General features: G+C 43.1%; 1 protein-coding gene across 1 annotated transcript; it reads right to left on the bottom strand.

The window, feature by feature from the left end:
• Positions 1 to 28,510: 28,510 nt before the first annotated feature.
• On the bottom strand, positions 28,511 to 66,809 carry EXOSC9 (exosome component 9). Its single transcript, XM_040330333.1, has 12 exons — positions 66,601 to 66,809; positions 61,515 to 61,609; positions 59,732 to 59,851; positions 56,265 to 56,367; positions 52,469 to 52,606; positions 50,389 to 50,471; positions 47,171 to 47,303; positions 41,529 to 41,617; positions 41,301 to 41,447; positions 40,320 to 40,480; positions 29,379 to 29,454; positions 28,511 to 28,579 (listed from the first exon to the last, which is right to left on the bottom strand). The coding sequence occupies exons 1-11, from the start codon at positions 66,664 to 66,666 to the stop codon at positions 29,384 to 29,386; spliced, it is 1,206 nt and encodes a 401-aa protein (XP_040186267.1). The 5' UTR covers positions 66,667 to 66,809; the 3' UTR covers positions 28,511 to 28,579; positions 29,379 to 29,383.
• Between the last annotated feature and the right edge of the window lie 2,767 nt (positions 66,810 to 69,576).

The raw sequence follows: 69,576 nt of genomic DNA, 5'->3' as shown, positions 1-69,576 counted from the left end.
TAGATTTTTTTGTTGTTGCATCATAGCAAGAGGACACTCATGACTATCCACCTATGTGTAAAGTAGGCTCCTAATAAATCTTTCTCACCATCTGCTGGTGACAATGGCCGGTATTTGATGATACTTGCTGATCATTGTTGCTGCTTCCTGATAACTTGCTTTTGCTGTTAACTGCGGCAAATAACTGCCTTTAGCTGCTGATAACTTCCACTTCTTGCTGTCAAGTGCTGCTATTTTATGATCTACCCGATAACGGTCGCTATTTGCTGATAAATTGTCCTATTACTATCTCCGGGGAACTATTGATAAACATTGCTGGATTATTATGTCTTGTCGTTATATATGCTGCTGATAAGTCCAGCTACTTGCTGACAATTATGGTTATGTGCTTATAAGTGTGGAAGCTTGCCGACGTAAGCGAACTATGCCTTTAAGTTATATAAAAAAAAATCCAGTAAAATTAGAGGAAAGCCAGCTAAAGCGGGGAAGGGGCCAGGAGGCATCCAGCGCTATATGTCAGCGGAGACAAGCATGACATAGAATGGACATGGCAGCGGGGAAGGGGCCAGGAGGCATCCAGCGCTATATGTCAGCGGAGACCAGCATGACATAGAACAGGATTGTCGGCTTGGGCTTGATATCTTCTAATCCTGTGCACTCTATCCAATTTCAATGTTTCTGCTGCTTCCCTCCCCATCATGGGGTTGAACAGTTCCTGCATCACCTTTGTAGCGCTACCCCCGGAGGAGCCGCTGGTTAGACATGGCAGCCCTAGGCAGGCTGCCGCAGTACATACAAAAGCTGGCAAACCCAAAACGATAGTGGAAGACACTAAAGCAGGGAAAATTAATGGCATGTCTGTTGCGCGGGAAAAGAATGCTGGGAACAACTCCTAAGGAAGTTCTAAGGCACAAAACGGGGACCAGAAAAAGAGGTGCAAGCCCAGAGATCGCGGAGGACTCGGGACAACAGACGGCTCAAATAAGTCTATCCCCAAATTAAAGAGATGCTGGCTAAGGTGGAAATATAACTGATATCGCAGGTGTTGGGACAAGTAGAAGAAATAGATGAAAGAATGGATAAATATGATCAAAAGCTGGAGGAAATGAACAGATGAAATCCCAACAGAAAACAAATAGATTGCTCCTATATAAAATGGAGGACCAAGGAAATCGAAGCAGACGAAAAAATCTACGGATAAGAGGCATATCAGAGAAATATAAAAACCATGACCAAAGGTGTAGCGCCTGTGTACTTTTTTAGTACAGGTGCTATGTTAAATTTAGTGGGATGAGAGAGTTATTTGCTTTCATCGGGGTTGATCTGTTTAAATTTTGGCTGTCGCCAGCCCTGAACTGTCCTGTGGGTTATTCTGTACACCAGAGATGTAGTTCCATCTCTGGATGGCAGGTGGCGCCAGAGGAGTTCAGGCGGAGCCGCTCTTCCCCAGCAGCAAATGAGAGGAGCGTTTCCCTCGCGGGGCATGCTGGGGAGGGGTATTTCTGTGGCGGAGTCCAGTGCTCTGGGTTCTTCGCAGGTTCCTGGTTCCAGGTGCGGCACCCACCTTTAGGGTGTGCGCACATCACGGGCCCCAGCGATATGGCTCCTGAGTACTGGGCCTGTGGCAGAGACCCTCTATCAATCTAAAGCCTAATAGAGCCAAGTCGGTGGCAGAGACCTGTTCCTTCCCAGTGGATCCGAGTGACACCCTGGCTGCCAGGCCTGTGAAAGGGACCTGTCCAGGGGCACTGTACCCACTCCGGCTGGAGTGGCGACGAAACAAGCATAATTATTGGAGGCAGGACTGCTTCTTCTATCCATAGCCTGAATCTGCAAAGTTTATTCCTTTTTTTCACCAACCTATTCTATCTACCTCGAGTTGACTGTTGGTCGGGTTGGACCGTAAATAAAAGCATTGAAAACGTCAACCAACTGTCTGGATATTCCGTCACTGCTCTCATCATCACCATTAACCCCAGACACATCACAGAGGTAACTTAATTATGCCGTCCCAAATCTAACCAGCGGCTCCTCCGGGGGTAGTGCTACAAAGGTGATGCAGGAACTGTTCAACCCCATGATGGGGAGGGAAGCAGCAGAAACATTGAAATTGGATAGAGTGCACAGGATTAGAAGATATCAAGCCCAAGCCGATAATCAAAGAGCTGTAATAGTTAGGTTCCTTTATGTGGAAGAAAAAACTAAAATCATGGAAAGTATTCAGAGGTCAGCAGGAGTCTCATATGAATGAACTGAATTGAAAATATTCTTAGATTTATCGGCAGAGACTTTGGCAAGAAGATTTCTTAAACCATTGACAGAACAAATGCAGACATTGAATGTGTCATATCAGTGGGGATTTCCAGTGTGCCTTAAGAGGGGCGGGGGGAGATGGGCGCAGTTATCAGGTTCCCCGAAAACCTTCAGGACTTTTGAAGCAAGTTGGACCTCGCTCCCTTCTCTGCCGGGCTGGGATAAGAATAATGGAATGACATTAGCCCTGAGTAATATGAAGAGGAAGAATAGTAAGGAATAAAAACAAATAAGTAGGTGGGTGGGTTGAAGGAGATGGGCTGGAGGGGCTGGTGGTGAAGGAGTAACCTCCCCTAAGGAAGCATGGGAACTGACCGACACCTAGATCGATGCCGTCGGGGCCCACACATGGAACTAGTACATCCTGTAGGGGGGAGGATTCTCTTTCTCTCTCAATGGCCACAATAAATGTAATCACTTATAATGTAAGGGGGAAGAATACCCCAAGCAAAACGTATAAAGTAAACAAAGAGCCCCTTTTTGGGGGGGCGCGCGCGAATGTGGTCTGTTTTCAAGAAACGCATATCGCTTCAGGGTGTAGACTGGCTTCACATTCGTTCCCTATGTGGTTCTATAGCGTGCGCGCGAATGTGGTCCGTTTCCAAGAAACGCATATCGATTGCGCTTCAGGGTGTAGACTGGCTTCACATTCGTTCCCTATGTGGTTCTATGGCGTGCGCGCGAATATGGTCTGTTTCCAAGAAACGTATATCGCTTGCTTTCAGGGTGTAGACTGGCTTCACATTCGTTCCCTATGTGGTTCTATGGCAATTCAACATCTAGCCACTCGAGGGGTGTGGCCATAGGTTTTGATAAGACCACAGTTTTTACAGTAAGAGAGCAACTGGCCGACCCCGAGGGGAGATTTCTCTTTGTAAAAGGGACTTTGTTTAATATGGAATGTACATTGGCAAATATATACTCACCAAATAGGGAACCAGACTTATTTTTAAAGAAAGTTTAAAAAAGAAGGTACATTTATGGTGGGGGGTTTAAATTTGAGCATAAATCTGCAGATAGATACAACAGGGCTTTTGCTATACCAGCTAAAAGACAGAAAGTTGTAAAAAAAAATTACTACTGGAACATCAGCTGGTAGATACATGGAGGGTTAGGCACCCATGAAATAGAGATGATTACTTTCTACTCCCCAGTCCACGGGTCATTTTCAAGGATTGATTACATATTTACAGAACATCAATTATTCCTGTCCCTTAAAGGGTGGAGATTAACGCAATTACTTTATCTGACCATGCTCCAGTAGTGATTAAGTTAGAAATATTAAATACTAGGACGGGAAGGAACTGGAGACTTAACAACTCCCTTATTCAAGACCTGGGGATAATTAAGACAAATCGAGCAGGAACTTGAAAATGTATTTGTGGTAAATGATACAACAGATATTCCCCGCTCAGCCCTGTGGGAAGCACATATGGCTGTCATAAGGGGGATATTGATAGGGGCAGGGGCAGGGAAAAAAAGAGAAAGGGGAGAGAAACGTCATACTCTATATAGAGAGATGAAGGACTTAGAACAAATCACAAGACCCCCAAGGTATACCGGAGAGACGGGAATTAGTAGAAAAAAGGGTGCAATTAGCAGACCTCTTAGAACAGGAGAAAAAGCGTGCCTTTTATATGGTAAACAAGGAGAGGCATCAATGGGGAAATAAATCTGGGAACTGGTTGGCCAGAAAAAAATCGTTCCTTTATCCCTAAAATCAAGAACCGTCAGGGAGAGATGGTTCATTCGTCCCCTGAAATAGTAGAGGTTTTCCATGAATACTTTAGCTCATTATGCAACGTGAATCAGAGAGAGGTATGTAGGGAGGGAGAAATTCATGAGTACCTGAGAGGTCTTGACCTTCCCATGTTGCCTAAGGAAGAATTTGAGCAACTTGAAGCCCCAATTACTCCAGAAGAGCAATAAAAAGCATGGCTCTGATGGGTACTCTACCTTATAATATAAGCGATTTCAAAAGTTCCTGATCCCTAAATTATGTGAATATCTTAACACCCTGGCCGAAGGATAGACCCTACGGGAGGAATCATTATTGGCCTATATAACCCTCATGCAAAAAAAAAAAAAGGGAAGGATCCAACAGTCCCAGCGAGTTATCACCCAAGATCCCTGTTAAATACAGATATAACGATTTTTGCTAAAGTAATAGCGGAAAGGTTAAAGATGATGAAATGGATATTGGCCTTTTATCATCATCCAACGGCTAAAATTTGAATATATGGGAACTTATCCCCTCCTTTGGACTTATTTAACAGGACAAGGCAGGGGTGCCCCCTGTCGCCAATGCTGTTTGTAATAACATTGGAACCCCCCGTTAATGGCTATCTGCAAAAACCCAGATATTGGAGGGGTAAAAGTAGGGGAAAGGGAGTTTAAGTTAGCTGCATATGCCGATGACCTGCTTTTCTATGTGTCTAACCCTAGAAAAAAAATCCCAGTTATATTAGATGAGTTAACCAGATATGGAAAACTGACTTACTTCAAAATTAACATGTCTAAATCGGAGATCTTGAATATTACTATCCCAAGGGAGGAACAGCAGGCGATCCAACCTAAATTCCCCTTTTATGGTGTAAGGAGGGATTGAGGTATCTGGAAACAGGCGAAGCTTGTGGGCCCCAATGCAAAAGTTGACCTGCCCCCTGGGCTGTTCTCACCCTGTGCTCCTCTCCATTCTGGAAATGTCTTGCAGCTTGTCCCCAGCCAATGAGAACAGAGGGGTGTGGACCGTGGAAGCCCAGTACTGGAGCGTGGCTGTGGGGCCCTTGGACCTGGAGCTGGACTTTGTGGAGGATATGATAATATGACAGGGAGGCTGCAGGGGCCCCCTGGAGCTAGGGGTGGGGTACGCCCATGTCTGGAAATAAAACTGATTGCATCAAGGCCAATTATATACCAGCACTCAATAAGATTAAAGAACACTTGGAGAACCTGAGACATAAGCCCCTTTCATGGACAGGAAGAAATAATGCTTTAAAAAATGAATATCCTACCAAGGTTCACCTACATTTTCCAAATGATTCCAATAACAGTACCCCAGGACTATTTTAAGAAACCAAGATCAATGATATTAAAATATATCTGGGCACATAAAACGGCTCAAAATTGCATATGCAATATTGGCAAAAGCTAAAAAGGTCAGGAGAATTAGCAGCCCCGGATTTTGAGAAATACTATCAGGCGATTTGTATTTCTCGGATGGTAGAATGGAGTCATGATAAAGAGGGGAGAAGCTGGGTAAATATGGAAATTTCACAAAGTAAGGTAGATTTAGGGAAGATGGTTTGGATAACATGATAGCACAGAGATTTCAACTAGAAACACTTTCAAAATTTGGGATGGCTTAGAAAGAACACACCACTGGGATTATAATTCACCACTATTATCGATACTGGGCACAAATTATTTTAAGCCAGGGAAAGAAGAACATATATATTTCACTAGATGGGCAAAAAAAATACTATTACAAGATGTAATACAAGGATTTGCACTTATGAGGAAATCACACAAAAATGGGGAAATATGCCACTAGATAAATGGAGGTGCATACGATAGCGTTTTACACAATCATTGCCACAACCACTACGGGGAAAAGGACACATGAGGACAACAGAGAAACTTTTCTGCTCTTACCTGTGTTTAAATCAAAGTATATCAAAAATGTATAGAATACTAATTAAAGAAACAGAACCAGAATTCCCTCCATATTTGGGGAAATGGGAAGAGGAGATAGGCCCATTTAGGCCCCTTTCACACTGGGGCAGGAGGTGCGGTGGCGGTAAAGTGCCACTATTTTTACTACTAATTTCACGGCGCTATTTGGCTGCTAGCGGGGCAGTTTTACCCCCCCGCTAGCGGCTGAAAAATGGTTAAAACCACCGCAAATCGCCTCTGCAGAGGCGCTTTGCCGGCAGTATAGCTGCGGTGTCCCATTGCTTTCAATGGGCAGGAGCGGCATACACACTGCTCCAAAGATGCAGCTAGCAGGACTTTTTTTTCTCCATCCTGCCAGCGCACCGCTCCAGTGTGAAAGCCCTCAGGCTTTCACACTGGAGAAACAGCAGCCGCTGTTTTGGTCAATTTGCAGGCGCTATTTTTTAGCACAAAAGCATCTGCAAACCAACCTAGTGTGAAAGGGGTCTTAGAGACGAGGAACATAAAAGGAACATTTTGAGAATGGCTTGTTAATCTTCAGGAGATACAAAGACAGTTGAAATGTGCTACAAACTCCTGGCGAGATGGTATGTAAACCCCCCCAGAGGGCACACAGTATCGGGGCAGAGGGACCTCCAACTTGTTGGAGGGGATGTTATGCCCCAAGGACCTTTGCGCACCTATGGTGGGAATGCACAAAGATCCAACCCTACTAGGAGGGATACTTGGCAGCAACCTATCAAAATACAGGAGAACAGATTCAAAAGAATCATTGGGATTGTCCATTTCACAATACAAATAAAACTTGGCCCCTCAATATAGGAATACCTTAGTCCCATTTCTTTTAAATTATTATTATTAAACAGGATTTATATAGCGCCAACAGTTTGCGCAGCGCTTTACATCAGGGAAGACAGTACAGTCACAATACAAATCAATACAGGAGGGATCAGAGGGCCCTGCTTGTTAGAGCTTACTTAAATGCGGGCAAAAGGTCACAGGAAGTCCCGAGCATGAAGGACTGGGTTGTTATGCCACGTACACTCGACCATTATTCTCGGCAGGAAAAAGAACGACGTTTTTCCCGATGTAATTCCTCTCCAGCCTGACTTGCATACACACGTTCCTGCAAAAAAACATCCGACCAAAGCGCGGTGACGTAAAACACGACTATAAAGGGGAAGTTCCTTTCAAATATGGCGCCACGCTTTGGGCTGCATACTTGATTCTGAGCATGCGCTTTTTTTCCCCCTTCGAAAAAGCATACACACAACCGTTTTTCGCAACGAGAAAAAAAACTGATAACATCACATACACATAACCGGTTTTCACGATCAATATACAAAAAAGGCAGTTTTCTCATCGTGAAAAACGGTCGTGTCTACAAGGCATAAATTGAAATGATAGAAGAAACTATCCACATAGAAGACTACTCACTGGAGAGATTCCGGAATATATGGGGGAAATGGCGGAAGTTCAGGGAGTCGGGAACCTGAAGGAATTGATGAAGGTGTAGGGAAATTGAGGAGGGGAGCGTATGGGCTGGGTTTGTTTTTCTCTGTGGGAGGGGGAATAATTGTTTAGAGCATAGATAAAAGAGTAAGATTACATAAATATAAAAGAGGAATGTTAGAATTGGCCCAGACAGGAAATTTAAAACTTGAATTTTACCACTTTACAAAAAAGTGCAAGTTCACCTTTACAGAAAAAAAATCTGTACAGTGAACCGAGACAGTGTCGCTTTCTCGCCCCTCCAAGTCCTGCAGTGCGGCGATCTGCTGTTCTGAGCCCTGGTATAGTCGCCTCAGGGGTCTGGGGCTTTAAAAAAAAAAAAAAAAAAAGCCTTGCAGTTTTCACTCTCTGAGAGGATGTGCTAAGCAGGTTCTGATTGGCCAGTGCTGCCCATGTGATGACACCAACCAATTAGAATGCTCCTAAACGTCCCTCCTGATGGGGAACATTTAGGAGGTTTCTAAGCCTCTGAGCCGTGAGGTGGGGCTATAGCAGGGCTTAGAAAGGGAGATCGCTGTGCTGCAGGTCAGCAGTCCTGTGTAAGTTCATCTTACAGATTTTTCTGTAAAGGTAAACTTACCCCTTTAACTGCCAGGTCCGTACGGACATATGGAAGTGCCTGCAGGTGGCCAGGTCAGTGCAGCGTACGGACCTCATTTCTCCATTTCCTATAAGCTTATATTATTGTCACCTCAATTCTATAACTCTGATCAGTGGAATACAACCCACTGATCAGAGTTATTAACCCCTAAAGTGACCGAGAAATTTTGGAGTATGTTCGATTTTCACCATTTTGCAAAAAGGCTCAATTTACCATACAGGTAAGCTTTTATATTTAGCAGGAATTTTGAAAAATTAGCTGCGATTTTATCTGCTAATAAAGTTTTTTGGTTATTATTTGCGAATATGTTGATTTGATAAACATTTACGCAAGTACAGTGGGATCTAAAAAAATAAAAATAAATCAGTAGCACCTACTTTTTATTCTAGAGGTCATATACTTTCAGAAAATAAAATGGTTTTGATGGTCTTTCACAAATTCTGAAAGCTGCAAGAGAAAAATGAAAACCTTCAGATCTTTTGCAAAATTTGGAAATTTACATTTTTGTGTACGTTTGATTTTCACCATTTTGTAAAAAAGCGCAATGTAAGAATTAAAAAAACATTGTTATTTATTTACTTGATACAGGTCAAAGGAGTTGTAAAGGAATTTTTTTTTTGCTGAAATCACTGTTTACAGGGTATAGAGACATAATAGTTAACAGATTCCTTTTAAAAATTATTAAAAATAGATAAAAATCAATCATATAATGTACCTGCAGTTTCTAGTTTCGTTTTTGCATGTTGTTTCCTGCTTCTGTGATGTACAGAGCCAATACAGGGCAGTGATGGTTTGAAAAACTAAACTGATTGGTGCTGAGGGGTTTTAGACACACAGTCATCACACCTCTTTGATTAGTGACCACAGAGAGAAAGCTCCCAGTACTGTGGTTATCAGGAAACAGACAACCAGGAAGTGTGGAGATCAGAGAAGAATTACAGCAACTTGAGAGCAAAAACGAACAATGAGGACATGAAAACAGCACTGCATTAAGGTAAAGGAAGCTTTTAAGATAGAAAAAAAAATTCCTTTACAAACCCTTTAAGCTTTTATATTTAGTAGGTATTATCTGTGTTTGTATCTGCCAATAATGGTTTTAGTGTATTTTTTGCAAATATATTGGTTTGATAAACATTTGTGCAAATACCACGGGATATATATATAAAAAAAACACACAGTAGCACCTTCCTTTTATTATACTTATGCAATTTCATAAAATCTATGGTTTGGGGGGTCTTTCACAAATTCTGAAAGCTATAAGTGAAAAATAAAAAACTGAAAAATGGTCTGGCCTCTTGAGTGTACAAAATGGAGCACAGGGCCTGGCAGCAAAAGAGTTAAGTATGCAGTCTAGTTTTGGTTACCAGTCCTTAGGAAGAATATTCTTGAACAGGAGAAAGTCCAGAGAAACGCAATAAGGGGGTTGAAGGAAGACTACAAAAAAATTCAACTTACTTTCCTTGGAGAAAAGGTGCTCAAGAGGGGATTTGAGTATGACATACAAATCTTCAAATGATGGCTCTTGCATTGGGAGAAACTAACTTAACCACTTAAGACCCGGACCTTTAGGCAGCTAAAGGACCTGGCCAGTTTTTACGATTCGGAGCTGCGTCGCTTTAACTGACAATTGCACGGTCGTGCGACGTGGCTCCCAAACAAAATTGCCGTCCTTTTTTCTCTTCCGTTCATGGACGGACACAGCAGCCTTTGACCTTAGGGTATTATATCCACTTCCTTCCAGGAGAGATTAGGCAGTAAACAGCAGTTTTAGTTTTAAAACACTTTCCTCAGTACAGCTCCTCCCAGGGGGTGTGGTCCCCTGGATATAACCCACACTCTGCCTCAGCAGCTCCAGTTTTTTTCTGCCTAATGTCAGGAGAGACATGACCTTCTGGAGTCCCTGTACGCTGAAATTTTTGTTGCGATTTTTTTCGCTTTTATTTGTTTTGTTCCTGCATTTTTTGAATCCTGAGATTCTTCTATCAACTGCCGACTGGGTGACAGGCTGGGTCTTGACTCTTGTAGTCCCCCCATGTTCGGCCATCGAGCGTGTGCCGGCCCTCAGCTCAGCTCTGGGTCGTCCACGACAGGCCCCATTGCTCCAGGGGCGGCCGGGGAACTACATGTTCCAGAGCACACATATGACCGGTCTCTATGGCCTTGTCACAGTGTGTCTGGCCGACAGCCATGTCGTTTAGCGGTAAGTAGTGGCCCCTTGCCCTGGCAAGGTGGTATGGCTGGTGCTTCCCTGGGGAGGTCGACTGAGGGTCCGCCCTGCTTTCCTCTCCCTACTTCCCCATATTGGGTGGCGGCTGTGAGGGGGGGCCTCTTGGGGTTTTATCGCCACCGGAGACCGTGTGTTGCGAGGTGCTGCGATTTTTTTACGTTTGGGGGTGCTGCTGTGTGTGCTGGCCGTGTGTTGTGTTACTGGATTTTTAAACTGCGTTTGGCCACCATTTTGCCGCGGACGCGGTTTACATGGTCGGCGGCCATTTTCTTGTAGCCCGCATGGTGCTTTTTACGTCAGACGGCAGCCATCTTGGAAAAGTCTTGGCCTCTTGTGCCTGAAATAGCACTGCTAAAGCCCGCGAATCATCCCTGAGGGACAGACGCAGCGCAGCCAGCACTTCTCTGCGTTTTCAGCTCACACTGCAACCGGGTGGGGTGGTGAGTTCCCTGGGGGCCCCTGTCTTCTGTTTTTGCAGCCGGGAGGTGACCGGTGGGTTGTTCTGCTTTGCAGTACTAGGGTGGCACAGCGGTGGGGCATCATGGAGCCTGAACCAGGAGCTTCTGCCCCAACAATGCCTGAGTTAACCCTTAGTTGAGGCAATGACGGCTGTCCTTGAGGCGTTTCTCGCCTGGTTTGAAGCGACTAGTGGCCAGAAGGGGGGTAAAAAGTGCCCCCTCCCTGAGCCTGCTTCTGGGGATGTCTCTTACCGGTGGAAGGGGCTCCCGCCTTTAAGGACCCCACAGACAGGACACAGTAGTGGGTTCAGCTGTGAGACTGGTTTTGGCCGGGACTCTGGTGTCACAGACACTGCCCAAACGGGCAAAGTTTTTTGCTACAGGAGCTGGAGGCGCAAGATGCTTCCGGGACCTGCAAGGACCTGGCTGAACAGTTGGTTCAGGGTCTGAATTTTGTCTGTGAGTCGGCCATGGATACGCTCCCCTTGCTTTCCAGGGCCTCCGCCTACGCGGTGGTACTACGCTGCCTTGTGTGGCTGAAGTGCTGGTCTGTGGACCAGTCCTCCAAGAAGGCCTTGGTGGATTTACCCTTTAAGGGTGAACGGCTTTTTGGGGCGTCCCTGGATGACATCATAAAGGATGCCACAGGTGGTAAGAGCACACTGCTCCCACAGTCTGGGAAGGGCAAGGAGCCTCGCCGTAAGCAAGGGCCCTCTTTTACTACCCCCAATCGTTTTTGCCTTCCGCCCAGTGCGGCAGGAAAAAGTTTTCAGGGTGCCAATACCCCCGCTGCAGGGCAGAAGCGCACCTGGTACCGCAAGCCTGCGGACAAACCTGCTTCCGCATGAGGGCGGGGGGCTGGCTTCGCGATTTCGAGGCTCGTGGAGGTCTCTTCTCTCCGACCGTTGGGTTTGCGAAGTAGTTTCCTCGGGTTCCTCTTGTCCACCAAACAGATTTTTTCCTTCCAATCTCCAGCTTCCTCCAGAGCCCCGGGAGGATCTGTCAGGGGCTGTCCAGGATCTACTGGGCAGGGGAGTGATTGTGCCAGTTCCCTCAATGGAACGGTTTCAGGGGTTTTACTCCAATCTGTTTGTAGTCCCCAAGAAGGAAGGGGTCCGTCCAATCCTGGACCTCAATTGTTTTGTCAAAGTGCAAAAATTAAGGATGGAATCGATTCGCTCGGTAGTGGCAACGCTCCATCAGGGGGACTTTATGGCGTCCTTGGATATCATGGACGCATACCTACATGTTCCCATATGCACAAAGCACTAGAGGTTTCTGCGCTTTGCGATCGGGGAGGACCACTTTCAATTTGTGGCCCTCCCGTTTGGCCTGGTCTCGGCACCACAGGTTTTCACCAAGGTGCTCGCCCCGCTGAGGCTATCTGGATGACCTTCTTCTGAGAGCTTCCTCAAGCTCAGAGTTAGAAGAGGACGTGTCTATCACGTGTCAGACTCTCCGAGTTCGGCTGGCTTCTGAATGTCCAGAAGTCAGTGTTGGTTCCGTCTCAGCGACTGGAATACCTGGGGTTAGTCCTGGATTCCACGAAGGCGAGAGGTTTTTCTCCCAACAGAGAAACTTCAGACACTGCAATCTGCGGTGCAGCAGTTGTAGACCCAGAAGTGGTCATCTCTACGATTCTGCATGAGAGTTCTGGGTCTGATGGTGGCCTCTTTCGAGGCAGTTCTGTATGCCCAATTCCACACCGGGGTGCTACAGAAGGAAATTCTGTCACGTTGGGACAAGCTCCTTTCATCTCTGGATTACCAGATTCAGATGAGTCACCTGGTCAAGTCCTCCCTGGTATGGTGGCTGACATCTCTGGTGCTTCGGACCGGGAAGTTGTTTCTGCGGTGCCATTGGACAGTGGTCACGACGGATGCCAGCCTCTCCGTTTGGGGCACCCAGTCAACCCAGGGGCGCTGGACTCTGGAGGAGTCCCGCCTTCCAATCAATGTACTGGAGCTCCGAGCAATCAAGTTGTGTCTTGCCAGGTGGTCCCTGGAGCTGCAGGACCGACCGGTCAGGATCCAGTCCGACAACGCCACGGCCGTGGCGTACATCAATCATCAGGGTGGCACACGGAGCTCAGCTGCAGCGATGGAGGTCGCGCACAATCATTCGGTGGGCCGAAAGGTCCGTTCCGGTTCTGTCGGCCGTGTACATTCCGGGAGTACAGAATTGGCAAGCCGACTTCCTAAGTCGCCAAACACTAGACCAAGGAGAGTGGTCGCTCCACCCGGAGGTGTTTCAGAGTCTGTGCCAAAAGTGGGCACTCCAGACGTGGACCTTCTAGTGTCCCGTCTTAATCGGAAGGTGCCACGGTTCGTGGCCAGGTCGAGAGACCCGTGGGCGGACGTGTCAGACGCACTGGTGACACCATAGGGTCACTATCGCCTAATTTACGCCTTCCCTCCTCTGAAGCTTCTTTCTCGACTGCTGCGCAGAGTGAAAGCCGAAGGGATTCCAACAATCCTGATCGCCCCAGATTGGCCACGCCGCTCCTGGTATGCGGACCTGGTGCATCAGGTGGCAGACGCCCCTTGGCGTCTACCCTTGAGAGAAGATCTTCTGTCGCAGGGTCCGATCTTCCACCCTGCTTTACAGTTGCTGGCTTTAACGACGTGGCTGTTGAGAGCCAGGTACTGAAGGACCGGGGGCCTGTCAGGCTCGGTGGTCTCTACCATGCTACGAGCACGGAAGTCTACTTCACAAAGAATTTACCATCGTACGTGGAAGGCCTACATCTCTATGTGTGAAGAGATGAAATGGCACCCCCGTACATACATGGTGTCCCGGATTCTGCTGTTCTTACCGCGTGGAGCTCTCGCCTTGAGTATGGTTAAGAGTCAGATTTCGGCTCTAGCTGTTTACTTTCAGCGACCCTTGGTGCATACGTTTGTGCAGGGGGTCCGGCGTGTGGCCCCTCCTGTGCGTCCTCCACTGCCCCCCTGGGACCTGAATTTAGTCCTCTCGGTGCTTCAAGAAGCTCCCTTTGAGGACATTCGGAAGATCCTTTTGTTGACTGGCGGCCTTGTCCTGCAAGGCTCCTTACCTGGTCATCCATGAGGATAAGGTGGTGCTGTGGCCACAGACGTTTTTTTTCTCCCAAAGGTCGTTTCGGCTTTTCACATTAATGAGGACATTGTATTACCATCCTTGTGTCCTCGGCCGAAAAACCCAAAGGAGGCCACTTTACATTCTCTGGATGTGGTTCGGGCCCTACGTGTGTACTTATCTGCTACGGCTCTTTTCCGGAAGTCAGACTCACTGTTTGTGTTGGTGAATGGTCCTAAAAAAGGTCTGGCGGTCTCGTCGGCCACCATTTCTAGGTGGATTAGACAGGTTATGCTTCAGGCCTATGCCCTGAAGGGGCAGGCACCTCCCTTTAAAGGTTACAGCGCATTCGACCAGGGCGATCGGTGCCTCTTGGGCTTTCCGTCATCAAGCCTCTGTGTTACAGGTGTGTAAGGCAGCGACCTGGTCGTCAATCCACAACTTCTCAAAATTTTACAAGGTGGATGTGAGTGCATCTTTGGATGCCTCCTTCGGCCGCAAGGTGTTACAAGCGGCAGTTTAAGGTTGGAGTTCCTCCATTGAGAAACTCCGGTTTTTGTTTGGGGAGTAGCTTGGTTTGCTGTGTTTTTTTTCCCCACCCCTCAAATTTTTTTGACACTGCCTGGGGACGTCCCTAAGGTCAAAGGCTGCTGTGTCCGTCCATGAACGGAAGAGAAAATGGGATTTTTGTACTCACCATAAAATCCATTTCTCTGAGTTCATGGACGGACACAGAACCCACCCCTCCTTTTATTTGTACTGCTTGTTACGAACTGGAGCTGCTGAGGCAGAGTGTGGGTTATATCCAGGGGACCACACCCCCTGGGAGGAGCTGTACTGAGGAAAGTGTTTTAACACTAAAACTGATGTTTTCTGCCTAATCTCTCCTGTAAGGAATCGGATATAATACCCTAAGGTCAAAGGCTGCTGTGTCCGTCCATCTACTCAGAGAAATGGATTTTACGGTGAGTACAAAAATCTATTTTTTCCCACAAATAGAGCTTTCTTTTGGTGGTATTTGATCACCTCTGCGGTTTTTATTTTTTGCACTATAAATAAAAATAGAGCGACAATTTTGAAAAAAATTCAATATTTTTTACTATAACAAATATCCCCCCCCAAAAAAATATATATATATATATATATATAAAAAAATGTTCATTGGTTTAGGCCGATACGTATTCTTCTACCTATTTTCGGTAAAAAAAAAAAAAAATCGAAATAGGCGTTTATCGATTGGTTTGCGCAAAATTTATAGCAATTACAAAATAGGGGATAGTTTTATTGCATTTTTATTCATTATTTTTTTTTTTACTACTAATGGCCGGCGATCAGCATTTTTTTTTTTCGTGACTGCGACATTATGACAGACAATTTTAACACAATTTTGTTTACTGTGAAAATGACAATTGCAGTTTGGGAGGTAACCACAAGGGGGCGCTGAAGGGGTTAAGTGTGACCTCATTTGTGTTTATAACTGTAGGGGGTGTGGCTGTAGGTGTGACGTCATTGATTATGTTTCCTTATAAAAGGGAACACACGATCAATGACGGCGCCACAGTGAAGAACGGGGAAGCTGTGTTTACACACAGCTCTCCCCGTTCTTCAGCTCCAGAGACCGATCGCGGGACTCCAGCGGCAATCGTGTCCCGTGGTCACGGAGCTTCGGACCGGGTCGCGGGCGCGCGCCTGCGACTCACGGCTGGCCACTTAAAGAGCACGTACCTGTACGTGCTTGTGCCCAGCCGTGCCATTCTGCCGACGTATATGTGCAGGAGGCGGTCCTTAAGTGGTTAAAGGGGTTGTAAAGGTGCAATTTGTTTTCCCTAAATAGCTTCCTTTACCTTAGTGCAGTCCTCCTTCACTTACCTCATCCTTCGATTTTGCTTTTGAATGTCATTATTTCTTCTGAGAAATCCTCACTTCCTGTTCTGTCTGTAACTCCACACAGTAATGTGAGGCTTTCTCCCTGGTATGGAGTGTCGTGCTCGTAAAAGAAGCTATTTATGAAAAATAAAATAAAAAAATTGTACCTTTACAACCCCTTTAAGGTCTCTAAAGGAAACACACAGTCACACAATGAAAATGGACAAGGCAAATTTCAGGTACTTATAGAGAGCCGTCAATTTTTTTACATATACATTCACATCAGTGCTTACACTCTAAGGCCCCTTTCAGACGTGCAGACCGTATGTCCGCTTTTTCATCCATCCGTTTGCGGATGAAAAAGGGACATACATTAGTCCCTATGTGATTGCGGGTGTCAGCAGATAAACATCCGCTGACAACCGTAATCATCCGCCTCCGCAAACATCCGATTTTGCAGATGGAAGAAAACCCTATTTTTTCTTCCGTCTGCGGATCGGATGAACACGGACACACGGTTCGCGTTCATCCAATCCCCCATAGGGGAGAGCGGAGAAAAGACAGGGCGGTCCCTGCACAGTGTGCGGAGACCGCCCTGTCATCCGACAGCTCAGCGGGGATTTACGAAGCGATCCCCGCTGAGCTTACGGAGGCGGATCATTACTGATCCGCCCCGTGTGAAAGGGCCCTAAAGCAGGTATATGCAATTAGCGGACCTCCAGCTGTTGCCAAATTACAAGTCCCATCATGCCTCTGCCTATCATGCTCAATGCTTAGAGTCTCGCAATGCCTCATGGGACTTGTAGTTTGGCAACAGCTGGAGGTCCGCCAATTGCACATCCCTGCTCTAAAGCCTCGTACACACACAATCGGATCTTCCACAGACAAAGCGCCTGACTTTTGTCCGAAGGGCGTGTGCCTGGATTTTGTCTTGCATACAAAAATGGCACACAATTGTTGGCCAACAAACACGAACATAGAGACATACGTGTTTTTTCAACTCTTTAGCGCTACCCTTTGGGCACCTTGTGCTAATGCGTTTGGTGAGCATTGCTTCTGAGCATGCGTGTTTGTACTGTGGACTTTTGTACACACGATCAGAAAATCTGACAACAGACCGTTGTCAGCAGAAAACTTTAGAGCCTGCCATCCAACATTTGTTTGCGGAAAATCCACCAACAATTGTCCGATGGAGCGTACAAACGGTCGGATTTTCCGCCAACAGGCTGTCATCACACAATTCTTTTTTTTTTGTACTTTATATGTTTATTTGTTTTTTTCTTTTCTTTACATAAAACAGCATATGGAAAGGCACAGGGCAAATACTCTGCCAAAAACAAACATGAATACAATCCTCTTGACAAAAAAAATACATACATATTCGCTCTGGACCCTCCCATAAACTCCCTCACTAAATCTTCCCACTCTAACCCTTTTCTTAGTCATCACTCTCTCTCACAGAGAGACAAGTGATGCATCTGCCCTTTCCCAGCTCCCCCCCTCAAAAGACGAGAGAAAAAAAAAAAAAAAAGAGAAAAAAAAGAAAAAAAGATAAAAGAGGGGGAGAGAGAAGGGGAGCCCCATCCTCTCCCTCCCTTAAACCACAATTCATAACAGGAAAGTCGGTTTATCCTTCATATTATATTTTACATTATAATTCCCTGCGCGTATCCGATTCTTCATTTATCAGGTTCAGTCATTAATCTTTTCCCCTCATCTGAATTTTTAAACAAATTCCAGCTCTTCCACGTTTCTTTGTATAGTTTATTTTTACCCTTAGCTGAGAGAACTAGGTCTTCCATAGCTTCTATATCTCTAACTCTATTTATCCACTCTAAAACTGTTGGTGACGTAGTATCCCTCCACCGTAAGGGTATACCTGCTTTAGCTGCATTCACCAAATGGCACAGTACTGAGTTCCGATAAGTCTGAACTGGAATCTCAGATAGGTGAAGTAGGAAAAAAGCGGGATCATTGGGTATTTTTAACTCAGAAATTTTTTGCAAGATTCTCATAATTGACAACCAATAAACTCTTATTTTTTTACAAAACCAAAATATATGAATCAATGTCCCGCTTTCTTCTCCACATCTCCAACATCTGTCAGAATTTTCATTGCAGAATTTTTTGAGTCGTACTGGAGTATGGTACCACTGCATCAAGATTTTATAGTTTAATTCTTGAATTCGTGTACAGATTGAAGAGTTTAGAGTCAAAAAGATAATCTGTTTACGTTGTAATGCAGAGAAGGTCCTATCTAGGTCCTTCTCCCATTTGTTAAGGCCTGGTATCTCCTGATCCTCCCTAAATTTATTTAATAGTCCATACATTTTAGAGATCCCTCGGGCTAGTGGTTCTAAATCATTACAGTACGACTCAAAGATTGTTAACTGACGATGAAAATTACTTCCCGGGCCTAATGATCTAAAAAAATTACTTAATTGCAACGCCTGCCAGATATTGACTTCAAAAGGGCCTCCTATTTGTATTAATGTTTTAATCGATGGCCAGTTTTCTGATATAATAAAATGTGAGGCCTGATATACTCCTTTCTCTATTAATAACCGGAAAGATCCTCTTTCATTACCCGGACTAAAACTTGGGTTCCCCAATATGGGAAACAAAGGTGATCGCACTGTAGAAAAGTTCCCGTTTTGGCATATACGTGCAGTAATTTTTAGTGTTGTGCCAATTATAGGGTGATTTTTAAGAGGAGCCGGTAATACTGTATAGCACCAAGGTGCTCTACCTAAAGGAACTGTGCTCAGCTGTTGTTCTATGTCAACCCACCTCTTAGATCTAACATGTTTACACCAGTCCACTAATCTAGATAGATGTACTGCATAATAATACTTAAATATATCTGGGACCCCCATTCCACCAAGATTCTTAGGCATAGTCAACAGATCTCTTTTAATCCTAGGACGTTTCCCGGCCCAGATAAAATTCATAAATAAACTACGTATCTGACGCAAAAAAGTCACTGGAATCTTAATTGGTAGCGCCTGAAGTAAATACAAAATTTTCGGAAGAACGGACATTTTGATTATACTAATGCGGCCAAACCAAGAATGGGAACCAAGTCGCCATTTGTCAAGTAGGGCTCGTAATAGATTATACATTGGTAAAAAATTCATTTTAAAAATGTCCTTTTCTTTTGATGGAATATTTGTGCCCAAGTATCTAAGCATTGGACTCCATTTAAAACAAAAATTCGCCCGAATGGAATCCCGGGAAAGAGGGGATAGTGACATGCTCATGGCCTCTGATTTAGTCTGATTTATTTTTAAATTAGAGAGAGTGCCATATTTCTCAATCTCACTCAGCAAAGTAGGGAGAGAAATATGAGGCTCGGTTACTGAAAAAAGCATATCATCCGCATAAGCAGAAACCTTGTGGATTCCTTCCCCAACCCTAATACCCCGTATATCCGGATTCAGGCGAATTCTGTTCAGCAATGGTTCCAAAGAGAGAACGAAGAGAAGGGGTGAGAGGGGGCAGCCCTGGCGAGTACCATTCGAGATGCTGAAGGGTTCAGAAAGGACCCCATTTGCCTTTACAACCGCTTGAGGGTTTGTATAAACACTTTTAATCCAGCTAATCATTCGTTCTCCCATTCCTATTTGTTTCAGCACCTCAAATAAGAACCGCCAGTCTACCCTATCAAATGCCTTCTCCGCGTCTGTATTTAAAAATACACACGGTATTTTTTTATCATTTACCTGATTAATCAAATTAAGAACTTTTGTTGTATTATCTCTACCTTCTCTCGTGGGGACGAACCCTACTTGGTCTAAATCTATTATTTGGGGGATCCATGATTGTATTCTGGTTGCTAATATTTTCGTAAATATTTTTAAATCTGTGTTCAGTAACGAGATGGGTCTGTAACCTCCACAATCCGCCGGGTCCTTCCCCTCTTTTGGAATTAACGTAATATGTGCTCTCAGGGTATCCATAGGGAATGTGGAAGTCAGACCCACCGCATTAAAGACTTTTGTCATTTGTTTACTTAGCAACTCAGAAAATTCTCTGTAGTAACTTATAGTAAAGCCATCCGGACCAGGAGATTTTCCAGATTTGAATGATTTTAATACTTCAGTCACTTCTTTTACCGTAATAGGAGTGTCCAGACTATAACGGGCTGGTGAGGGTAATCTCGTCATACCTGTCGAGGTTAGATATTCTGCTATCCTGGACTGAGGGGAAGTAGCGTGAGGCAAGTTATACAGAGTAGCATAATACTTCCCGAATGTCTGGGCAATATCTTTAGGTATCTGTTTTAAATGTCCCTCTTTATCTTTTATTTGTGATATATAAGTTGACCTATTCTTTTCTTTAATTTTCCCTGCTAACAATCTGCCACATTTATCTCCTATTTCATAATCTATTTGTTTCCCTCGTTGGATTAGGGCTTTTGCTTTAAACCGTAAGATCTCCGACAGTTGTCTTCTCAGATGTCCCAGCTCCCTACCTACTGATGCTGTCTGTATCTTTTTATGCTGTGTTTCTAAGGTCTGGATCTCATCTAATAATTCTTTGGTCTGTTTTTCCCTTTTCTTTTTCAAAATTGCTCCATGTTTGATTAAAATTCCTCTGATCACGGCCTTGTGTGCCTCCCAAATCATACCTGGGTCACTCTCAGGAATGTCGTTTATCTGAAAATATGCTATCATTTCTTTAGATACATCGTCCCTTACTTCAGGATTTTGAAGAAGGCTTTCATTCAATCGCCAGCATCCCTTACGTTGAGTGGCCAGGTTAGACAGGGAGAGACACAACGAAACCGGAGCATGGTCCGACCATGTTATATTTCCGATTATGATTTCTGTAACGTCTGAAATTAAATAGTGTGGAATCAAAAACATGTCAATACGCGAGTACACTTGATGTGGGTTGGAAAAAAAAGTATAATCTCGTTCTTTTGTATGTAAAGTCCTCCAGGCATCTACCACTTGCATTTCATGCATTTTTTGTAGTATACTTCTTCGGACCCGACAGGGGACAGCTGAAGTTCCTGAGGAGGTGTCGATTCTAGGATCTAGGGGGATGTTGAAGTCCCCTCCCAGAATCAATCTCCCCTCTATAAAATCCCTTAATTCTGAAAGAATTTTTTTAACAAACTGGTCCTGCTGTTTATTTGGTACATAGATTGTTGCTAATGTTACCTTAATGTTTCCAATGCTTCCTTTAAGGAAAAGAAATCTCCCATTAGGGTCTACCCGTTTGTCCACTAAGCACCATGGCACTCGATTAGATATTAATATTGAGACCCCCTTAGATTTAGCCTGTTGGTTTGGAGCATGATACACACAAGGGAAAAATCTATTTTGAAGAAGAGGGAGTCTACCTGCCTTAAAGTGTGTTTCCTGAACATAGGCTACATCTGTCCCGGATCGCCTCAAATCGTTCAACAACATTTTCCTTTTCTCTGGGACATTAAGACCCTTAACATTCAAGGAGGTAATCTTCACCTCTTCCATTTTTCAGACAACACTGACAACAACAACAAGAGAAAAAAAAAAAGAAAAAAATACAAAAATAAAATAAAAGGTGGGGGGAGAGCACCCCTCCCAAACCTACCTATACGCCCCTTCCTAACCCCTTCTAATCCCTCCCTCCCTTCTAGGCCCAATCGGGCGCGCACCCAAAACTGAGCCACCTGACTGTGACTTCAGTGGGTAAAACCTAATTGGGGGTTTTGGCACAAGATGACAGGGGGGCTCAGACCTAACCTCTTATCCACCCCGGCTCTGAGTTTACTACAATTACCATCTGTAGTCAATCTTCTAAACGTATATATCCACTTCTATTTCTCTTCCCTTAACCCTTGCTTCTTCCCTCTAACCGCCCCTTAAACAACATATAAATGGTCCTTAAACAGCCATTTTTTCACAAATAGAGGGATTGGGAAGGGACATATAAATCCAACTTTTATTTAAATGAAAAAAAAAAAAAAAAAAATCCCTCCTGAAAAAAAAAGTTGGGACACTTTTTTTTTTTTTTAAAACAAGAAAAAGGGGGGGGGGGGCAGAAACCTCCAAGATAATATCCAGTTATCCTTCACCTAAATTCATCACCATATACTGTTCCCTCACTTTCTTTTCCCATTTCTTCCCTTTCCCTTCCCCCCTTTTCTCTTCCCTCTCATTGCCCCTTAAACAACATATAAATAGTCCTTAACAGCCATTTTTTCACAAATAGAGGGATTAGGAAGGGACATATAAATCCAACTTTTATGTAAGTGAAAAAAAAAAAAAAATCGAAAAATCCCTCCTGGAAAAAAAGTTGGAAATGTTTTTTTTTTTTTTTTTCCGTTTGTTTCCAAAAAAGAAAAAGAAAAGGGGGGGCAGAAACCTCCAGGATAATATCCAGTTATCCTTCACCTAAATTCATCACCATATACTATTCCTTCACTTTCTTTTCCCATTTCTTCCCTTTCCCTTCCCCCTTTTTTCTCTTCCCTTAACCCTTCCTTCTTCCCTCTTATTGCCCCTTAAACAACATATAAATGGTCCTTAACGGACATTTTTTTTTCACAAATAGAGGGATTGGGAAGGGACATATAAATCCAACTTTTATTTAAATGATTTAAAAAAAAAAAAAAAAAAAAAATCGGAAAATCCCTCCTGAAAAAAAGTTGGGACATGTTTTCTTTTTTTCTATTTTCTTCTTTTTTTTTTCAAAAAAAGAAAAAGAAAAGGGGGGGCAGAAACCTCCAAGATAATATCCAGTTATCCTTCACCTAAATTCATCACCATATACTGTTCCCTCACTTTCTTTTCCCATTTCTTCCCTTTCCCTTCCCCCCTTTTCTCTTCCCTCTCATTGCCCCTTAAACAACATATAAATAGTCCTTAACGGACACTTTTTCACAAATAGAGGGATTGGGAAGGGACATATAAATCCAACTTTTATTTAAATGAAAAAAAAAAAAAAAAAAAATCGAAAAATCCCTCCTGAAAAAAAGTTGGGACATGTTTTTTTTTTATTTTATTTTTTTTTCTCTTCCCTTTTGTTTCCAAAAAAGAAAAAGAAAAAGAAAAGGGGGGGCAGAAACCTCCAGGATAATATCCAGTTATCCTTCACCTAAATTCATCACCATATACTGTTCCTTCACTTTCTTTTCCCATTTCTTCCCTTTCCCTTCCCCCTTTTTTCTCTTCCCTTAACCCTTCCTTCTTCCCTCTTACTGCCCCTTAAACAACATATAAATGGTCCTTAACGGACATTTTTTTTTCACAAATAGAGGGATTGGGAAGGGACATATAAATCCAACTTTTATTTAAATGATTTAAAAAAAAAAAAATCGGAAAATCCCTCCTGAAAAAAAGTTGGGACATAAAAAAAAAAAAAAAAAAATTATATCAGGGGTATTCTTCATATTTTCTATCTCACTTCAGATGGACCCAGGTATCTCCCCCCTTCTTTTTTCTGGGTTGGCGTTTTTTTTATCTATAACCACATTTTTTATTCGTTTAGAAAAATTAGGAATAAATTGTAGCCAGTCTGGCACTTCCACAGAATCTACTTCCAAAAATTTAAACAATTCTGGTAAGTCTGTGCGTTGTTTAAGAAGGAAGGATTGCTGATTTTTCTTAATTGTTAAAGAAAGCGGGTATCCCCAGCGGTACGTCCCACCACATTTTTTAATGATATCTAATAGGGGGCGTAGTATTGCTCTCCGCTGAAGGGTATTCCGTGAGAGATCAGGCATAATTTTTATTTGAGACCCCTCGTATCTTATCTCCCCCGCCTCCCACGATGCCCGGCTAATAGCCTCTTTATCTGAATATCGGTGGAAACAGCAAATCACATCCCTAGGCCTATCTGCATTTACTGAGCGTGGACCCAGTGATCTGTGAACTCGTTCGAATTCAAATGTTTGGGATGGGGGAGTAACAATTAATTGAAGACAAATTGAATAAATAGTCTCTTGCAGTTTCTCTCTTTCAATTGTTTCTGGGATCCCCCTGAACCTCAAATTTCTGCGACGGCTACGGTCCTCAATTTCTTCCAGCTTTAACTGTATGTCATTACACGTCGGTGGATATTGTGTTTGTGTCTGCTCTAAATGTGTAAACCGATTTTCTAGGACACTCAACCGGCTCTCATTAATTTCTAATTTATCCGAAAGTGTTTTTATGTCTCCTCGTACTGCTTCCAAATCTCTCCGATGTGTCTCCTCAACTCTGGTGACCAAAGCTTCCATATCTTCCTCCACTCTAGAGACAAATTGCTCCATATCAGCACGTGTTGGCAATGTTTGTAAATCTGCCCTGGTTGGGAGAGCCAAAAGCAAAGTCCTGATATCAATCTCCTCATCTCCATGTTTCTGCTGTATTATATCTGGGCTCGGATTTACAATTGAGCTTAGACTAGAACTAGGGGAAACACAATCTTCTCCCCCCTCCATTAACCCACTGAATACTGTTGATGTCAATATATTTCTGTCCTGTGCTTTTACTACAGTATCTGCAGTTTCAATGATCTCAGGCAATATCTCTATGGGTTTGGGGGTCTCTTGTGATAAATCAGTATGTTGCAGTGTCATCACACAATTCACTCACTCTCACCCATACACATACTAGAGGCAATTTAGACAGGATCTAGTTAACCTACCAGCATGTTTTTTGAGTGTGGGAGGAAACCCACAGAGGCACAGGGAGAACATGCAAACTCCAAGCAGATAGTGTCGTAGTTGGGATTCAAATCAGTAACCTTATTTAGGGCTAGGCAAAAGTGCCATGTTTGGAGACCCCTGCACTACACCACCGTGCCGCCCAAACTAGGCAAGGGGTTCTTTACTGTTGAAACGGTGAGATTGTGAAATCCTTTCCACAGTTGTTAGTGTCAACAGGGAGTGTAGATATAAATTCAAAAAACTTTTAGATGTGTGTCTTCTAGAAGACACAATGTACAGGATTATGGTAGTGACAAATATACACACTTAGGTGGAAGTGGCGTCATTAAACCCATCTCTTTGCAGTCAAAAAGAGACTTTTGTGGTAATTCTAAAACCAAGATGTTCATCTAAAAGTTTCCATAAGAATCTAACAGATGTTTGTGTTTAGTTGTGAAGTTGGGAGAAGAGATCAAACTACCATTCAGACTGTCTTCAGCCTTAAAGATATTCTCCAAGGCGGGAGAAACTAGTTCTAGATAATCTGCTACACATGATAAGGATCACGGGGGGGGGGGGGGGGGACCCATTGTACTAACTGTCCAATGTTAGTACAGTGATCTCCCCCACTGAGCTATTGTATTATGCCCCCCCTCCCCTGTCAGACCACACAGGTTAGTGCTGGTAACTACTAGCTGCCAACGTTGATCAGATGCTGGTTTTCCAGCATGCCCATTCAGCCAGCTTCTGTCAGACAGACTGGTGTACACAAGTCAAATGGTTTGATGAACCAACCGATAATCAGCCCATGTGTACCAGGCCTTATGCCACGTACACACCATCACTTTATGTGATGAAAAAAAACGACACTTTCTGTGAAGTAAAAAATGACGTTTTTGAAACTTCAATTTTCAAAGACGAAGTTGCCTACACACCATCGTTTTCTCACAATGATCTTGCAAAGTGAGGTTACGTTCCACCACGTTTTACCATTGAAGCTTGCTTCATAAGTAGCTTCTGGGCATGCGTGGATGAAAAAACGTCTTAGAAAACGACGTTTTTTGCTACACACGGTCAATTTCTGTGAAGTAAAAAGTGCACTTTTGAAAAACGACACATAAAATTGAAGCATGCTTCAATTTTTTTTGGTCGTTTTTTACAAGACATAAAACAACGTTTTCCCCCACACACAGTCAATTAAAGTGACGTTTTTAAAAACGTCATTTTTTTTCCATCACATAAAGTGATGGTGTGTACGCGGCATTACTCTCTGACCCAAATCTTGAGATAAAGTCATAGAAATGAAAACAATCATGACTCATCCAATTACAAGCCGTCTGGTTTCTAGAATATTCTATCCAGCCAATATCAACCCGGGCTCAGAATTTTTTTTCTACCAGCAGACAAAATTGAGAAAATATATCCCATTCTGTTGCAGACCAGCAACTAGCAGAATAATATGATCTACACAGAGTCTCTTGATAACTTGGTTTCCTGCAGTTCAGAAAGTTCAATTTTACCAGAAAGCCCTTCAGGCAGTTCTAAGGACTGCTCCCAGGATTCTAGAGGCTTTGGAAAAGATACAACATGCAGTCTAATGGTGGAGAATCCATTCACACCTGCACCAAGGAAGCATCCAGACAGTTGTCCAAGATGTGGGGGAAGCCAACTGCAGTATGGACAACTCCGACTTATTTCCAGGAGTCAGAGGGCATCATCTACTAGTCTTATTGAACAATGACACAAAGTGGCTTACATCAACAGGAAGGGGGGACACCAGAAATCCCTCTTTGCAGTCAGTGGCAGGATGCTTCATTAGGCAGAAAGTAATCTGTCTTCTCTGCAACCCTCTAAAATGGTTCCCACAAACTGCCTGACATTGTCAGCCGACACCAGTTACAAGAAGCAGAATGGCCTCTGCAGCTGGAGGTCTCCAGCATGATCACAGACGTTTAGGATGGGACTGTTACGCCATCAGGTCTCACTGCTGCCACCAGAATGTGACGACTAAAAAACACTCATAGCCTCACCCTGTGTTGAGATTTTTCAGCTTCACGGACAACAATCTAAGTGCCAGGGGCATTTTAACCTCTCACACATTTTTTAGCATCCGTTGCAATTCTAAACTATAGGCAATGTCTGCAACACTCACTGCCACGTCCAGCCAGGAATGTAATCATTTTACACAGTTCTTTGAAGTTCTTTAATTCCTCTTTAGAGATTTTTTTTTTAATTCCTTTTATAAAAAAGAAAGCATGGAAACCTGCAAAAACATTTACAGAAAAATTACAAAATAGACAATAGCAACAGTAATCTTGTAATAACATTTCAGCGTTCACTCAGTCCTACATCCGATGCTGCCCTCCTCAAGCTGGGAAACTCCAGACACTCCTGTGAAAAGACGGCGAAACTACCCAATGCATTACCACCACCAAATTTTATTAACCATATCCAGACCAAGCCTTCTCTGGTACTTTAGTATCTTTTTACTGAATGTTAAATGTAAACAAACATGTCACGCTTTAAAATTGCACACGCCCCTTTCAATGGCAACAAACGGCATCAAATTTTACTATTCATAGGCACAAGACCTTACCACTTTAGACTTACAGAGGAGGTCGGGTGCTAGACCTACTGCCCATGATCTGATATTCACAGCGATACTGCACATCTGTGGGAGTGTGTGCATGTGGGACCGACGTGCACATTTACCTTTGCGCACAGGGGAGGAGTTTAGGGGACTTTACATTTTTTTTAACCATAATTTTTACACGGTTACTTTATTTTTTTATCCCTTTTATTGCTGTCAAAAGGAATGTAAAACATCCTTGTGACAGCAATGGCCATGTGACGGGTACTTTATGAAGAAATCTCAGGTCTATAAGACCCCAAATCCCTCCTCTGCCCAAAGTGGATGTAAACCCACTCTCATCATTTCTAAATTACTTCCATAGTGTTGATCTATAAGGATAGATAGGCCTCCTGCATGTATCCTTACCTGTCAAATATCTCCCTTTTAGCGGTTTGGAGCCCTGCAATACTCTGCATTCTGTGGGTGGGTCTGTTGTCTGGAGCTCGGTGGGTGGAGTCGTGATGTCAGTCGACTCCCCATTCACCTCTACACTCCCCCTGGCCAGGCATCAATATTTCTTACACTGAACTTCTGCTGGTCTCGTGGATTATGCCCCACGATCACCAACATCGAGTCAAAACCCAGGAGAGTCACCACATGATTTCAGCATGTCCAATTATACTGAGGTGTGGAGCAGCCAATCCTCAGAGAGCTGGAGAAGAAAGGAGGAGTGGATGTGAAGTACACAGAATGCCTCTCTCACACTTGTGCATGAGATAAGGAAATCACAGGTCACTCACAGCAAGGGGGGGAAGAAAGAGACACCCATTTCTCTGTGTGTCCGTTTTTATCTTACTGTAGATAAGAGGAATGCTCAGAGCTGGATTAATTATTTGTGGCAAGACTGGGCACATATATGACATCCTCTGCTGTAACAAAATGAGTTTTTTTTAATGCCACTGTTGATGCACCAGCTGGTTTCTCAGGTCTCCCAGTGGGACAGGGGAGCCAGAGAAAACCACGGAAGGTGGCAGGTGTCCCCTCCCACAGCTTGTTAGCCGCTAGGATTGCTTTTACACGAGAGCCGACCGCCGGCTCTAAAAAAGCTGCAGGCATCATCCCAGTATAACCACTTAAAGTCCAGTGACATACGGGTACATCGCTGGTACGGAAGTGATTAAATACAAGACCCAAAAAGATACTCGCAAAATGTGAGTTTCAAAACTCAAGTCACTCTAAAATTGTGGAACTGCATCAGATTGGGTCAGTTTTGAGGAACGGGGCATGTCCATCAAAATGTGTCAGCTTTACAACTACAGCAACAATGGCAGATAGAGTTGGGTATTGAAATGCTTGTACCTCCTCATGTTTGGGAGTATGATTATGGCTCTTGTATTTAGTACAATTTGGTGGTGGTAATGCACTGAGCGTGTCTTTTCACAATAGCAAAAGTAAAAATAAAGGATCTCTCTAGGAACAAGACATCCAAACTGTTTTCTACATGCTGCACAGTTCTCTGAAAAGCCCTCAGCGATATATTATGACCAGTATTTGGCTACATGGGTAAGATTATTGCCTTGCGGATGGACGCCAGTGAGTATTTTTCTTCTTATGGTTGGACATCTTGCTTGTAGACTCATTGCCCCCTTTGGAGGCTGTAGCAGCTAAGCTGTTCCTAGAAGAAGAAAAAAAAGCCCAGTATGGCTGAATGTAGTCAATGTTTATAAAACAGGCTCATCTGTGATCAGTGACTACATCTGAACTATACCATAAAAGGTCAATGCTGCTTATCTAGAATAAAGGAGATACAACATAAAATTAAAAGGATGCCAGTCAGGATGGAATTATGGAAACTGCCACTGCTGACTTTATATTTTAACTGGTCCTAAGAATGCAACCAGTGAACTTTAACCTCTGACCTGTGCACACTCCAGGTCAGGGATAGGTCATTTAAGCAACCACAATAACCCATGCTGTTCATGCTCTAATATCTACAGTATTTGTAAAACTATAGAAAGGATGGTCTAAGGATAATCTGAACACACTGGTCAGCACTGCATTTTTATGGGCTCACAAGATTTAGGATCGAAGATATTGACAACTACAAGCTTTATGCCACAAGGAATGTAAAGCGTCATTCACAGCAGGTAGGCCAAGATGTCAATCAAATTCAAAATGTCACATTTACATAAAGGAATGCAGTCTACAAAAGAGGTAAAATACTGGCAACTGCATTAATAATTGATGGGATAGGTGTAGAAAAAAAAAAAAAAGTCAGGATAGAAAATTATATATATATATATATATATATATATATATATATATATATATATATATATATATATATATATATATATATATATATATATATATATATATATATATATATATATATATATATAATGATCATCATACAAGATTTATATAGCACCAACAGTGTGCACAGCGCTTTATAACATGAATGACAATGATACCTTTTTCATTGTGCCCCAGCTTGTAGTATAATCACTTCCTCCTCTTCACTGTCGTCAGATACCATGACAACATCATCTGCAACACAGTATAAAATCAATACACAGTGAACATTTAGCAACAGTAAAGTTAAAGCGGTATTAAACCCAAAAACACAAAAAAAATGTCATATTGCAGCTTACCAATCATTACATGTGGTGGCTGCTTTCGTTTTTTTTTAGGCTTTCCCCCCCCCTTTTTTCACCTGGTGATCTGGTCAGTGACAACTCCTATATTAGAGCACCTCCACTTCACAGATGAAGCACAGGTGGCACCTTTGGACAGCAGCATTGTTAATCTGAGAGAAGGGGAGAATTGGATGTACTAGCAAATTTAGATACACCAACAAATTGAAGCTGAACTCCAGTGAACCCTTTATAAGCAGTTACAGCAGATAGTTTCTTCATTTTGGGATAAAGGTTTTACATAAATAAAAGCTGATCATTCTAAGCACCCCTGCCAGTAGTAAATGATTTGTCTCAATCCTCTATCTGCTACATCTGCAAGATTCTTGGCTGAATGCCGGTAAAAAGTCTCCCGTTCGCATGCACGGGAGTGATGACATCGTAGCTCCAGCCACAATACCCGGAAGACACGCCGAGGAAAAATGTCAGCTGCCTCGGCGTGGACCAAGTGAGATACCGACGCCTCGTTCTAAGGCAAGAATTTCATAATGAGCTAGTATGCGGTGCATACTAGCTCATTATGCCTTTTGCCTTTACAGGTGTAGAAAAAAAAAAAAGTGTCAGCGGGTATACAACCGCTTTAACCACTTCCGTACCGCCCACCGCACATATACTGCAGCAGGGCGGCCTTGTATGTACCCGTATGCAATTTTGTGCATGAGATACTCTATGTCCGCCACCCACCCGCGATCACGGTACAGAGAGGCAGAATGTAAACAAGGTGGATACCCATTCTGACAGGGGAAAACATGGAGATCTGCCGTTCCTAGTGATCAGGAACAGTGATCTCTGTTGTCCCAGTGAGCCCAGCCCCCCACAGTTGGAACACACCCAGGGAGCACCGCTAATCCTTTGTTTGGCCCAGAGTATTAACCCCTTCCCTGCCATTTATACATTGATCAGTGCTTTTTTTTTTGCACTGATCACTGTATTGGTATTACTGGTTCCCAAAAAGTGTCACTTGGAGTCAGATTTGTCTGCCGCAAAGTCGCAGTCCCGCAAAAAAAAAAAAACACAGATCGCCACTCCCTTTTTTATACACTACAACTTTTGTTCAAACCAAATCAATATACGCTTATTAGGATTTTTTACCAAAAATATGTAGAAGAATACATATTGGTCTAAACTAATGAATAAAGGTTTCGATTTTTTTTTATTATTATGTATTATGGCAAAAATTCTCACTCTTTTTGTGTTTATAGCGCAAAAAATAAAAACTGCAAAGGTGATTAAATACCACCAAAATAAAGCTCTATTTGTGTGTGTGTGTGTGTGTGTGTGTGTGTGGGGGGGGGGGGGGGGGGGGGGGGCATCAATTTTGTTTGGGTACAACATCGCACCACCACGCAATTGTTAGTTAAATTGACGCAGTGCCGTATTGCAAAATATTTGCAAACAAAATGAAGGTTTCCCCATTTAGAATAAGAAGCCGTCAGGTTAGTAAAACAGCGATATTAAAAACGATTTTAGGTTAAATTGCACAGTTGGAGAATTACTCAAATTCTTTTGAGTAAAACAATACCATTGCCAGTGCATCTTATCTCAGCTTCCAGAGCTTGGATTCATTGAATGAGTTTACCAAAAATGTAAATATTGCAGAATATACAGCCTCATGCTACATAACCAAGTTCCATTTCATGCTGAATAAATTAAAATTTTCATTCTTCTTAAAAGCAGAGTTCCGCCAATGTTTTTAAAGTCAGCAGCTACAAATACTGCAACTGACGATTTTTTAAAAATTAGGAAACTTTCCTTATATAGGGCTCCTGCGATGTCGGCACCCGAAGCCCATCTGTCCCTTCGGCTGCTGCCGCCGCCATCTTCAGTAAGGAGATCAGAAGTGAAGCCTTGTCTTCACTTCAAAAGTTTCCTACTGCGCATGCGTGAATCACGCTGCCCGATCCCACTGGTCTCTGCTGTCTTCTGGGACCTGTGTGTCTCCCAGAAGACAGCAGGGGGGGTAGGAGGAGGCACTGGGGTGGCGAAGATAGCCGCGAGTGGTTCGGCCATGAGAGAGAGAGAGAGAGAGAGAGAGAGAGAGAGAGAGAGAGAGAGAGAGAGAGAGAGAGAGAGAGAGAGAGAGAGAGAGAGAGAGAGAGAGAGAGAGAGAGAGAGAGAGAGAGAGAGAGAGAGAGAGAGAGAGAGAGATTTTCTGCATAAAACATTGTCATTCCATGAGATAATCTACGAGGCATGTTTACGGGTGCAATTAGGCGCAGGGCAGTGTATAAATTAGGTGGGGCAACTGGTGGCGAGTAACTCTTGAGGCCTGGCTAGTAGCTCAGGACTTGAAATTTTGAGCCCTGTACTAGAGTATAAGCCGAGGCACCAAATTCTACCACAAAAAAAATGGGAAAACGTATTGACTCAAGTCAATAAGCCTAGGGTGAGAATGCAGCAGCCACTGTAAGCGGAAAAGAGGGTCAACAATGCCCATTTGCACGCCTCGCTGTGCCCATTTGCATGCCTCGCTGTGCCCCTTTTGCAGCGTACCTGAAATGCTTGACAGGCTGCGCTGCGGCTGTCCATTTTTTAAAACTCGCGGCTTCCTCCTGGTCCCGTTCCGCCATAGGCGTTTGACACAGTGTTCAGCGTTCCGTCTATAATGGACGTTCTTTCATTCTTGGACAAGAGAAGGTCCGTGATAGGCGGAACACTGAATACAGTGTCAAACGCCTATCACGGAATGGGACAGGACCAGGAGGAAGCAGCGAGCTTTAAAAATTGGATGCCCAAGGTACACTGACTTGAGAATAAGCCGAGAGGGGTATTTTCAGCCCTACAAAAAGGGCTGAAAAACTCAGCTAATACTCGAGTATATATGGTACTTTTGGTTTAAACTGAGGGGGGGGGGGGAGCAGAATAGTTTCTCCATTAACCTCATGTATCCTTTTCCCATAATAGTTGTGACAATGATTGTGCAAAGTTTCGGATTTTGTTTACCTCCATTTGTCTAGTCGCTTATTTCCCAATTTAATTTCCGCATATCCTATTACCTTTCATCACATCTTTTAATAGTATTTCCTCTTTTTTTGCCCATGTAGTGAAATATATATATTCCCCTTTCCTTGACTTAAAATAATTTGTGCCCAATATAGATATTGCCCCGGACCATTTTGTTGCTAAACGACCGGGCCACTTTTTGCGATTCGGCACTGCGTCGCTTTAACTGACAATTGCGTGGTCGTGCGACGTGGCTCCCAAACAAAATGTACATTTCCCCCCCCCCCACAAATAGAGCTTTCTTTTGGTGGTATTTGATCACCTCTGCGTTTTTTATTTTTTGCACTAACAAAAATAGAGCGTCAATTTTGAAAAAAAAAAATTCAATATTTTTTACTTTTTGCTATAATAAATATCCCCAAAAAATATATATATAAAAAAAAAAAAAAAGTTTTTTCCCCTCAGTTTAGGCCGATACGTGTTCTACATAATTTTGGGTTAAAAAAAAAAAAAAAAGCGTTTATTGGTTTGCGCAAAAGTTGTAGCATCTACAAAATAGGGAATAGTTTTATAGCATTTTTATTAATATTTTTTTTTTTGTTTTTTTTTTACTAATAATGGCTGCGATCAGCGATTTTTATCATGACTGCGACATTATGTCGGACACATCGGACACCTTTGACTCATTTTTGGGACCATCGTCATTTTTACAGCGATCAGTGCTATAAAAATTCACAGATTACTGTGAAAAGGACACTGGCAGTGAAGGGGTTAACAACTAGGTGGCGCTGTAGGGGTTAAGCGTTCCCCAGGGAGCGATTCTTACGGTCAGGGGACGTGACTTGCTTTGACACGTCACTGATCGTTGTTCCCGATGACAGGGAACACGATCAGTGACAGTGTCACTAGGCAGAACAGGGAGATGTTGTGTTTACACCAACATCTCCCCGTTCTATCTCTCCGTGAGACAATCGCGGGTTTGTCTGCCGCGATCGAGTCCGCAGGACCCACGTTCGGCCTCACGGATATCGTGGCTTGCGCGTGCTTCCACAACAACCACTATTTTCACAACGTCCTTCTGCCTGCCCGTGCCATTCTGCAGACGTATATCTGCGTGCGCCGGGCGGCAATCGGTTAATGGTGAATTACAGTCCCAATGATACAATCTCCCTAGGCCATCCCAAATCTTAAAATTATTTCTAGTTAGTGGGTTTGTGTCCAATGGTTAAATCCCGGTGCTGTTGTGGTATCCAAACCATCTTTCCTAAATTAACTTTACTTTGCGATATCTCCATATTTACCCAACTTTTCCCTTTTTTATTATGAATCCACTCTACCGTCCCGGAGACAGAAATCGCCTGCTAGTATTTCTCAAAGTCCGGTGCGGTTAGTCCCCCTGACCTTTTTGCTTTCCCCAGTGTTACATAAACACCCCAGGATTGCATATGCGCCCAAATATATTTTAGTAACATTGATCTTAATTTCCTGAAGTAGCCCTGCGGTACTGTTTTTGGGATCATTTGAAAGATGTAAACCATCCTTGGTAGGATATCATTGTGAAAAAAAAAAAAAAAAAAAGAAGTACAAAAATAAATTGTAAAAAATGTCAGGTGACCCAGTTCACACTGGTGCCATGCCAGACATCGCATGTGATTCGCACTGCATTGCTGTTCAGATCACATGCAATGTCTGTGTGATGCGATTTCAGCCATTCAAACTGTATGGTTGAAATCGCATCGCATTCGGACCAAACACGCACAGGACCCTTTTTTTGGTCCGCACCAGAATTGGATCGCATGGGTGTTCACACCTGTGCAATCCGATTCATGTCCAAACTGTCAGTTTGCAGTGCGATATGCGAGCTGAAATGGAGGGGTCGTCAACATTGTATGACACGCTCCAACAGTTCGCATATGGCAGTGTAAACTGCTGTGCGATTCGGCTGCGATGTGGGAACCCACAGTGGATTCGCAGGGTTCCCGAATCGCACCAGTGTGAACCGAGCCTTTGTGGGAGCAGTCAGGTGACATTTGTAGGCTGTATGCTTTGAGGCTCGGTTCACATTGGCGAATCCACTGCGGGTTCCCACATCGCACCCGACTCGCACGGCAGTTCACACTGCCATATGCAAACTGCTGGGGAGTGTCATACAATGTTAATGACACCCCCATTTCAGCTTGCATATCGCACTGCGAACTGACAGTTCGGACATGAATCGGAGGTGTGAAAACCCATGCGATTCTGGTGCGGACCAAAAAAGGGTCCTGTGTGAGTTTGGTCCGAATGCGGTGCGATATCAGCCATACTATCTGTATGGCTGAAATCGCACTGCATGGACATCGCATGCGATTTGCAGTGCGGTGCGAATTACATGCGATCTCGCACCGTGCACAAATGTGATCCAGCCTTACTGGGTGCAATTATAAAAAGTGAGAAATCCACCCCTCCCCCACAAAACACACAATAGTGATGGAAAGGAATGTTGCAACTGTGATCAGGTGACCTCAGACACACACTGCACTATACTAATATTATTATTAATAATATCACTGGATCTTCTACTCTGCCCAGCTCTGACTAGATACATGAACCCCCCCCCCCCCCCCCCAATCACTTGTCTGTGTATATTCTGCTGGCTGTTCACTGCATACATTTCCTCATCACCCTGATCTGGGGATCACACCCCATGAAGAGAAACATCCAGTCAAAACACAGTAAAGGCAGCCAATCCTGGGAGAGCTGGAGGGGAGGGGAGAGGAGGTGGATGTGAATTTTTTTTTTACACAGGGTGTGCCTGTCACAGGCTTGTGCACGAGATATATAAATAACCTGTCACTCACAGCAAGGGGGGGGCGAAACGGACCGAGGTTTAAAAAAATAAAATAATAATAATAATAAAAATAAATAAATAAATATATTTATATATATATATATATATATATATAACATCCACTTTAATCGCTGGTTTATAATTGGCCCTAAACATAGTATCCAATGATGCAGTCAATTTTATTCCCAGGTACCCCAGTCCCGCCTTACACCATACAAAATGGAATTTAGGTTGGATTGCCCGCTGCTCCTCCCTTGGGATAGCGATATTCAAAATCTCAGATTTGGACATATTTATTTTAAATAAAGTCAGCATTGGGAAGAGGGGGCACCCCTGACTTGTTAAATAAGTTAAGGAGGAGATAGATTCCCATTTATTCTAATTTTAGCCGTTGGATGATAAAAAGCAGCTATCCATTTCATCACCCTCACCCCAATACCCAGATGTCTAAATGTTCCAAACATGAAACCCCAGTCCATCCTGTCGAAGGCCTTTTCGGTATCAATCGTCAGGAATGCGACTGGGGTACCCCCCTTTTACTTCATGAATGATAAAAAAAATAAAAAAAAAATAAACTGATTTCAGGCCATTATCCCTTCCCTCTCTCCCTGTCGCAAACCCTACCTGATCATTATGTACAGGGCCGGATTAACAATGGGGCTGATGGAGCTGCAGCTCCAGGCCCCTTCCTCAAGATAGGCCCATTTGCCCAAAAAAAAAAAAAAAAAAAAATTTTTTTTTTTTTTTTTTAAGAATTTTTTTTTTTTTTAAGATCGAATTTGGGGGGTTGTAGCTCGATGACCAGAGGTCACAGAAACCCCACATGTGGGGGGTAGGCAGGGAAGAGCTACCCCACAACTGGTTAAAATATGGGACGGCTATCATTTATGGTTCCGGAGATATGGGCCTGCTTGCACAGCCTGTCAGAAGCTACATTCAGAGCGGCCAATATAAATACAAGCTGACACACTGCAGCAGACTGATAGGATCACAGTGCTTATAATAATTATTTGTATATTACTCATGGTAATTAACCCCTTGCCACCCAGGCCAATTCTGACACTTCTCTACTACATGTAAAAATCATCATTTGTTTTTTGCTAGAAAATTACTCTATGGTGGTCTTTGCACTTTTTATGTTGCAGGGTACAGAGCTGCACGATTCTGGCTAAATGAGAATTGCAATTTTTTTGCTTAGAAGATAGATCACTATTCTCTCACGATTGTTGCGGCGTAACATCATCTTTCACATTAAAACAAAAAAAAAATGGGCTAACTTCACTGTTTTGTTTTTATGTTTTTTTTTTATTCATTGAAATGGGCAAATGCAGTGTGACATAAAATATTGCAGCAATTGCCATGTTATTCCCTAGAGTCTCTGCTAAAATATATATAATGTTTGGCAGTTCCAAGTAATTTTCTAGCAAATAATATTGCTTTCTAACTTAAGAAACAAGTGTTGGACTTTAAGTGGTTACATTTAGTTACAATGTTAGTTACAATGTTTCATTTTGTTTACAAACTTGGTAGACTGCCCAGATTTGTTCTTTACACACAGAAGTGTATCCCTTTGATCTAAGAAGGAAGTGTCAGTTACAATGTTTCCTGTTAAAAACTTGGCAGACTGCCCAGATATTTTCTTTTGACAGCTGAAAGTCTCTCCACAGTTATATGAAAGAATCAGCAAACTCTGCATTGAAGATCGTCAGGGGGGTTGAATCGAGATCACGATTTTTTTAACGATTAATTGTGCAGCTCTAGCACGGTATTTGCCCAGCAATTTTTCAAACATGTTTTTTTGGAAAAAAATGTTTCATTCATTAAAAAAACAGTTAGTTAGTTAAGTTAGCACAATTTTTTTTGGTATCTTAAGCGATGCTTTACATTTTTTTAGGTTACATGTTTAGAGTTACAGAGGAGGTCTAGTACTAGAATTATTTTTCTCGCTCTAACGATCGTGGCGTATGTAACCTGTGTGTATCTGGCTCTGATACTACCAGTGCCTACCCAGCCACTGACTAGTATCTCTCCCCAGCCTGTCCCCACACACCCTCTCATCTGCTGACCTGTGGATGGGGGAATCACTCCTGCAGTGTTATTGTGTTCTGCCAGTGCGTACAATGATCAGTGTTGCTAACTTTAGCTGGCAGCACTGATTGTTTTAAGAAAAAAAAAAACAGGCTGGTTGTACTCAAGTTGATTAATAGATTGACTTGTGTAAAACCAGCTAGCCCATACATAGATTGACTATGGCTGGTCTCTGCATAATTGGCGTAATTTCAATCCATGTATGACCCGCTTAACCACTACTCAGTCCCTAAATATCCTTCCACTCCTGTACATAGTGCTCACTGTCATACCCTACACACTCCTCTCCTGTACATAGTGGCCCACTGTCATACCCTCCACACTCCTCTCCTATACATAGCGCCCACTGTCATACCCTTCACACTCCTCTCCTGTACATAGTGCCTGCTGTCATACACTTCTCTCCTGTACTTAGTGCCCACTGTCGCACCCTCCACACTCCTCTCCTGTACATACTGCTCACTGTCATACCCTCCACACTCCTCTCTCCTATACATAGTGCCCACTGTCATACCCTCCACACTCCTCTCCTATACATAGTGTTCACTGTCATACCCTCCACACTCCTCTCCTATACATAGAGCCCACTACCATACCGTCTACATTCCTCTCCTGTACATACTGCGCACTTTCATACCCTCCACACTCCTCTCCTGTACATACTGCCCCATCATACCCTCCACACTTCTCTCTGGTACGTACTACCCTCTGTTTATACCCCCTCACTCTTCCTGTACATACTGCCCATTGTCATACCCTTCACACTCCTCTCCTGTACATAGTGCCCACTGTTAGACCCTCCACATTCCTCTCCCTCACCTGCACATACTTCCCACTTATATACCGTCCATACTCCTCCCCTATGTCGCTTACCCACAAAAACAGTTCTTTAAAATTATACTGAATATCCTCAATGTTACCAGCTCTAGAATGGACACACTTTTGTTAGTTCAACTAAAGGAAATATCAGTTCTCATATTTGTTCTGCCCCATTATTAGTACTCATTTAATTTTGTGATTACTACTATGATGTATAGAGGAACACCGGGGATCTCAGCTACTCTAAATATAGCACTTATATAAAAAAGTGGCCCTGAAAATATTTTTTAAATGTTGGCAACTGTGCACTTAGGCACTGCCCAAGGTCCACCGGGTCAGTAGGGGGCCCCATGAGAGGCTCCTGTGATATTAAAGCGGTAGTAAACTTTCCTGACATTACTACTTTTTAGAGGCCCTGGGGTAGGTTATGCCACAACGTACAAGTATGCACAGCATATTAGCACATTAGTGTACACTTCAATTTTCAGACTGAGCCCTCCAGTGCTGCGCTGTGATGAATCAGACGGGGCCCGGGCACTTCCATCTTCACCCGGTCTTCCTTCTGGGTTCTGTGCCTTTGGTCACTTGCCTTGGCTGGGCTGCGTTCATGTCATTCCCACGCATTTATTTATTATTTATTACACCCCATTCACACCTCCGCGACAAAACGCCGGCCGCTCGTGCCGCTGGAGGGGAGAATTCCCATTGCTGTCTATGAGATGGTTCACATCTCATAGACGCCGTACACATGCGGCATGAAAAAAAGTCCCGGACCCTTTTTTTCAGGCGGCATTGGCATTCGGCCATACAAAGCAATAGGAAGGATTTGTAAAAAAAAAAGTTACACTATTCGCGGCAAAATACGCCGCGTACACGGCGTTACTTGTCGCGGAGGTGTGAATGCAGCCTAAAAGGCCCCACCAAAATCCTCAGCACCAGGCCCATGATGTTCTTAATCTGGCCCTGATTATGTACCCAGCTTGGCAATAGCGGCTTTAATCTCTCTGCAATTATTTTAGCAAAACTCTATGTCTGTATTTAACAGAGAAATTGGCCTACAGCTCGCTGGGACTGCTGGGACTTTCCCTTCTTTCAAAATAAGAGTTATATAGGCCAGTAATGATGCCTCTCGCAGGGTCTCTCCTTCTGCTAAGGTATTCAGATATTCACATAAATTTAGAGATCAAAAGCTTTTGAAATCTTTTATAATATAAAATAGAGTACCCGTCGGGGCCCAGGCTCTTTCCCGGGCCATATTTTTTATTGATGTTCTCATTTCTTCTTGAGTAATTGGGGCTTTAAGTTGTACAAGCCCCTCCTTGAGCAACATGGGGAGGTCTAGGCCCTGCAGGTACTCATCAACTTTTGCATCTCGTTTCTGTCCATCTTCCCCTCTCTGTTTCACATTATATAGTGAGCTGCAATATGCATGAAATACCTCTGCTATTTCAGGAGACGAATGCACCATCTCTCCCTTATCGTTCTTGATTTTAGGGATAAAAGATATTTTTCTTTTCCCTGACTGCTCTGGCCAACCATTTCCTATATTTATTTCCCCATTGATACCCCGCCTTGTTTATTATATGGAAAGCACGTTTTTTTCTCCTGTTCTAGCTAGTCCAGGCTCTAGTCTACAGGGTTAAAACAGGCCATGATAAAAAACACATAACACCTCATCGCCCATAAAACAACATCCATTCCAGTTAGCTTTTCAGAGGGATGACAAGGGCTTCTGCAAGTGTAAACCTTACAGTCACATTCAATTTTACTGACTGTAGGACAGTCAACAATTTTCACACTAATAAACTTTGTGTTCACTATGATAAAAGGTCCTTAGGCTTTTTTTAAACCACCAAATAAAACATACTAGCCATTTCACTTATTTTACACACATATACAGTAGCTCAGTGAATGTTGAACAGGAATGCATAGCATCCAGTCTTAACCTTCAGATTATACAACATGAGAAAAGCTCTTACACAGTACACTCCACCTGCAAACCACAATAGGATCTTGACTAATAATTCTAATAAACTCACTTTTTGAAATTTTCTTTGTAGTGTTAGTCTCTATCAACAAAACTGCTTCATCATCATCCTCCTCCTCCTCTTCTTCCGATTCCTCCAACTCTCCCCATGCATTTCCAGCTCCCTCTCCAATCTGAGCAGTGCCAGCAGCCCAAACAACCGGTTTTTCATTGCTGAATGAAAAAAGCTAAGAAAAATAACCCTCTCTGAAATAAATGCCATGATTATCCATTTCAAGTAGAGTTCGGTTGAGCAAGTTTATTCCCAAGGCAAGTCTTTGCTACTTTCCTGGATCCCAGCAAAACGATCTCATAACCCCTGTGGTTGTTTTTCTGCACCCCTGCCCACAAACAATACCCTAACCCACCCCAGGATGCAATAAAAAGAAAAATCTAAAAGCCCCAAATCTTTACCATAATTCAGTCAGGTGTGAAACCTATCTTCTGGACTGCAGACTGGAAGGGCCCTTTTTTGCATGTCCACGTCACTACCTAGCTGAGGTGGACACCCAATGAGCTGTCCAGTGGCAGGGTCCTCTCAGAAACTCTTGTAGTGTGAGGATATCACAAAACGGGGTGGCACAAGACTGGTCAGCAGGGGGTCAGGTCTCCAGAACTGGGACAACAGTCTTCATCCCCATAGGGGGGGGAATCAGAGGGTCAGGTGATGGTGGACTCAGCAAATTAAATGGGCCTGCATTTTACAGCCCATTAGAACTGTGGTGAAGGACCTTCAGTATTTCTGCATAACAAGTCAGTGACTGAAGGAGAATTTGGGCACATCAATGACTTTCTTTTTAAACACATTTCTTTTAGTAGCACGCAAGACCACTTTACTTTAAAAATTTCTTTTTTTTTTAGAAATAGCAGTATAGCTCTGGTAAGACCATATCACTTCTGTATTAATTGAGCATTTAGTGACAAGTCCCCCCCCCCACTTATTTTTAAGAGTATACAGTATATGACCAAATGACACATTTGTTATAAAGGATACACATCTGATGGAGGCTCCGATTTACAAATGATCTCTTCAGCTTTGTTCTCTACATCTTTAGTATCTACAGGGATTTTTTCCATCTTTAGAGCAGTTATTTTCTGGTCTGGAAGAGACTCTGCAAAGCCAAATTTGCCTCCTTCCTTTCTGTAAAAAAGATATAAAAACCATAATGACATGCACACCACCATTCGGCTTTTATCATCTCCATTGCAAGTCTTGGCTCACCTGGCCTTTCGGTCATTTTCCAGGGCTTTCTGAATCAGTTCCGTAATCTCAGCCACCTTAACGCCAGCAATTTTGCTGCACCTCAGAACCTGTTTGAGAAACAGTATGACACTAAAAGCACATAGACATGATATGACGGCATTTGACTATTTGGTAACTTAATGTGCAGAGGTGCCTGCAGGCCATGCCATCGTAGTCACATTTATGTGACAAGAGGCACCACAAGTAAAACCATAACCTTCTGGATTACAATACACGCTTCCTGTACCCTTTTATACAGGTTGCATGGCATTATTGCCAATATTATTTTTCTTATAATCTTGAGGTATTATTGTAGTTTGGTCCCAAAATTCAAGGATATTTTTTTTAGCATCAAAAATACATGTAACAAAGCATGAGAGCCTCAACCTTGAATGCCAAATTTCCTCCTCGCAACGTTTTGCTTGACAGACACATGCTTCTTTTAGGCCCTAAATCTGTAAGAGCACATATACCCTTCTTCTGTGTAACTGCACTTATTGCATCTAGGACCCCCCCTCCCATGCAACCACACATACAGCCAGGTTAATTTGCTCTTACCTATAAGCCACACATACAGCAATGCCCTGCTTTGTATGATCACACATATATGTCCCTCCATGCCCCTTTCTATCAGGCACTCCTGCATACAAGCACACATGCTGTATATACAGTTGCAAGTAAAGTATGTGAACCCTTTTGGAATGATATGGATTTCTGCACAAATTGATCCTAAAATTGTGATCCGATCTTCATCTAAGTCACAACAATAGACAATCACAGTCTGCTTAAACTAATAACACAAAGAATTAAATGTTACCATGTTTTTATTGAACACACCACATAAACATTCACAGTGCAGGTGGAAAAAGTATGTGAACCCTTGGATTTAACCACTTGCCGCCCGCCAATGACATATTGACGGCGGCAAAGTGGTTGTCTGATCCTGACGTCATATGACGTCCTCAGGATTCTGAGCCGCTGCGCGCCCCCGGGGGCGCGCATCGCGGCGATCGTTGTTGCGGGGTGTCAGTCTGACACCCCGCAACACCGATCTCGGTAAAGAGTCTCTCACGGAGACTCTTTACCACGTGATCAGCCGTGTCGAATCACGGCTGTTCACGATGTAAACAGGAAAAGCCGTTGTCGGCTCTTCCTCACTCGCGTCTGACAGACGCGAGTAGAGGAGAGCCGATCTGCGGCTCTCCTGACAGGGGGGGGCTCGCGCTGATTGTTTATCAGCGCAGCCCCCCCTCGGATCGCCACATGGACCACCAGGGAAGCCCACCCTGGACCACCAGGGTGGGCAAAAAAAAAAAAGCATTACAAAAAAAAAAGATGCCAATCAGTGCCCACAAATGGGCACTGACTGGCAACATAGCTAAATCAGTGCCGCCCCACAGTGCCCATCCATGCCCAGTGCCCACCTATCAGTGCCCATCTGTGCCACCCATAAGTAGCCATCAGTGCCACCCATAAGTGCCGCCCATGAGTGCCCATCTGTGCCGCCCATGTGTGCCCATCAGTGCCGCCTATGTGTGCCCATCAGTGCCGCCTATGTGTGCCCATCAGTGCCGCCTATGTGTGTCCATCAGTGCCGCATACAAGCGCCGCCAATCAGTGCCACCTCATCTGTGCCCATCAGTACTACCTCATCGATGTCCATCAGTGCCATCTCATCGGTGCCCATCAGTGCCGCCATATCAGTGCCCGTAATTGAAAGAAAACGTTCTTATTTACAAAAAAATTTACAGAAAAAAATAAAAACATATTTTTTTTCAAAATTTTCAGTCTTTTTTTAGTTGTTGCGCACAAAAAAAAAAAAAAAAAAAAAAAAAAAATCGCAGAGGTGATCAAATACCACCAAAAGAAAGCTCTATTAGTGGGGAAAAAAGGACGCCAGTTTTGTTTGGGTACAGTGTAGCATGACCGCGCAATTGCCATTCAAAGTGCGACAGTGCTGAAAGCTGAAAATTGGCTTGGGCGGGAAGGTGTATACGTGCCCTGTATGGAAGTGGTTAATAACTGGTTGAACCTCCTTTGGCAGCAATAACTTCAACCAAACGTTTCCTGTAGTTGCAGATCAGACGTTCACAACGGTCAGGAATAATTCTTGACCATTTTTCTTTACAGAACGGTTTCAGTTCAGCAATATTTTTGGGATGTCTGGTGTGAATGGCTTTTTTGAGGTCATGCCACAGCATCTGAATTGGGTTGAGGTCAGGACTCTGACTGGGCCACTCCAGAACGCGTATTTTCTTCTGTTTAAGCCATTTTGTTGTTGATTTACTTCTATGCTTTGGGTTGTTGTCCTGTTGCAACACCCATCTTCTGTTGAGCTTCAGCTGGTGAACAGATGGCCTTAAGTTCTCCTACAAAATATATTGATAAACTTGGGAATTCATTTATCCTTCGATGATAGCAATCCGTCCAGGCCAAGACACAGCAGAGCAGCCCCAAACCATGATCACAGTTGTGATGAGGTTTTGATGTTGGTGTGCTGTGCCCCAATGCAAACACTTACATACAGTAACTCACAAAAGTAACACATATTATATCTTTTCTGGTGACAACACTGAAGAAATTACACTTTGCAACAATGTAAGGTAGTGAGTGTACAGCTTGTTTAATAGTGTAAATTTGCTGTCCCCTCAAAATAACTCAACACACAGCCATGAATGTATAAACCGCTGGCAACAAAAGTGAGTACACCCCTAAGAGAAAATGTCCAAATTGGGCCCAAAGTGTCAATATTTTGTGTGGCCACCATTATTTTCCAGCACTGCTTTAACCCTCTTGAGCATGGGTTCAGCAGAGCTTCACAGGTTGCCATTGGAGTCCTCTTCCACTCCTTCATGGTGGCATCACGGAGCTGGTGTATGTTAGAGACCTTGCGCTCCTTCACCTTCCGTTTGAGGAAGCCCCACAGATGCTCAATAGGGTTTAGGTCTGGAGACATGCTTGGCTAGTCCATCACCTTTACCCTCAGCAAGGCAGTGGTCGTCTTGGAGGTGTGTTTCGGGGTAGTTATGTTGGACTACTGCCTGTGGCCCAGTCTCTGAAGGGAGGGGGATCATGCTCTGCTTCAGTATGTCACAGTACATGTTGGCATTCATGGTTCCCTCAATGAACTGTAGCTCCCCAGTGCCGGCAGCACTCATGCAGCCCCAGACCATGATGCTCCCACCACCGTGCTTGATTGTAGGCAAGACACACTTGTCTTTGTACTCCTTACATGGTTTCCCCAACACACGCTTGACACCATCTCAACCAAATATGTTTGTTTATCTTGGTCTCATCAGACCACAGGACACGGTTCAGTAACCCATGTCCTTAGTCTATCTACAGAAAACTGTTTGAGGGCATCATCTTTAAAGAAGGCTTCCTTTTGGGGATGACAGCCATGCAGACCAATTTGATGCAGTGTGCGGGCGTATGGTCAGAGCACTGACAGGTTGACCCTACCCCCCACCTCTGCAGCAATGCTGGCAGCACTCATACGTCTAGTTACCAATTTCCCAAAGACAACCTCTGGATTTGATGCCGAGCACGTGCACTCAACTTCTTTGGTCAACCATGGCGAGGCCCTTTCTGAGTGGAACCTGTCCTGTTAAACCACTAAATGACCTTGGCCGCCATTCTGCAGCTCAGTTTCAGGGTCTTGGCAATCGTCTTATAGCCTATGCCATCTTTATGTAGAGCAACAATTCTTTTTTTCCAGATCCTCAGAGTTCTTTGCCATGAGGCGCCATGTTGAACTTCCAGTGGCCAGTATGAGAGAGCGAGAGCCATGACACCAAATTTATCACACCTGCTCTTTTAACACAAACGTGTCACATGACACCGGGGAGGGAAAATGGCTAATAGGGCCCAATTTGGACATTTTCACTTAGGGGTGTACTCACTTGTGTTGCCAGCGATTTAGACATTAATGGCTGTGTGTCGAGTTATTTGGAGGGGACAGCAAATTTACACTGTTATACAAGCTGTACACTTACTACTTTACATTGTAGCAAAGTGTAATTTCTTCAGTGTTGTCACATGAAAAGATATAATAAAACATTTACAAAAACGTAATGGGTGTACTCACTTTTGTGAGATACTGTAGGTCAGCCCTCAAATTTTCCACTCGCCTACTCGCAAAAAAGTGGAAAACGAGGGATTGCGAGCTGGGCTGCCTGCCTTGGAGGGGAGGGGGAGAGAGCACCGCCGGCGGGGTTGATCGAGATGGGAGCCGTGCTATCATCGATTGGCCCAAGGGAAGAGCGCATGGAGGAAGAGGAGAGCCGCGGGATAGTACGCTGTTACCGTGTGCTTACATTATAATTGTCTCCGCTCTGCTCGACACAGCCCCGCGCCTCCTCCTGATCTGCGCATGTGATAGATAGAACGCTGGTTCAATGCTGCGATGCATTTTATCCACCACAGGCACGGGGTCAGCAGGAGGCGGGGCTGTGTCGAGCAGAGCGGAGACAATTATAATGCAAGCGCTGGTAACAGCGTGCTATCCCGCAGCTTTCCTCTTCCTCCAGCCACGCATTCCTCTGCCCAGGCGAGGATGCAATGGACACAGTAAGGCTACAATGGTGGGCACAGGCAAGGCTGCACTGAAAGTTGTTGTTAAATGTTTTATGCAAAAATAAATAATAAATGTAATTTCATAAGATAATTTATGAGGGCGTGTCTAGGGGCGGGGCAGGGATCGAGTGGGGCACTGGTGGCGAGTAACCTTTGAGGCCTGGCTAGTAGCTCAGGACAATTTTGAGCCCTGCTGTAGGTCACTTCCTCCCCATAACCCCATGTCAAAGCACACATGGAAGAAAGAGGGAAAAAAAAAAAAAAAGAGAAAGAAAAGGCCAACATATGTTTTATATCTACTATATTGCATGGATTTAAAATAGATCAAATATTTAGCCAATGCTGACCACAACATTTACCAAGCACAATTTATTTTCCCCCAGCCAGCATCTCTATAATAGCTCCAGGAAATCACAAGGATTAGGATGATTTACATTACATAGACTAGAGAGAACATGGTGTTCAGCAGCTTTATATCAATTTGGAAAAGTGCTTGTTATTAAAACTACCATTAATGCTTTACAGGCTCCTGCAAAAAATAAAATAAATGCAAAAAATATGCATTTATTATTTTTTGTGAAAAAAGGTGAACTTATCCTTTAAGGCCCCTTTCACACTGGGGTGGGAGGTGTGGTGGCGGTAAAGCACAGCTATTTTTAGTGGCGCTTTACCGCTAATTTCCCTCTAGTCGGGCACTAGCGGGGCGGTTTTACCCCCAGCTAGCAGGCGAGAAAGGTTTAAAACCGCTCGCAATGCACCTCTGCAAAGGCGCATTGCCGGCGGTATAACCACGCTGTCCCATTGATTTCAATGGGCGGAAGCGGTGAAGGAACGGTATACACACCGCTCCAAAGATGCGGCTAGCGCACCACTCCAGTGTGAAAACCCTCAGGCATTCACACTGGAGAAACAGCAGCAGCTGTTTAGGGTAGTTTTGCAGGCGCCATTTTTAGCGCTATAGCGCCTGCAAACGGCTCCAGTGTGAAAGGGGTCTAACTCAACCAGCCTACTGAAGGATGTGAGATCACTGAACAAATAGACATCACCTGTTCTTTTAACAGCATAATTCCCCCACTTGATTGGATAGTACAAATCTCTCTGTGCTTGTTCATTGCGATCACTAGAAGGCCATCCATGACCCGTTCCTCACGTTCACTGGGATCCACCAATAAATATGTGCTATATGCAAAATAAATGAAAGTAAACATAAAAATCTTTACATATTTAGCCAACATGACTACAAAATAGTTGCAGATGTACAAATTTCATCGCTAGTCTTTGTAATAGCTCTCAGAGCCTATGACCAAGTTTTACATTAATAAAAATTATATATACAAAACAAACAAACACACACACAAGCGTGACTTTTTAAAATATATTTATGCATACTCGAGAATAAATTATTATATACAGGTACTGTTAAAATTTGTATAAATATATATTACACACACACACACACACACTCTAATGATGTAGGCGTGTTCTGCATTCATCTTAGAGCCCAGTGATTGCAAGGTTGCAGTGAGAAAAAAAAAATCGTTATTTTTTTCTGTAAATTATTATTATTATTTTTTTAAATACGGTTTTCTTCTTCAATTACGGGCACCGATATGGCTGCACTGATGGGCACCAATGAGGTGGCGCTGATGGGCACTGGTATGCAGCACTGATGGACACTCATAGGCGGCACTGATGGGCATGGATGGTCACTGAGAGGTGGCACTGATGATGGCATTCCTGGGCATCACTTTTTTATACGTTTTCTATGTTGTGCCCATGTTGCCAGTCAGTGCCCATTTGTGGGCACCGATTGGCATCTATTGCGAATATCTTTTAACATGTGGATGGCCATGGGGTACATACCTGGCCATCCACATGTTGCCCCCTTCCCTGGTGGTCCTGGTGGCTTCCCTGGTTGTCCAGTGTAGGTACTGCAGGAGGGCTAAGCTGATAAACAATCATTGTATACCCCCCCTGTCTGTCAGACGCGAGTGAGGAAGAACTGATCAACGGCTCTTCCTGTTTACATCGTGATCAGCCGTGATTGGACATGGCTGATCACGTGGTAAAAAGCCTCCGCCGGAGGCTCTTTACCGAGATCGGAGATGCAGGGTTTCAGAATGTCCCCCGCACCACCGATCGCCGCGCGCCCCCACAGGCACGTGCCTGCATGTTAGAATAGACGTCCAGTCAGGATAACAGAACCACTTCCCGGACGTCAATTGTCTATTGACCGGGTGGGAAGTGGTTAACGGTAACCATCCTCACCCGTGATCCGTTTGCTTGTAATTCATGTGTGTGTGCAAAAGGTCAATGAGTTTCTGGACTCCTGACAGACTCTTGCATCTTTCATCCAGGGCTGCACAGACATTTCTGGATTGCAAGTCATGGGAAAAGCAAAAGAATTGTCAAAATGATCTGCAAGAAAAAGGTAGTTGAACTGTATAAAACAGGAAAGGGATATAAAAAGTAGGGTTGTCCCGATACCACTTTTTTAGGACTGAGTACAAGTACCGATACTTTTTTTCATGTAGTCGCCGATACCGAATACCGATACTTTTTTTAAATGTCATGTGACAGTTTTCAAACCACAATACAGACTAAGGATATTTTCTTTAGAATTATGAAGAACTCTAACTCAAGACATTATAAAAGAATAAAAATGAGTAAAAATGAATAAAAATGTTTTATTTGCTTGTCACGCAGTAGTAAAAAACTCAAAGAATTTTCATAGAACATGTTGATAAATACAAAAAAAGTATTCTATTTAGGTATCGGGAGCATTTGCGCGAGTACGAGTACTCCCGCAAATACTCGGTATCTGTCCCGATACCGATACTAGTATCGGTATCTGGACAACCCTAATAAAAAGGATATCCAAGGAATTGAGAATGCCAATCAGCAGTGTCCAAACTCTAAATCAAGAAGTGGAAAATTATGGGTTCTTTTGAAACCAAACCACGGTCAGGTAGACCAACTAAAATTTTCCTGGCAGTTGTGGCTGAAATTGTTCAGGATGCAAAATTAAAAAACCCACAAATAACTTCAGGTGAAATACAGGACTCTGAAAACATGTGGTGTGGCTGTTTCAAGATGCACAATAATGGATGCACACGAAGAAAAAGATGGGCTGCATGGTCGAGTCGCCAGAAGAAAGCCATTGCTAAGCAAATGCCACAAAGTATCCCACTTACAATACGCTAAACAGCACAGAGACAAGCCTCAAACCTTCTGGCACAAAGTTATTTGGAGTGACGAGACCAAAATTTAGCTTTTTGGCCACAACCATAAATGCTACATTTGGAGAGGAGTCAACAAGGCCTATGATAAAAAGGTACGGAGGTGGACCCCTGATGTATTGGGGGGGGGATGTGTGAGCTACAAAAAGCACAGGAAATTTGGTCAAAGTTGTTGGCAAGATGAATGCAGTATGTTATCAAACAATTCTGGAGGAACATTTGCATTTATCAGTCAGGAAGCTGATCATGGGACCAACATGACAATGATCCAAAACACAAGGCCAAGTCGACCGGTTATACTGTAAACCAATTAAAATAACTCCACAGGACATTTCAGGCTCCACATTATGAATATACCATAAAACAGTGGTGTAGTATGAAGTAGACTTGTGGAGTATAACAGAGTAGATGGGGGTATCTTCTCTCCTTTAAAGTGGTTGTAAACCCTTGTTTACAACTTAATGTTACAGGTATTAAGGCTTACCTGTAGCTCACAAGGATATCTCCTAAACCTGCACGGTTTAGGAGATATCCCTGTATTTGCATGTGCCGACGTCATGCGGCACATGCACACTGAAGCAACTGCATTATCGAGCGCATGCGCGGGAGTGACGTCATCGCGGCTCCGGCCAATCACAGCGCTGGAGCCGCAAGACCCAGAAGTCACTCTGGGACATGTCGGCGACCAGCGGGGGAAGTGTGGACTGCTGCGGGGGCTTCGATTGGAGGCAAGTAAAACATAATCAGCTACTATGCATACTAGCTGATTATGCCTTTGTCTGGCAGGATTTGTATTTTTTTCATTTTCGAATGGAGGGTTTACTTCCTCCAAGTGGTTTATTACACTTTAGGGGCCCATTTATAAACACCAAAAGGTTGAAGGCATATATTAAAGAGCCATGTCAAAATATTACTTTATTGGCAAATAAATTGCAGAGAACCACAAAAGCACACCCTTTGGTCAGAAACAACGTTTTAAGCTGGTCTAATAAAGAGAACAAACAAAGATGTATTTTCTATCTTACCCTTGCTGGAAAAAGGAAAAGCTGACACAAATGGGCATGTGATGGATGCTCAGTGGAACAGGTTCCCGTTCTTCTAGGGAATACTAATCAATATAAAAAAGGAAGAAAAAAAAAAATATCATGATTTTAAATTACACATAGAAAATGGATTGAATAAAACTCAACCACGATTAATCTCATCCAAAAAGTTATGGTTTCGTATTTCTAAAACAAACCTGCACATGAAGGGCAAAGCAAAAAGGATCAAATTAATGTCGCGTACACGCGATCGGAACCGTGGATTTTTTCCGACGGAACGTTGGATTAAACTTGTGTTGCATACACACGGTCACACAAATGTCTGAAATTCCAAATGTCAAGATCGCGGTGACGTACAACACTACAATGAGCCGAGAAAAATTAAGTTCAATGATTCCGAGCATGCATAGGATTTTTTTGCCTCGGAATTGCATACAGACGACCGGAATTTCCGACAAGAACTTTTGTTGTTGGAAAATTTGAGTACCAGCTCTCAAATTTATGTTGTCAGAATTTCCTACAGCAAATGTCCGATTGGAGCCTACACACAGTCGGAATTTCAGACAAAAAGCTCACATCGAACATTTGTTGTCAGAATTTCCAATCGCGTGTACGCACATACTCGTCTTCCTTCTACACACCCAGCAAGGGCACGGAGGGAAGTCCCTTTGTAAGCTCCATGTAATTCTAGTCATTGGATCACACAGGGCTAGAAAAAGGTCTCGCCACCCCTGTTAACAGCACTGCTGCCTTACTTAAGCACATAAGAAAAGGGGAAATCGGTTGCACGTTTCCTCATACACACGGTACCGGTTACTTTATTTCTCCCGGTGGGGGAGTGAAGAAAATATGAATATTTGATGCAGAGGAGGGAGGCAATAAAACTCGCCGCTTTGCCCAGTTTACATCAGCAGAGCAAAAGTAAACACATAAATCTTTTAGAAATATTCTTACATAGTTATAATTTAATAACAAAAGTATTTGCATAAGACCAGCCATGACAGGTTCTCTGAGATTAAGTGATTGTAAACATTTGATTTAAAGTGGATATTAAAAAAGGTCTGGTTTCTGTGGTGTAACAAAATGAGACAAAGAAATAATTTCAGAACTTTTTCCACCTTGAGCCCTGGTTCACACTGGGGTCTTATTTTCGAGGCAAGTTTTACTTTTGGGGAAACGCAGTACCTGCTCTGTGCAATGATTTTGCACATAGCCCCAAATCTCCTCTTCTGGGGTTCTCTGTCAACACTTCTGGCTCCTCCTGCCAGAAGCTTCTTGCTATGGGGGCACTCTTGCAGGCTCGATCCTGAGCTGCACTGTGCATCTATTGACACACACAGTGTGGCTCGGGCCCACCCCCCCGCTCTCACATCATAGGCTGCGATTGACAGCAAGAGAAGTCAATGGCTCAATCTGCTGCCATTTAGGTCCTATGAAAAACGAGAGAAAGCAGAGCCGCTGCTCTCGGGCACAGAACTGGATTGAGATTGGACTCCGGATGAAGGAGCGCAGGGACACCCGTGGACAGCAGCACTGTCAATATGGGGGGGGGGGGGTGTGTTAAATGTACTAGCAGATTTACATACAACAAATTGAAGTCAAACCGCAGCTCACACTTTATAATCAGTTACAGCAGGTTTGCTTTTAGGATAAAAGTTTTACTTAAATAAATAAAAGCTGATCGTTGTAAGCAAGGAAGAAAGGAACTCTAAAAAAAGAAAACAAATTCAGACATCACGTCTAAGAATTGCTAAGCTGCAATATAATAAAATGTTTTCTTTTGAGTTTGATACCACTGTAATATAAAAAAATAGGTGAATAATTGAAAAGCAACAGCAGGAAAAAAAAAAACACTCATACTGGCTGGGCAAATCCCAAAACTCAAGTGCCGATATCTCATACAGAGATCTTATAAGAAAGCACTAAACAACATGCAGTAATCTGTGTCTGACTCAACCTGCGGATATGCCTTCACTACAGAATTATTTTTACATGTACGATATGATATAACACACACACAAACACACACTGTAAAATTGTAAAGTACAAAAGTGAAACCCACCACAGTGACCTCTTCTCCCTGGACAGATACGTCTGGCCTTCGGAAGTGGCAAAGTGCTGCAATAGCTGCTATGCTTGCTGCGTCAATTATGTTACCTTCATGATTTAATAGGTGTAAATCAACACGAACCTGCCACACCTGCAGTAGAGAGGAGTGTGCAAAACATGAAACATTACAAACAAGAAACTTTTAAAACAAAAACAGGTTTTCTGCTTTCCAAAAGTATTTTTTTTTTTATAAGCCACTCTTTTAGTTCACTTCTCCAATACCAGCTATCTCATCAATCTGACAGCATGCGATATAGATTCCTGTATCCTAAGGCCTCATGCACACAGAGCTTACAAAAGGGCACTTAGCGTTTCAGCGTTTTTTTTATTTAATATGTCTGCAAAAGCATGTCTATATTAGCCTATGTGGCCATGCAAGCATTTTTAAACAGTGTTTACAGGCAGAAGAGAAAAAAAAAAAAAAAACCCACACACACACACACAGCGCCTTCTGAGAAGAGCTATTGAGCAGAGAAAATCAAGCATGTAAATGTATTCCAATGGCCAAGATAAATTTATATTCTGGCCAGTAGAATGAATTAACGCTCAAGCGCCATACGCACATAAACATGAATACATTACTCAAGCTATTAAATACTTGGGTATACTGCTCCCAATTTGTCCGACTGACTTGTACTCCCTAAATTATACACCCCTATTACAAAAAAATTGGTCTGATTTGTTAAAATGGTCTTCGGGACTCTTCTCGTGGTTCGGCAGGGCTGCGATCGTAAAAATGAATATTCTTCCAAGAATCCTATATGTCTACAAACTGTTCCTATTGCGGTCCCCCAAGCCTTCTTTTCTTCATTCAAGAAAATGTGCACGGTTTTCATCTGGAATAAACTCCGCCCGAGGTTGAGTTATGATAGACTTACTACCCCAAAACCATCAGGTGGAATAGGTCTGCCTGACATGTACAAATACTATCAAGCTTGCTGCCTAACTAGAATTATTGATTGGAATATTCACTATGAATACAAAGATTGGGTTAAATTAGAACACTTGTTCTCGCCGATACCTCTCTCTCAAATTCAATGGATTAAACCTACTGATGTTCCCTTAACATGTAAACGACACCCCTTGATCCGTCCGACTATCCTTACATTTCGTCGAGCGTGCAATAAACACAAAATTTCCTCTCCAGACGGTCCAATGACCCCAATTAAACTTAATCCTGGTTTTACACCGGGAATGCATGAGGATTTTTTGTCTAACGGTTGGCCTCATTCAAATGTAAGAGCTGGACAGTTCTTCTTAGGTGATGAATTTATATCCCAATCTGGTTTGGCCAATAAATTGAACGTGGAATCATTTCCTTTTTGGACCTACGTACAACTAAGGAATTTTTTCCTGAAACCAAATCCCAGACCGAACTGGTCGAGAGAAAAAAGTGATTTTGAGAGATGGTGTGACAATGATGGGCCTCTTAGACATCTAATCTCTTCTACATATTCTCTATTGTTCTCCAATCAGACACCTAAAATTAATTGGGCTAATCAACTGTGGGAGAGAGATCTTTTGCTTGATTTGTCAGACTCAGAATGGAGGAATGTATACAAATTTATTCACAAAGGATCTATTCATGTTCAAACGCAAGAAAATGCATATAAGATTCTTTCCAGGTGGTATATGACCCCCCTTAAATTACACCGGATTAATAGCTCTGTATCTAAAACTTGTTGGAGATGCAATAGCGAGACGGGTTCCTTTCTTCACATTTGGTGGTCCTGCAAAAACATCCAACCTTATTGGGAAGAAGTCCATAAATATATCTCCCAAATAACCTCTTTCAATCTGAATTTCACACCTGCTCAATTTTTACTACACTATTCTCCCTCGCTACCTGGAGGCTACTACCGATCCATAGCAATGCATCTGATCAATGCTGCCAGGATGTGTATTCCAACTAAGTGGAAATCCACTCATTCCCCATCAATAGTTGACTGGTTTAGATGCACCATGAGGAACATGGAAATGGAGAAGTTGATCCATCAAGCGAAAGATTCTCAAAAAAAGGTTCACAGATATTTGGTCCGATTGGCTAAAATTCATTTCAACTGATACATACAAAATTATCACTTCCGGGAATTGATATCCTCTTTATTTGATTCTCTTGATACATTTATAATATGGCAGATCCCTTCTCTTCATCCCTTTCCTATTTATTTTCCCCTATTTATATTCAAAATATTGTTATCTATTTGATCAGTTCGTTATCCTGGATTGACTAACAGTCTGGATTCATAAACAGGTCATGAATCTAGGCTGTTCTTCATTGATTTCTCTACTGTTTATTCGAATGTATTTGATTCAATGATTTAACATAATTACCTTATACAAGCTGTAATTAACATTTACACTTTAATGTTAGAATACCTGTCTGATACTATATACTTCTACTCAGTCACACGGCTGCGTTCGTGTTTCTATATCCTTTTCAATGTATTATTTATATTGTAATTGTTTGAATATTCAATACAAAACCATTACAACAAAAAACATGAATACATTAGACATTTTTCAGTTCTAGCAGAAAGAATGCTACCTATTTTCATAAGCCTGTCATCTTCTTCATGCATTTGGACAATTTACTTGGGCAGGAGTTGCAAATGTATCTTTTGTATCAGTCACAATTAACCACTTGCCGACCGCCCATTTCCTGCATTTAGTCAGCACAGGCAGCCTGGATTACGTACATATTAGTCATCTAGCCTGATCCGAGTTAGGGGCATGCAGCTCCCACAACTGCCGTGTACCCTGGAAGCAGCATATTGCAGATCCCGGGACCTGGCTGCTAAAGGCAAAGCTGTGGGCCAATCACTGCATCACTCAATATAAAACACAGCTGCTATGAATGAATTTCATTCATAACAGCTGTGTTTCCTATTGAGTGATGCAGCGATTGGCTCAGGTGCCATGTGATACCTGTGGGCCAAATCACAGCAACCTGTACCATGTGATTAGCTAGCTGTAGCCAAACACTAGTAATCACAGCGGTTTGGAATGTAACCCATTTATGACAGCTAAAAACATTGCTGTTACAATGATCATCAAAAAAACAAATCCCTGATGAAATAAAAATTTATTTTTTGTTAAACATACTGCCACCAGTCAGTATCCCTGATCACCGCCACATCAGTCATATGATAACCCTGTACTGCACTGGTGACACTATGGGGAAAAAATAAATAAATAAATAAATAAATAATATATATATATATAAAATGTATTTCTTTTATTTTTTATATTAACCACTTGCCGACCAGCCGGCGGCGGCGGCAGATCGGCTGTGCGAAATCACGTAGCTATACGTCATTTCGCATTCCAGCCATTGGGGGCGCCCCTGGCGTCGACGCGCGGGCCCGGCGGGTGCGATCACCACCGGGCACCTGTGATCGCTCGTTACAGAGATCTGTCATTTCCCCTAGTCATTCCCTCCTCCCCCCTTCAGTTAGAACACACCTAGGGAACATAATTAACCCCTTCCTTTAAAGACAATTATACTCATCTGCAACGGGTTTCATCTCTAGTGAAAAATCAGAATGACAAAAAAAATGTGGGGCTTGTTTCCAGAAACATTAGGGGTATATGGGAAACATTATCTGATGTCCATAAAAATTTGAATAAAAAACATCAGAGCTAGTATTTAAGCCTCAGAACCAAGGCACAATTTTCTAACCTTGGTGTGCCCCCATACACATTACCACTACTACAGAACAAATTTATACCACCAACAAGCCACTCACCTTCTCTCCTGCCTGAACACAAAGTGACTCAGTGTCAATACACTTGGAATTCCTGAGACACCGTTCCAGCAGTCTGTTAAGTCTCACCACAAGTTCTGATGGTCTAAAATAGAAAAGGTTAGTTTAAGCTCACCATACATTGCCAAAGGCTCTTTTCAAGTAAACATGCTTAAATGGGAGCTATAGCTTGACGGGCATTGGGAAAGAAGAATGGGTCAATGTTTTCACCCAAGGGTCACCCAACTTCAACTGTTTTTTCGAAATTGAATCTTATAGGATTGAAAATTGAAGTTTCAAAAACGTCATTTTTTTCATCACATAAAGTGATGGTGTGTACGCGGCATAAAGCTTGCCTGAAAGTTCAGAACAAAGGGGGCAGATGGCTAAAATTACACTATTCAGATCTCAGTGAGGATAGCTCTGAGAGCTGATTGGAGGAAAGAGACCCCCCCTGATAGTATTTTAGGATTGCAGTGAATATTTCTACTATAAAACCTATAGCTATTCAACAATTTTATCAAAACAAAAACATTGGAAAAGAAGAGTTTCTCCTTGATGCAGAGTTTATACATCTGACCAGAAAGGGCTGTATAAACACTCAGTTCACCTTATATTCCGTTTCAGAGAATCATTCTCTATCTGGTAAACGGCAACTTTAGACCTGAAAATTTGGCAACATGACAAGCTCTGCCCTGTTCCAGTCTAAGCAAAAAACTTTGCCTAAAACAATGTATGAAGGAGTTTTCAAATCACAAATAACAGATCTGTATTACGTTATATAGTTTGGATCAAGCTGGTCTAAAGAAACAATTTCCTTTACCAAGAGATGCTGTTGCTGTCAGTGCTATATAGAACTGTATGTAGCCTCACCTATATACAGTATACAGCGTTGTGTTTTGGCAGTGGTACAGGAGCTTCCTGTCCCTAAAACAAAATTAAAACAGGGCTGAGCACTGCTCAAGGGAAGTTTTGTATTTTTATAAATGAATACAACACTTCCCCGATTGACTGAAGATCATGACAGCATTAACCCACCTTAGCCAATCAGAAGAAGCTTTGTATTCAGTCAAAAATACAAGACTGCCTGTAAATGGCTGAGTAGAATGGGACAAGAATACTGTTTATAGTCAATGCCACATACAGGTTGTACAGTGCTGACAGCAGTCACATCCTTTAGTAAAAGGAAATAGTTTGTTTGGGCAAGCAAACAAACCATTTAATGTAACACAAAACCTGGAATTAGGCTTTAAAATATGTCCTTTTACCGTAGTTTAAAGTGGTTGCAACGCTAGAAGTTACCTTAACCACTATACTACCAGCCGCCGTCAATTGACGGCAGCAAGGTAGCTCAGTTATTCTGACAGGATGTCATATGACGTCCTCGTCTTTTAAAGCCGCTAGGGGGCGCACCCGGCACGTTACTAGGAACACGATGCGCGTGCCCGGCAGCCGCGATGGCCGCCGGGCACCCGCGATTGCCCAGTAACTGAGCATGACCGTGGATCTCTGTGTGTAAACACAGAGATCCATGTCCTGTCAGGGAGAGGAGACCGATGCTGTGTCCCTTGTACATAGGGACACAGATCGGTCACCTCCCCCAGTCACCCCCCCTCCCCCTACAGTAAGAATCACTCACTAGGCTCCACACTTAACCCCTTCCCCGCCCCCTAGTGGTTAACCGCTTCCCTGCCAGTCACATTTATACAGTATTTAATGCATATTTATAGCACTGTTCACCGTATAAATGTAAATGGTCCCAAAAGTGTCCACTAAAATGTCGCAGTCCCAAAAAAATAAATAAATAAATAAATAAATAAATTGCCGCCATTCCTAGTAAAAAAAAATCATAATTATGTCCCCTATTTTGTAGGCGCTATAACTTTTGCGCAAACCAGTCACTATACGGTTATTGCGTTTTTTTTTTTTTACCAAAAATATGTAGAAGAATACGTATCGGCCTAAACTAAGATTTTTTTTTTTTTAATGGGATATTTATTATAGCAAAAAGTAAAAAATATTGTGTGTTTTTTTTCAAAATTGGACGCTCTTTTTTTGTTTATAGCCCAAAAAATAAAAACCGCACAGGCAATCAAATACCACCAAAAGAAAGCTCTATTTGTGAGAAAAAAAAAAAAGGGAGGACATAAATTTTGTTTGGGAGCTACGTCGCACGACCACGCAATTGTCAGTTAAAGCGACGCAGTGCCGGAAGATGAAATTTCGCCTTGGCAGGAAGGGGGTATATGTGCATAGTAAGCAAGTGGTTAAAGCGGAGCTCCGCCATAATTTTTTTTTATTAGAAGCCAGCAGCTACAAATATTGCAGCTGCTGACTTTTAATAAATGGACACTCACCAGTCCTGGAGTCCAGCGACGTTGGCAGCCGAAGGCGAGCAATCGCTCGTCTCTCGGCTGCCCCCATCAGCGGTGAGGGAACAAGCAAGGAACGAGCAGCGCTGTGCGTCTTTCACTGGTCCCGCTGTGTTCTGGGAGCTGTGTGTTTCCCAGAACACAGTGGAGCTCCGCTTTAACCCTGATGGGTTTTACGGCCTCTTTTTTCCCCCCTGCAAGTAAAAGCATAATGGGCTAGCATGCATCGCATTTTAGCCCATCATGTGGCACTTGCCTGCAAACGAAACCCGCGTTGTTACCGCTGGTGGCTGCATCTACCTTTGCCACTCTTCCTCCTGGCGGCCAGAGTCGCGTGACTTCGCGCGGGCACTGTCAGTTACGGCAATTGATAGTGAAGGGACAGCACGGACATCATCAGCGCACTACAAGGTACATATCTCCTAAACGGTGCATGTTTAGAAGATATTTACAGTACCTATAGGTAAGCCTTATCGTCGGCTTACCTATAGGTGAAGGGGACAATGAAAGGAAATATGAGCGATTGGAAGAACCTTTTAACATATATCCGCATGCTCTGCAACAAGGTATAAACCTGTGTTCTGCTCTCCCCCAGTCTGATCTAGATCTAACGCTGTGCATGAGAGCATTGGCTCTCTCTCTCGCCATTGGCTCCAGCTGTCAACCACAGCCAGTGAGGAGAGAGTGGGGCCGGGTTGTGATCTGTGTGTCACAGATCACAGCGCAGCTCGGGAGCAAGCCTGCATGAGTGCCTACACAGCAAGCAGCTCACTATGGTGGGCTCTCATCAAAGGGGAAGGAGCCAGGACCTCTGGTGGGGGACCTAAGGTGTCTGTGCAAAACCATTGCACGGGGCAGGCAAGTATGACAGGTTTGTTATTTCAAAAAAATTAGTCACTTTAATAAAGATCAAGAATGTGTATGATTTTTCAATTTTTTTTTTTTATAAACTTCAAGATTGTTCAGATTAATAGGAGTAGGCTAGAAATAATGAAATCAAATATACAGTGTGATTTTACATATTGACCAGATACACCAACTGTAATGAAGCAGATAAACTAAACTTGTTCTCAATATACTGGATGAATTCAGTTTTACCTTCCTGGTTCAAATGCTGGAGATGCCATAGCTGTAAGTTCAAGGTTGAAAAAAAGAATTCCTTCTGTGGGGCGGTTCATCTTGGGAGCCACAAGCTCACAGGATACCTGTCCAAGAACTCTGTATGGAAATATGCAAAATGTCATTTGTGGTCTTTCATAATACAGTATTTTAAAGTCACACCACTGAAAGATGCAATTAAAGAATAACTGAACCCAGTCTAACAGTTCATGGAAGTGCTGACTGCAATCATTTTGTTTTTTCAAGTTCAAAAAAATGTCAGCCCTGGGGGTGGGGCAAAACATGTTGGAGGTATGGCCTGGATGAAACAAGCTGAGGTACCTGCTAACTACATGGGCTGGGCTATCTCTTCCCATTTCTTACAGCATGCTGTGGGTCTGGACAAACCTTTCCCCAGTCTGCACCCTCACTAGTGAGCAGCATCCAACTCATCGGACCTTGCCAGCCTGAATTGGGGGCCCCTAAGCATTTATCATGGGTAACAGCCGAAATACTGTTTTTTAACTTACAATTATATTCATAGATCTTTTTTCCAAGTGTATAGCACAATCCCCCACGAACATGGGGTCCTGGACTAATTCCCACCTGGGCCAGTGCATGTATTTTGTTTTCACCAGGAGCTTCAATTTCCACACACAATCCATAACAGTAGGTGAGCTTGCTTCAAATTAAATTGGAGCATAAAATGTGTGTGCAATGACACATTACAAGCTCAGAGACTGATGTATGTTTTATATACTCTGCAAATGGCTCAATAACATTTCCGTGCTATATAAATGCAGGGAATAAAACCAACAAGACTGCAGCTGTCACTTAAGGATTAAAAAAAAAAAAAAAATGTGCATGGACTTCTCTCTCTCTCTCTCTTCTATTCCCTCATCCTGTTTTTTTTTTTTTTTTTATTTGGGTGGTACCCGGTCCCACTTCCTTATTTCTTGCCTAGGTGAGGTTGAAATTGTCTCATCCCAGTACACCCATCCCTAGTCTCCTGCCATAATGCCACATGTACCAGGAGGCTGCAAAGCTAGTTACACAGCAGACCAAGTCTTGCGCATTTGCAGCAGAGTCAGTCGCCTGTGTGTCATCACGAAGTGACAGCCGACTCCTGAACCAAAGATGGTGGTACGATGGAATGGGAACCGCGGGAAGCATCAGCTGTGGAAGCATCAGTTTCCTTGAAGTGGTTGTAAAGTTATGTTTTTACCTTTGCATTCAGGTAAAAAAAAAAAAAAAATTAAAAAAATAAACACACCTCTCCATGTCAGATCAACCCAGGCACCCCAAAATAATTACCTAAGCCTGATTTCAATCCAGCGCCGTGTGCCTGTCTGCAGGAGGCTTGGCAGCAGCAGGAGCCATTAAACAGAAGTTATATCTGATGACTCAATTTTCCCTTACTCAGATGAAGTTACAAAAAAAATAAGGAAGAGTAGAAAATAAAAATCAGCAGTCTTTTACCCCCACTGAAATGGACCAATATCTGCACATAGACTGATCATGACTAGAGCACAAAAAAAGAAAAACCTTTCTTGAGGGACAAGTTCACCCATATTCAGGCTGTAACATGTTACAGATGATACACCGGCTCCCGCACCCCCTCGATCCTGTCACAATCTCTCTCTCAAAAAAAAAAAAAAAAAAGAAAGAAAGGGAGCCGAACATGTGCATCTAGGAATTATATAAAGCATACTGTTTCCCAAAAATATATAAAAGTAATAATGCTAAAATATTCTGCACAATATGCAATAAAGGAATGACAAACCTGGTTTTCCCAAGTTCGACGATACAGCAGCCATACTCTGTTCCAAATGTTATTTTAATATTTCTGTAATCATAGGTTTGCCTGCCGTCAAGACGCTGGTCATAAGAACAAAGCAAAGTGTTAGAAAGAAAATGTAATGCATTCTTTAACTTAGGTTATAAAATACCTAAATAGTGTTATATTGACTTGTTAATTCAAAGCTGCTCACACATTACAATCTGACTTACAGCAATTGTACATTTTCCCTCTGGCTTTACAAACAACCATTTCGCACAATGGCATGTCTAAAAAATAATCTGCTCATCATACTATACATACACACAAACAAACAAACAATCAGAAAGATCCAAACATCACATAGTTATTGGTAAATTGGAAAAACAAAACACACACACAATCTTGTTGAATTTTTTTCTAGACTGCAAAGGTAAAGCATAATGGGCTCCTATGCACTGCATAGGAGCCCATTATGTGAAACTTGCCTGAAACTGAAGCCTGCGATGTCACCGCTGTCCCCACTAGCGGCCATCTTTACCCCTCTTCCTTCCGGGGCCGCAAACTCGGCCCGAAATTGTGGGAGCCGCCAGTCATGGCATGACCCCTTTAGATACGGCACAATCTGCCCTTTCTACAGTGTGCATGCGTTGTAAACATCGGCACGCGGCTTTATTGTAAATATCTCCTAAACCGTGAAGGATTAGGAGATATTTCCAGCACCTACAGGTAAGCCTTAATATAGGCCTACCTGTAGGTGAAAGTGGTTGCACTTTAAAGCAGAAGGTCACCTTCTCAGTCAACTATTTTAGCATTAGTAAATAGGAAAGTATATTATATTGACTTGTTTTAAACTTTTTTTCTTTTTAACATATCTTCAGTTGCTTCCTGATTTGCCTAGGCAAATTACGTCATACATCCCAGGAGTATTCAGAAGGGAAAGAGGGTTTTTCTCTAGTGATGCACTGAAAATTGTGCCAAAAAACAAAAGTGCTGCTGAAAATGCTAGCGATTTTTACCGTCCTCATGGTGTGTTTTTCATAGGTCATGCGACTCAAAAAATGCAACACGGGTGCATTTTTGATGCATTCTTGCTGCGTTTTCAATGGTGAGGTGCATTATTGATGCTTTATTTCTAACTGACCAAATCTGCATAAAAAATGCAGCAAGCAGGATTTTTAACACCGCTTCGAAAAGGTGCCAATACACACACACACACACACACACATATATTATATATATATATATATATATATATATGTATATATATATATATATATATATGCGCCTCATGCACACAGAAACTACGTTGCACTAATGTGAGAGTAAACATCAATGCACAGAGGCCTCGATATTTACAGAAGTACATGGCATAGAACTATTCACTTCTGTGGTTGGCTGTATGCCCCACCCACGACTCCCTGGGCTTGAAAAACAAAAAATGAATTTTACATTAGGCATATTTTATGCATTAGGCCCATGGACATCAATACAGACATATGGATGTACAGCATCAATTACACACTCAACACAAGGCCATAGCCCAATGACATGAACATTTCAGGGAGACAGTGACCTGCGACGTGCATATTAGCAAAAAGTGGGTGTGGCCAAACACGATCAGGGAAGGGAAGGGGCTTAGGGGGCATAGTTAAACAAAACCTGGGCTTTATTGTACCTAAAAAAAATGGTTAATTGCTGTGCCACAAGCTGGAGTCTCCAGTGGCAACCAACCCATAGGTAGAGAGGAAAGGATCACTATGGTATATGGAAGAAAGGAAAGCCTCCAGAGTCTCAGGCAATGACATTGTGCACACTGCTTCAAAATTCCCACCCACACTATCCCTTCACAGTCATATGATTGGCTGCATGCCAGGGTTTTGTGGGTGGACACAGAGGGACATGGGGAGGTGGAGCAGATCTAGCCTCCCCTCCCATTATGTAGAGCGGTGGGGGAGGCTGTGCACTGAGCAAGTCTCAGCTGCAGCGCACACCGATAGGTGGAGTCTAGTTCCGGAACTAGGCTCTGCTGCGGGATTCAGCCCGGATCCGCAGGACACAGGAATTTACTTGAAAACCAGACAGTTGGGAGGCATGCTTTACTAGTATAATAAAGTGTTTGTACTCACTATAACTTTCCCACAAACCAATCAATGTACATAAGTTAGTCAGGTTGAAAAAAAAGTCCATCCAGTTCAATCATAAAAAAATAAAATAAAAAAAATATCGTACAATCCCATATACCCAATTCTATACCCACAGTTGATCCAGAGGAAGGCAAAAACCCCAGCAGAGCATGATCCAATTTGCTACAGCAGGGGAAAAATTTCCTTCCTGATCCCCCGAGAGGCAATCAGATTTACCCTGGATCAACTTTACCTATAAATCTTAGTACTCAGTTATATTCTGTACATTTAGGAAAGAATCCACATCTTTCTTAAAGCAATCTACTGAGCTGGCCAGAACCACCTCTGGAGGGAGTCTGTTCCACATTTTCACAGCTCTTACTGTGAAGAAACCTTTCCGTATTTGGAGACTAAATCTTTTTTTCCTCTAGACGTAAAGAGTGCCCCCTTGTCTTCTGTGTTGACCATAAAGCGAAAAACACCACCAAGTTAATTATATCAGGGTACGACAAACCCCGGGAGTGACTAGAATTACCGACCTGACACAGCACAGCTGCGGTATCCCGTGTCTCTGTGCACCCACCCGCCGCGTGATCGCGTCGGGCCAGCCGGTAATTGAGGCCTATGCTTCCTTCTGTGATCTGGCGCCATCTTGTGGTGGCCGTTGGTACCACTAGAAGAAAAACAGCAATGCTAATGGGGCTTCCTGCCTATTTTACTGCCCGCCCAACTCCTTCCCAAAGTGAAGAAGAGAAGGAAGTGTTTGCAGCCATCATCTGGTTCCTTTTGCCTAATGGTGAGTGTGGGGTGGCTGGTTTAAATAGCTTCATACTAATAATTCATACATAATAGCTTTTACTTCAGTTTAAGTAATAATTTTCTAGAAAAAAAAAAAAATGTTTTACTTAGAACCCCTAAACATTATATATTTTCTAACACCCTGTAGAATAAAATGGTGGTCATTGTAATACATTCTGTCACACAATATTCGCGTAGCGGTCTTACAAGCACACTTTTTTGGAAAAAATACACTTTTTTAATTAAAAAAATAAGACAACAGTAACGTTAGCCCAATTTATAACGTTAGCCCAATATATTTTTTATATTGTGAAAGATAATGTTACGCCGAGTAAATTGATACCCAACTTGTCACGCTTCAAAATTATGTCCGCTCGTGGAATAGTGACAAACTTTTACCCTTTAAAATCTCCATAGGTGACGTTTAAAAAAATTCTAAAGGTTGCATGTTTTAAATTACAGAGGAGGTCTAGGGCTAGAATTATTGCTCTCACTCTACCAATTGCAGCGATACCTAACATATGTGGTTAGAACACCGTTTTCGTAAGCAGGCACTACTCATGTATGCGTTCGCGTCTGCACGCGAGCTCGGAGGGACGGGGCACATTCCTGGCTCACAACTTTTTTAGCTGGCTCCTAGATTCCAAGCCCTGCATTATATGGACCCCTTATACAGTTAGATCCATAAATATTGGGACATCGACACAATTCTACTCTTTTTGGCTCTATACACCACCACAATGGATTTGAAATGAAACGAACAAGATGTGCTTTAACTGCAGACTTTCAGCTTTTAATTTGAGGGAATTTATATCCAAATCAGGTGAACGGTGTAGGAATTACAACAGTTTGTATATGTGCCTCCCACTTTTTAAGGGACCAAAAGTAATGGGACAGATTAACTACCTTAGGCCCGCGCTATAGCCGAATGACGGCTACAGCGCGGACCTGAAAATCCAACTGGACGTCAATTGACGTCCGCCCCTTTTGGCGTTCCGAGCGCGCAGTGGGGAAACTCTGTGTTGGCCGTGTCCCTTGGACACAGCCAATCACAGATCGCGGCGAACGGCCAATCAGAGTGGCCGTTTGCTATGCGATCTGTGCGGCCAATGAGAGATGATCTCAAATGTAAACATATGAGATCATCTCTCATTGCCGGCTCACACAGAGACAGCGTCCTGTCAGGGAGAGGAGACCGATCTGTGTCCCTTGTACATAGAGACACAGATCGGTCACCTCCCCCAGTCACCCCCCTCCCCCCACAGTTAGAACACTATACAGGGAACATATTCAACCCCTTCCTCACCCCCTAGTGTTAACCCCTTCAATGCCAGTCACATTTATACAGTAATTAGTGCATATTTAAAGCACTGATCGCAGCATAAATGTGAATGGCGCCAAAAATGTGTCCGATGTGTCCGCCATAATGTCGCCGTCCCAATAAAAAAAAAAAAGGGAGGAGATCGCAGCCATTACTAGTAAAAAAAAAAAAAAAAAAAAAAAAAATTCTGTCCCCTATTTTGTAGGCGCGATAACTTTTGCGCAAATCAGTCGCTTATTGCGATTTTTTTTTTTTACCAAAAATATGTAGAATACGTATCGGCCTAAGCTGAGAATTTTTTATTTTTTTTTAAATTGGGCCATTTATTATAGCACCAAGTAAAAAATATAGTTTTTTTTCAAAATTGACGCTCTTTTTTGTTTATAGCGCAAAAAATAAAAACCGCACAGGCGATCAAATACCACCGAAAGAAAGCTCTACTTGTGGGGAAAAAAGGACGTCAATTTTGTTTGGGAGCCACGTCGTACGACCGCGCAATTGTCAGTTAAAGCGACGCAGTGCCGGAAGCTGAAATTTCACCTGGGCAGGAGGGGGGTATATGTGCCCAGTAAGCAAGTGGTTAACAATCATAAATCAAATTTTTTTTTTTTTTCGTTTAAATAACAAAAAGCCCAGTGCTGATGAAATATCACCAAAAAAAAAAGCTCTATGTGAAAAAAGTGATATACATTTCATTTGGGTACATGACAGTGCAGAATAGTTAAAAAAAAATGGCCTGGTCACAAAGGGGGGTAAAACCTTCCGCAGATGAGGTGGTTTAGGGTTAGATATGTATAAGCATCCTCAGGTGGTGCCTATTTCTGAATGCAGTGTAGACTGCTCGTACCTTACTCTCACTGATTGCCTGGAGCAGGAAAGCCCTCTCGCAGTTGGATAGCGGTGTGTCCCTCATACTGACGCCTCACACAATTACACAAGTCTTGATTCGCTGAGTTCATTCACTGTATACATCAATACAGTGCACATGCGGGAACCATACTTCACAAGTTATGGGCGCATTCCCTTACGTCATCACAGAGCGCCGACTGAACACGCGCTCCTCCCACATCTACACCCTAGCTGTCACACGGGAATATTAGTGCGCATGCGCTGCCATTAACGACATGACAGACGGGCATGTTTTCCGTGGAAGGTTTCTTGGAAGACATTTTCTTGAAGCTCAACAAAAATAAAATTATTTGCAGCTAGAGCTCATTCGACGTAGCTGCAGACTTTCTTCGATTTTCTGGTGTACTGGAAATTATTCATTCCTTTGTTCTAAATATAGTCCAGCTTCAAAGAGAAAATATACGATGTTCACAGTTTGAAGTGCAGTAACCAGGGCAAATGATTGCCAAGAATCCTTGTGTAACTCCCTGCTTCCTGAGGAGACAGAGGGACACCTCTCAATATAATGTACTGATAGTGGACCTCCAGTCATTTTTTTCATCTCTCTATTAAATCTTCTGCAGTTCCTCTTTAAAGGGGAACTTCACCCTAATGAGACATTCTGCTTTATGTCCTTCTCTGCCTCCTCTTCTTGTTTTGGAACTTTTTTTCTTTTGGTGGGTGGTTGAGCGGGTACTTAGATTTGATAGCTTTCAGTCAGAAGCCACATATGGCCTGCCAGGACTTGTCGTGTGGCCCTTGCACCCAGTTTTACAGCCGCACCCGCTCCCTGCAATCACTTGTAAACACAAACGCCTCCTGGCTCTCGGGGCCCCCTGAACTCTGCACTCTGTAGACAGTGCAGCCCTGAACTCTGCACTCTGTAGACAGTGCAGCCCTGAACTCTGCACTCTGTAGACAGTGCAACCCTAAGCAAAAAAGGGGGGAGTCAGCAAGTTTGACCCTAAAATGGACGGAGAAGCAGGATGTGTATTTCCTTTTTCCATCCAGAAAGACACCCCAGTCGAGATTCAAGGAAGGCATGGTCTGGTGCAAAAACCTCATTATATACATGACTACAACCATTTAATTAAAAGTGTGGAATAGATTAAAAAGACCAAATAATGACTCCCTACCTGGCAACCAAAAGATCGATTTACTGCTATAAAAAGTGTCCAGCTACCTATTCCAATTGGCCATTTGCATCTCCTGTACCATCTACAGCGGAGGGTCAGCAACCTGTAGATGGCAATCTACCAGTAGATTATGGACAAGTGACTGGTAGATCGTGGTCTGGGCTTGCTGACCTGCCATTCCAGAGCATCAAACAGAGTGCAATGCAGAGGGAGTACTTGTAAAAATGGAGCTGTAGAGTAGGGAGCAAGATCCGCATAAGCCGATGCCTCCTCCGTAGTACCGGCTCCTGTTCCATGTGCAGTGATACCAACTGCACACCACCTCTTATCCCTGCTAGCAGTCTCCAGGTCTCCAGAGTGGTGCCAGCTAGAGGTTGACCGATATGGGTTTTTCTCTGGCCGATGCCGATATTTAGAAATCGGGACGGCCGATGGCTGATATATGATGCCGATTTTTGTGGCCAATATTTTAGGCCGATTTTTTTTTTTTTGGCAGGTGGCACTGGCTCGTTGCACTGGATGGCACTAATTGGCACTGGAAGATGGCATTAGCAGATGACACTGATTGGCAGGTGGCACTTATTGGCACTGGCAGGTTGCACTGAAAGATGGTACTAGCAGATGGCACTGATTGGCAGGTGGCACTAATTGGCACTGGCAGGTGGCACTAATTGACACTGGCAGGTGGCACTAGTTAGCACTGGCAGGTGGCACTGATTGGCAGATGGCGCTGGCAGATGGCACTGGCAGGTGGCACTAACAGGTGGAACTGGCAAGTGGCACTGGTTGGCACTGACTGGCAGGTGGCACTAATTGGCACTGGCAGGTTGCACTGGATGGCATTGGCAGGTGGCACTGGATGGCTTTAGTTGGCACTGGATGGCAGGTGGCACTAATTGGCACTGGCAGGTGGCACTGGTGCAAAAAGAAATGGTGTCACCCCCCTCAGTACAGACCCCCTCTCCCTCCAGTATAGACACCCCCCTCGGTGCAGACCCCCCCTTCCTCAGTACAGACCACCCCCTCCTCAGTACAGACACCCCCCTCTCTCAGTACAGACACCTGCCCCCCGTAGTACAGACACCCCCCTCTCTCAGTACAGACACCAGAGAGCGGTGTGTGTGCCGGTGAGTAGGGACCCAGATCCCAATGTTTAGCCTGTCTTTTTTGGAAGTCATGCAGAAAAAAAATGTGTGAATAGCATGGGTGTGTGCGGTCAGGACTCCTGTTACACCTATTGGAATTGTCTACACGGGAACAAAGACAGCTTGATCAACCAACCCCCATCCTACATTTTTTTTTCATTGTTACCTTATCATACTAGATCCCATCAGTGTTGGTTACAATATCTCTGCACAGAGTTTGTTTTTGATACATGGACTAGAACACTTCTTGTATTATTTATTAGTCACAGGATTACATATATTACATTAATTTATTTAATTTCACAAATTGACACTTTTTCAACAATATATGGTTTAATAAATTATCACAGTATATATAGGATTGCATTCAAAATAGCAAGCGCTGTTTAGGCACGGAATTCATTCAGTGTGTTTATCAAGCATTACTTTTTTAGTTATGACATCAGCTGCCTTAGTATATAATATATGTAGAAATATGACTACAATTGTAAAGTACTCTGGCATTTCCATGCATTGTATGTCCCTCTAGTGATCAGTGTAACAGGTGACATCATATTTGTGTGCCAAAGAAAAGGTATTGTGGGATGAGTAGTTCTCCCGACTGATAATTGCTTTGCATGATTAAGTGCCTGGACTACATATCCCAGGGATCTT

The sequence above is a fragment of the Rana temporaria genome, chromosome 1, assembly GCF_905171775.1.
Source record: "Rana temporaria chromosome 1, aRanTem1.1, whole genome shotgun sequence".
Lineage (NCBI taxonomy): Eukaryota > Metazoa > Chordata > Amphibia > Anura > Ranidae > Rana > Rana temporaria.
This window is presented reverse-complemented; position numbering and strand designations above follow the sequence as displayed.

Bases quoted from the DNA above. Each gene is read 5' to 3' on its own strand.
- EXOSC9 (XM_040330333.1), bottom strand. From the start codon at position 66,666: ATGAGGGACACACCGCTATCCAACTGCGAGAGGGCTTTCCTGCTCCAG. The intron at 61,610-66,600 runs GTACGAGCAGTC...TCTTATGACCAG, and splicing joins AGGCAATCAGTGAGAGTAAG to CGTCTTGACGGCAGGCAAAC. The intron at 40,481-41,300 runs GTATCCTTTATA...TTTTTCATTCAG, and splicing joins TCGGAGCCTCCATCAGATGT to CAATGAAAAACCGGTTGTTT.